Below are 72,089 nucleotides of genomic sequence, written 5' to 3' on the forward strand. Positions count from 1 at the left end.
TTTTAAGTTTTTATATCTGATTGCTTTTCTGGGTGTTAGAAGAATAGCAAGATCTTCTGCAAGAAGTCAACAGAGAAACCGATCTCTACTGCTTCTAAAAGCTGAGAACATTCTAACGAGGGCTGTGTGGCAAATCCCCCACGAGCTCACTTTCCTAGTTCTCTTTCTCACATCTGCACTAATGTGGTAGGTAGGAGTGAGTCAATACATTCACAAAATGGCTCATTTATAATTTTTCTGTTAAAAGAAAGTGGAATTCAGGCAGACAGGAAAATCCACAATTAGAAATCAATTTAGTAGAAGTCTCTCAGGCTTTAACTATACCCTGCTTTTAGGAATCGAACAGGAATATGAATTTTGGAGTTTGCTGCATAGATTAAATGACACGCTAAGGTTTTAGTAGTGACTGGCACGAAGTTTTTGGTATATAAGTACATTTACATACATAAAAATATAAATGGGAGACAGGGAAACATTTAAAGCACGTCAGTGCCGATGGCTGTCACTCGTCATTTTATTTATCTAGTACTTCCAGATTTTAAGTTCATTTTAGAAAAAAAATGTGTCAGGACCCGGAGAAGTCGGGTGAATTGATCAAAGTGTCACAGATAGCGAGTGGTTGAAATGGGATCAGATCTGTCTTTCAAGTACAAGCTCTTTCCACAATGCAGTGCTGTTCCCAGGAGAGCTGAAAACAAAGCCAGTTCATTTCAGAGATCTATTTACCATAAGGTGTGCTCTGTGTTTAGGACATTATGTTACTCATGTGCTTCATAAAAATTTGAGAGGGAAAAACTGTATTAACCCTTCCCTCCAAATATAATTATAGCCCCCAACTTATTAGTGACTGCCTCCGAACAAAGAGCATTATATCATTCAGGCAGTTTATTTAAAAAAATAAAGGAAACATCCCAAGTGCCATACAAGAACACTGTATATACATTTATGGTTCCTAAAGATCGTATCAGAGAAGTGAAAATTTCAAGAGGGAAAAAAATGAATCTGGAGTGGCAGTGGAGACTCTCGCCGTAGGTAAATTGCTTAGGACAGTAACTACTTCCCATGCCACCCGCCAAAGTCTTAGACAGAATGAAAAACATACAACAGAAACTGCTGAAAAGGAAAAGGGAGTATAGGATGTGCAAAAGGGAGCCCAGCCCAATAATTAGATTTTTTTTGATAACTCCAAATGATTTGGGGATTTCCAGCCCTTTCTTTGAAGTATCACTCAGTAACCCCATCAGAGACAAATCATTCAACTTGATGGACCCCCAATGAGACAATTCTTGTTTTCCCCTTTCATGGGCTCTGAAACAAAATATTCTAGTAGGATAGCAACTCTATGTTGAGGTGCAATAATAACTGAGATGGGGCTCCCTTCTGTCCTCAGAGACACCACATAGGAAGAAGGCAGAGTACAGAAAATGCTTTAGAGAGAAATCTTAATTTTATTAGAAAATAAATTTTAAACACAAAAGTTTAGAAACAAAGTATTTATTTCCTCCAAGAACCATATAAAGGTGATGCTATACCTCTCAATTTATAGAAAAAATTCATTTAATATTACGGGTTTTAAATATCAGTGAAGATACTCCCCATACTGCCACCAGAGCCTGGCTTGACTGCTCTGAAGTAACAACACTTGAAAGCTCCTATTCTTTGAAACTAATTTAAACACATTGAATTGTTGAAAGATTAAAAACCACAGTCAGCTAATTACACTCTCTCTCATCTCTTATTCAGCAAATGAATCACTTTTCATTACCACTTAGCTGAAGTACATGAATTTCTGCCTAATTAGAAATGTTGTAGATGGAACATTAGCAAGAATGGAGCCGGTCGGGATATCTTTGCTGCTTCATTTTTAATTCCTAACAGTAGAGTTTGATAGGAAAGAATAGAGAAGTCATTAAATAATTTTAAATTATTTATAAAAATTACTTTGCCCAAATTATAATTATTTTTCCCCAAACAGTCTCAAAAGTCTAACAGAATGAAAGAAAAAGCAGTTCAACATTGATTTTAATGAACATTTTAATGTTATGTATAACAGAACATTATGAATACAATGGAAACAAAGTTTTATCAATTTAATAAAAAAAAAATGTCAACACCAAGTGGGGAGGTAATAATTTGATACCTATATTATAGTATTTATTTTAAAAAATATTCCCAGCTTGAGGGTGAAACAATTTTGCATTCCAAACTCTAGAACCATGATTTTCATGTGAGCTTAATGTAGAATTACAGCAAGAAAACAAAAATTTTTAATTAATTTCATTTATTTGTCATTAAATCAATAAAATCTTTGACTGCTACAGGTTTCCTTTAATAATATATATTTAACTCCTCTCTAATGGAACCATATAGCTAATGCCATATTATATACACTCAAAACCAAAACACGAATACTGTATAAATCCAAAAGCCAGCATTGTTGAGTTGTAACATTTATATTTAACTTAAGGTCTTAATGGATTTTCACCTTTTCAATTTTTTGAAGAAACCAAACAAATAAAAATAAATATTTTCTCTTTTGACTATTCCTCACTGTTAGATGGTGGCTACAGAGACAAACACCGAAGGAAGCCTTGCCAAGTTAATCACTGCAAATTGTAAGTAATGACTGCTAAAAACAAACAAAAATACTGGAGCTTCTTTTTTTTTCAAGTTTTTTGTTTTTTTAAAGGAAACCATAGAGCAGTCTTGAAAAAAATATTTTTCTTAGTTCTGCACAGGATAATTATAGCAGAAAATATGGGAAAAGTCCCATACTATCACCAATTGCTTAAAGAGGTTTTGTTACAATAAAAATTTGGATAGTATAATAGCAGTGTTGCTGGAACATTAGCAAAAGTATATATACATTCCAGTTACCTTTGATTTAGCCATAATCACATATGTATGCCTTTTTTTGGACAAAAATATATATTTTTATAAAAAACTGATCATCCAACTTTAATGATTTTATATATGGACTCGAGTGGTAGTAAAAGGAACAGACCCAATTATGACAAGGTGATTCAGGGACAGAAAAATCAAGTTCCTCAGGAAAAGAAAAGTATAAAATTAGAATTTCAAACACATTTATTCAGCCCTATTCCAGTCTTCCCACAAATTATGATGTTCAAACGGGCTCTTTAATTATTATAAAGGGTTTCTTTCAATGGTCTCACTACCCCATTTATGGTCAACTCTGATTGGGAAAAGTGATTGTGACCGCTTCATCTGAAGTGCCCTTGTCTGGCCATCTGAAATATTAGATATTTCACTTTTACAAAACAGCCTTTTTGGTTCTTTACGTAGGTTTATTTTAATTAATTGATAAAAGGGGCATTGATTAGCGTTTTCCATCCCAACATCACCTATCTGCACCACTAAAAATCCTTCATTCACTCTGCTCCTTTACACTCTCTTATTTGCTAAAGTTGGCAAAATTTGCAAAGGCATCTTGCTTGGGTTGCACAGTTCCAGAAGCCATGGCTAAGTTGGGCATGCCCATTCCCACTGTGCCCGTCAGGCCCATCCCAGCAGTTGACATCCCTATGTTCATGCTCATGCCCATCATGTTCTGGCTCATCATCGGAGTATTTCCAAGAGGGGCCATTCCCATGGTGCCAGTCATCACATTGGGCATGCTCATAGGCATGGGTCCCCCCATCAAAGGGGTAGTTTGGGGCCGGACAGGAAGCATGTTCGATGGAGAACTGAGGTTCACAGCTCCAAAACTTTGGGTCATCAGATTCATAGGCTGTTGCATATCTACCAGGAGAAATGAGAGAAAATAATGAATTCTTAGATTCATAGAGCAGAAAAACAATAGTCTTCCTGATCATCAATACCTGTAAGCCCCATTAAAATTCCTTTTGGTGATTATAACAAAAGAAGTCAATTAACATGCATTGTTTACTCTTAAGAAATCTTCAGTGGCTGTTAGCTCTGGTTTCCCAAAGATGTAGAAACAGTATGAGTGGGCTGGGAGAAAACATGAGGCACTTTAAAGTCATTCCCACAAAATCTATTGTGGAATCCAACCTAACAAGTTGTCAAGAGCTACTGTATGTCAAAAGCCTTTAAAAAATTTATATCCTTTGACTCATTTTATTTTTAGAATATTATATTAAGGAAAAAAATCACAAGCACAGAGATTTATACAAAATCATGGAGTTATTTATAGCAAAAAGCTGGAAACTGAAATAACCACCAATAGAGGAACTGTACACTGACTGATATGATGGATAACTACAAAGATCTAAAAATAATTTTTAAGAATATTCAACACAAAAAAATGATAATGCTGAATGAGAACTGCAAGAAACAAAATACAGACAAAATGGTCTTAAGTATTAAAAATAGGGTTAGAAAAGATGGAAAAAATATGAATTAATGGTGATTATCTCTGGATTTATGGAGTTCAGATGATTTTTGTTTCCTTGTCATATTTGTCTACATTTAAATTTTTTTCTACAAGAAATATTTTGATTTTAGTGATCAGGCCCCCAAAACTCACCATAATACAATAAATGTTATCACATCAAGAGTAGAATACTAAGTAATTCAATGTGCCAGGAGGAATAACAAGTATTATGTGAAAAAGTCTTAAGTGAACACACAGTTGCCTTCAGTACAGTTTGTGTTTTTATCTTATGGCTTGAAGCAATCCTGGCATCAGGGCAAAAATTACATGTACACAAAGAAATAGGATGTCTTGTGGTAACTTACTCTGTTGTTGAATCATTGTGTTGAGTGATGGCTGCTGGGGTTTGGAAGGCTGCATACCAGGTAGTAAGTTGTCTAGGCTGATGTTTACACTGGGGTCAGACCAAGTCGAGGGCAGGGTTTTGCTGACTGACTTCTGGACCATATCTGTATTCTGATTATAGAGAGGATTAGGCTTCTGCAGCACTGTGCTAACATTTTGCAAAGGCTGGAAAACAGAAAAATGCTCTAAAAATTAAGCATCTATTCTATAAAGATTATCAGATGGTAACTTAATCACAGTAACTCCAAATATACACAAAACTTTGCAATAAACTCTTGGAACCTAAAAGAACTACAAATGTTCTATGCTAACATCTTTAATATCCCAAATCACTAGTTTCCCCAAAATGTTCCTCTGCAGTTCTAATCGTGTTTGGGTTGAAAACAAACAACATATTTACACTAATAATTATCCTCCCATCACCCAAAGTCTAGAAGCCACTTTCCTAGGGCAACTACCAACTTCAGATTAGTACAGCTTTAAGGGAATATACAAGTGTACATTTATTCTTACAAAATGGAATACAGGATATGATTTCTCATGTTATAAAAAGCAAAACAATCAAAATAGCAAATTGTATTTCACATATCCTGATAGTTCCCTGCTCCATGGACACATCTACTGACTAAAGTGAGCAACACCAGTGGAACTTGATATACGTGGACCAATTCAGGAAAAAGAAGCAGAGGTGCCTGGTAGTTTCTAAGGATAACTGTGAAAAGGAGAGAAAAGGGAAAAGGAATAGCAATAGGAAGAACAACTGAAAATGGACCAATCCAAACAATCACAACACAGTTGCAACTAAGATTACAAATAAGTAGATTGGCTTTATGCTTAAATCATATAAAAGAAATTCAAATAAACTGGCTTGGGCTTTTTCAGTGGTGCACAGTTCAATTTAATGGTAGTAGTGTGCTTTCATGTCCATTTTCTTAATAGTAGGTCTGATTTCTGTTATATAGAGCAGTCACCTCCTGCTTCTTTCTTCTCTTCCTTCATCCTAACACCCAAAAGAGGAGAATCTACACATTAAAATGAGTTAAGAAGCATCAGAAACAAATAGTCTGAATAGCCTGAATCAAAAATAGCAAGTTCTGATACAACTCAGACACTTATATTCTAATCCTACATTTGTTCAAATTCTAAGCTAGAATGAGGTAATTTAGATTTAACTCTAAAGAGAATTAAAAAGCTCCCAATTAGTTGTTTTCCTTTATGAAAATAAAGAGTTAAAAGGGCCTATGTAAACATTATGTAATTTAGAGCAGGCCCAGAACAGAGGAAAAAAACTCATCATTTTAGAGATTTTCTGTATTAGCAATGATCGTTTGCAACCAGTAAGTGACACTTCTTTAAGAACAGATTTTACTGAGTGAATGCGGCCAGGGGGAAGCCCAATCAGGCACACTTCATTTTACTGCACTTCACTTTCATCAACACTGAAGCAAGACTCTCCACCAGCAAAGTAATCAGGGCTCACTGAAGGCTCAGGTGATGGTTAGCATTTTTAGCAATGAAATATTTTTAAATTAAGGTATGGACATTGTTTTTTCAGACATAATACTATTATTGTACACTTAATGGATTACAGTAGAGTGCAAACATAACTTTTAAGTGCACTATGAAAGCAAACATTCATTGTGAATTTTTTTTTTTTTTGCTTTATCGTGATATTTGTTTTATTTGTTGGCCTGGAACTGAACCTGCAGTTATCTATGAGATATGCCTGTATCTCTATTCCTTCTTAGAAACAATTTTTTTTAAAACGATTAAGTACCAATGTGTTTACTGATTCAGTAACTTTTTGGGCAATGTCTCCTGTGCTTTGCATGCACTACAAGATGGGTAAGAAGGCTTGCCCTCTAGAACTCAAATGACTGTACCAGGGGAGAGTGTAAGATGAATGCCATGCACAGAAGCAATCTGTATACTGCTTGCTTATTTTTCTGTTTTATGCTAATCTATTAGATTAGTTAGAGCATCTCAAAGATTATGAATCACAATTTCCAAGGGAGGCAGACAACTCACCTGTGATCTTGACATGGGCAAACCCAGCCCTACAGCGTTAGTGCTCATCATAGAGAAATTCATACTCTGGGAAGATGTCATGGTTGCCTGGGACGAGCCCATAAGATCAAATATGTCTGAAGAATTTGAGGCAGCTGGAGCTGGGCCCAGAGCTGCCTGTGAGCCACTGGCAAGTTCCACAGCCGGCTGTGAGGCACTGCCAAAGACCTCACCGCTGGACGCAGCAGCGCCCGGCGGGGCTTGGTTGAAGGCACTCCAGTCACCAAAGTCTCCGTTCCCACTTGCTGCCATCACTGAGAAAGAGCCAGTACGCGGTAAGGGTAAGGAACTTTCTCAAGTGCACAGTACAAATGCAACAGTCTACACACTGAAACAAACAGAGCTGATCTGTGTCTGTCCAGATTAACACCTGCGGGTACCATCTCCATCTGGACATTATTCTTTCTCATGAATATTCCACGAGCGTTAACAAGGTGGCAAAGAAAACAAATGAAACTCCCACATATAAAATAAAATCCATCTCTTAGCAGGTCTGAGGTGACACACAGAAATTATAATCAAACTTCCCTTCAACCAAAGTTTGCATATTAAATATGCTTCCAGCTAAACAAATATGAACTAGCCTGAGACCTCAAAAAGCAAAAAGAAAACTCTAAACTGGTTATAAACTTTTTGTTGGGATATACAGAATCCTTGTGCGAGGAGATAATCAGTAAAATCAGAGAATTCAACTCATTTCATTCATTATTTGGAAAGGTTCAAAGAGAAATCAAACTATAATTTATACCATCTCATGAAAATAAAACCCAAAATTCATGACATTAAATTTATCACACACACACATGCACACACACACAGAAAAGCATGGAGGAAAAAAAAGCTCCAGGGTAGTAAATTTCTGTACATTCTCACCCATTTGGCCATACTCGAGTGACAACACAAGGGCTGAAGACAGCCGTGAAATATATAACCTTACGACACTGCTTGCTTCAAATAGGACTGCTCCATCTATTTATTTAAATTAAAAAGTAGGGTATAATCACGCTAATATTAAAAAAAATAAACTATCACTATACTTCAAAGTATTATTATAACAAGTTTAAGACAATGCATTCAATAATATAAAAATTGTTAATAGGTTAACTAAAAGACTAGTGTTTAAGAGTATGGCTTTTGTATCCTACTAACTGTGTGACTCTGGGCAAGCTACTTAACCCTCTCTGTGCCTCAGGTTTTTGTAAAAAAAAAAATCTAAATTATGAAGATGAAATAACTTAATATATAGTAAGTGCAATTTGAGGTTTATATTTATTTTGGATTAATTTTGAAAAGACAGCGGAAAGCCAAAGCACCTCCCTTTCAGGTGTGCCATAAAAAAGTGTGAAGTCAAGCTTCTATAAATTCTTCATACATAATATTAACTGCTTGGAACCCAATAAATATAAAAGCAAGCGACACTTAAACTTTTTAAAAACTAAGTTATACACAACTGTAATTAAATAAACCTTTAAGAAAGGGACATATAGATAAATATGAATTAATGGAAGTTGAAAAAACAAAGGTGAAGAAAGAGCTACATATAAACTGTCATCTGAAAGCAAATAGTTGGTATTTCCAAGTCACCATGTTTCCCTGAAAATAAGACCTAGCCGGACAATCAGCTCTAATGCATCTTTTGGAGCAAAAATTAATATTTAAGATCTGCTATCATATCATATATCATATCATTATATCATTGTATTATATTAAAGACCCAGTATTATATTGCAGTAAAATAAGACCAGGTCTTATATTAATTTTTGCCCCAAAAGACGCACTAGAGCTGATTGTCCGGCTAGGTCTTATTTTCGGGGAAACATGGTAATTAACACCATCTCTTTGTAGTCCATGTTCACTTACAACTTGGAAATACATTTTGTCTAGCTGAAAAGGTAATCAACCACTGCAATACTGTCTCATTATGCTAAATATCAAAAGAGAATAACATTAAGTCTTTAAAATTATATTCTTCTATTACCATATTAAAATTGTAAGCACCCTCAAAAGAGAAAATAGTTCACTTAGAAATCCCAAGCTCTACCAACAATTTAATACAAGAACTGGGCTAATATTCATTACCTCAGGGTTTTACTAAAACATGTCTTTGATCTTCTTTACAAAAGAGACTGAATTAAGAGTTTTACAATTAGTTCTCTGTATTCAACAATTTAAACTAATTTGAGGACAATTGCTGGATGAAGATAAACTTTTATGCTGATTTTCTATTTGCTTGATATATAAACCGGAATAAGAATGGAAACTGGGGCAAAATGTGTTACCCCATCTTAAAACTTTATCTGAGATGATTAATCACGGGAGGAAGATATTTCTGTGGAGCATATATTGTTCAGAAATGATTAATCATTGTTGCAACAGTTTCAGCCCCTTGCGTAATGGTGATCAAGTTATATTAATCACATGCATACAGATGAAGAGATGTATCACTTGGCAACATTAACATATTTGAATTATTTGCATAGTAGGCAATTTTATATACATAAAAACTTTGAGAATTACACAGGCAGTCTGTAAAATGAGGGTAATGTTTATCTTTCACTTTGATTCGCCTTTAATTCTAAGGTATTAACCCTTAGAAGGCACAACCATACTTCTAAAAAGAAGCCGTTAATTACTCCACCAATATGGTTTCTGGGAAATATTTGGAATTTACACAAGTAGGCTATCAAAAATAACCCTAAATCACATTAAAACCTATGCATCTTTCTTCCTAAACCTTTACAAACCTAAACCAGGCATTACTAAACACAAACTTTAACCCAGTTAATATAACAGCAATAGATAAACTGAAGTAAGACTAATTGAGTTAAATTACATCTTTTCTCTCTGTCTCACCTCATGTTTAAAATTGTTATAAATTTTCTGTATTACCTCTCAAACTCAGACTGACCACATTCTATAAAAAAAAACACACAACCCCTTTCACAACCTAAAAAAGACAATAATGAACTTAGTCCCTATTCTACACACTCCCATAGACATTTCTGTATCGTTATAAAAAAAGCACAAGTAGCACCAGTTCCAATTTCAGAATGCTGGCGGCTCAGAGGCTTTCCCAAAGCTAAACAGCTACCACAGCAGATAGTAAGATAAAAATATTCAAAAAAAGAAAAGAGACAAGCCCTTCACCTCCATCCTCAATGTTTAAGCCTATATTCTGCTTGGATGTTGCTTTTCTTTTTTTTTTCTTTTAAAAAATTTGAGGTATAATTGACATATAATGTAATCTTAGTTTCAAGTATACAACATAATGATTCAATATTTGTATGTATTGTGAAATGATCACAGTAAAGTCTAGGACATTTATGAGGAAGTTTTGCCTGGGGTTCAGCTGCTCACTATTTAAAGATGTTACTAAAATGAAGCTCAGTTATTTTTCATAGAAATGCTCTTAAGATATCTAAGTTACAAAGAAATGACTTATAGTAAAATAGTCTACCTAAACCCAATGTCCCTGGATTTCATTCATGAAAATCATGTAAGTCAAACATAAACCATAATACTTGTAATGCTAAAATGAGATGATATATACGTATTCAAACTCCCAACCTCACCCCCAACACACACAGAAATAAGCTAAATAAGAGCTACTTAGGATTAAGAACAATTTTACTTAGGTGTACCTGAGTAATTTGAAACCAAATTAATTCATTTGACATATTTAAGACACAGGCCCAATAAAATACCTTTGTGAATAAATTCATTAGGAATGATAAATACTATGAAGACAAAAGTGCCAAAAGGAAGCTGATTTTGGGGGCAGGAGTTGTTTTGTTCTGATAACCTTTTTAACCCCCCAGATTTCTGACCAATCAAATACTATCATACCTTGGGAAGGAAAATTGCCTGATGCAGCAGCTGAGTCAAAGTCAGCAAATCCTCCAAATAAATCAGTTGATCCTCCTAGAAATTAAACATGAGGAAAAAGTTAAACTTTAGAACCGCTAAACAACTGATAGCAATTTCAAAAAGCCATTTTAGCATCACACTTAAAAAATACCCAATATTAGAGGCCCCAAACCCATCATAAGAGCTAGCTTGTTGATGTAGGTTTTCATGTCACCATGTTCTCTTTAAATTATCACAGACATTCCTGTTCTGTATCTAGATAATTAACACTACAACTGTGGTTCAAGTTATCCCTCACTTAATTTCATGAACATATTAAATCATAGGAATGCAGTTTAGCCAATTGTGCTCTTTGTAAGAGTCTTTAATGGATGCTAAAACCTAGCTAAAATGTTGCTGGGGAATAAGAGAGAGTCACATAATCCCAAAACCTCATCCCACAGATTACTTAGTAAACACAAAGGGATGAAGCTACTTAAGACAATGGAGAAATTCATGGATACTACCTTAACTAAGTGATCAAACTTAATGCCACTAATAATCGAACAAAATAGTATTCATGGGCTTCTAAGGTAAGGGACTGAAAAGGCAATCATCACCCATGTAGAAAGTCTGCCAAAAATATTTAACCTGAATCTAATCATGACGGATGAATCAGATAAATACAAATTGAACATATTCTGCAAAATAACTCTTATGACTTCAGAATATGTCAACCTCATAAAAGACAAGACTAGGATTGTTCTAAAGGAGCCTAAAGAAACATGACAAGTAAATGAAATGTATGATCCTTGATTGGACTCTGGATGTTTAAAAAAGTGCTATCCTAAAATGACAAAATTGAGACACCAGGGAAATCTGAATATAGTTTGTATATCAGACAGAAATACTGTTTTAATGTTAAATTTCCCACATATGATAATTACATTGTGATTATAAAGGAGAATGTGTTTATTGTAATGAGACACGTACTTAAGTTATTTTAGGAGCAAAATATCATGATGTTTCTAATTTTTCTCCAAATGGTACACAATAAACGACAACAAAAAAGAACTAGAGAGAGAAATAAAATGTGGCAAATTTTATATGTAGGTTTGAAATTTTTAAAACTAAAAAGTTAGGGGGAAAACTTTGTTTACTCCACGAACAAGCAAATATTTGCATTTTTACTGCATGAAAAAAATAGCTTTTTGCTACTTTTAGACTGGTGTTTTTAAAGCGGGTCAAATCCAAATCATAAGACAGCAAATCAGTCTCTACGTACGTTACATCACATTCTCATACAAATTTTTATTTGTAAACACTACATGGGTAAGAATATTTACTTTCATCTACAATTTGAATAATGACAAATTTTAATATCCCATTTCCCTCCAATTCAGTTATCAATGAAATAGCAATAGCCAAAGGATCTGAAAACTTAAGTAGTTGTCCTTAATTTTGTTTGTCCTTAAAGATTTCACAACCCATAAGAGTCACAACCTTAGAAGATTAGAGTGGCAGTTCAATTATGGTGCTTTTAGTGTTATGCGAACATTATATAGGTTACATCACAGCTGCTTAGCCTGCAGTGCTTAGAAACTAGCCAGGTGGGACTGGAACATCTGGGTTGCACTCAACTACCACCAGGGACAGCTTCCAACATCTGGTGCCATTTCTGAATTGTCTTATCGCTGCAAGACATTCTGCCCCATCTGCTACACTCAACTGGGTTAATTAAACTAGAACCATCTCCCATCTTAATAAATGGCCAGCAGTAATAAAAAGAACAAATCAGTTTCTGATACATATGTATTTGGTATTTCTTTTTAATGCACATTTACTGTAGTCAACTTTTAGCAGGCATAACTCATTCCGTCACCTCATCACAGACACCCATATTCACATACATCCTCACTCACCATGAACTAACTGCCACCAAGGCCAAGGTTCTTCACTCCTACCAACACTACAGCTAATACATCTACTTTTGCTTTATCCAAAGGATAACATCACAATGATTTGTTTTGCTCTTCTTTATAAGTACATACATCACGATAAAATTTGACGAGGGACACAAAAGATCAATGACCTATATTTTCGAACTATTTGAACAAGACATATATTAATAAAAAATAGCAGGGAAATGAATGTTGCAAACAGTTGCTACTTAATATTCATAAGTTGTCTTCTGTAATGTTCCTTCATATTAAAAATATTGATCAAAGTATCCAGTTAGGTAACAGAATGATAGTTAATCATTTACTGTAATATGAAGGGATTTGAAAACTGGAGATTATTTTAATTTGCTTCATCCAAGCAGTGAATAAACATCAATATGTAATTTGTTATGCCAAACAAATTAGAAATTTTCGAATCTTATCCAGTTTGGGCTAAAAGAAAATTCATGTTTGAGATAAAAGCACTGAGTAATGTAGATCACAACTTCAAACTGGGTGAGATATTTTGTTTATGTCATATCCCGAATGTAATTATTTCAGGTAATTACCTACTTTGGTTATTCTACTGCTCTACTTCTAACACCTAAACTGAAATTATACTATGTTCATAATTTACCTATAAAAATATTATTACACTCCCTCCATACTAAAAGGGGGTTTGATTTCAAATGACTAATTTAAGGACATTAGGAGTAAAGAATGGAAACACACACATTTAAGTATTTTACAGATAGAAGCCACCTTTCCTTGAAAATAATTTAACTTTTATCTTCTGAAGTGCCACAGATTATGCTTCTACTTGTGTTTTACACACACAGTGTAAGCTTTCAACTTTGAAAACTGTCTCAAAAATCTCTTTATTACATTTAGGAAAACTTTCTTTCTCCTAAGAGGAACTATCCGTGTCGCTATTCATGATGTTAGTCATACCACTGCCTTCAAATCAACAGAAATTTTCTATACATAAGCATTTTCCCAGATAACTTCTATCTAAGGGAATTTAAATAAAAGAATCTACCAAAAATTGCAGCATGTGGAAGACTGCTAAATTTCACAACAAGAGCGATCCTTCAAGATTCCCACATGAGAGCTGTCATTATAAATGAACTATTTCCATCTGCCTTTTCAGGGCAGCAAGGAGGTTATTTACAATCACCAGCTGGGAACATGTACTTTCCAAAGCAATACTGTGAACAGGAAAAATAAGAGCTGAACTAGACAGTGCTTGAACTACAAATGGAAATTTTCTTCAACAAAAAAATTTAATCTCCAATTATAAAAAAAAATCCCTTTGCATAAAGAATTCTAATACTTACAAAATTTTAAAAAGACAAAATGCCAAAAAAATTGTAAATATATGACAAAGAATATATGTAAAAAGTTTTTTAAACTCAATAAGGATAAACACCCCAATTAAAAAACATAGACAAAGGGCACGAACAGAGAAGTTACAATTATCTATAAAAAGTATTCAAACTCAGTCATCAAACAAATGCAAAATAAAATGAAATAGTATTTTCAACTTACCAAACTGGAAAATTTTAAAAGATGCTATTTCTCTACTTTAAAATAGAGAAAATTTTGGAAAAACACAACAAAACAAAACCTAATGTCCAAAAAATAAGATACTGATTGGTTAAATAAATTATACTTTATCCATATAATGTTAAGATTATAAAATGATTAAAAGGTCTGTAAAAGAAAACCAACTATCATAAGGAAATGGTCATAAGATCTTAGTTGAAAAGCAATTTACAAAAAAAAGAATATATATCCTTATCTAGAAGCCCAAAAAAGATTTGCCAAATAATAAATGCTTAAATAAATATATTGACTGAATATATAGAAAATGTATGCATTTAAGTTATTGTGAATCACTTGTTTTCCATCAGGTTTCTAGAATGAGCATGCATTACTTTTAATTAGTGAAAAAAGAGTATGTTAAAATTTTTTATTTTTTGTACATTTGGCTTAAACCAGAGACAATTCCATGGAAATTCTAATATGTAAGTTGATATGTTAAAGGTGTAACAAGGTGGTTCATATTCATATAAATTTCCTCAACTAACTTTAGTGATTACAGGCAATAGGTTCAAATGTTAATGTAATGAAAATTATGGGTTTGATATACCTTAATCTTTAAAAAAAAATTTTAAACTTAAAAATCAAAACATACTGCAAGTCATGTAATGTCTCTCTGTTTGTACTCTCCAACATCATTTATTGTACTAGAAATAACTTATTTAATAGTATGTTAACCAAGACCTAAACTCCTTACTTACAAAGGGACAAAGGAGACAATGTGGGCTTTTAAATAAGTGAGACATACTTAAAAAATGAGATGGAATGGTTTCTGGCATCCTATTTCTAATTGGCTTATTATCTAAATAAATTATTATTCTTTTAAAAAATGTTTACTTAGAAATGTACTATATGTATGTGAAAGTCATACTATATATATGAAAGTCATCAAAATATCACTTGAGTACAGATTTTAAAAGAACATTACCACAGTGGGACATTTATCAAGATAGTCTCAAGTAAATCTTGATGAATGGGTTTCATATGTGTTTTTAAACTTGGTAGACAGTCTACAATGATTTTACCACTCATATGCTTTTGAAGTTGCTACCAAAAAGGATGTAGTAACACATACAGAAAAGAAACTCAGAACATTTTCTTAGAGGAGATATTTATCTGGTGAGCGATACAGATGCCATATCTGCTTAGGTTTACAGTTCATGCCTATATTACCTGCATGATGGTACTATTTTAAGTACAGGCACATCTGGTAAATGACACCCAAATGGCACACCAAAGAGCAATGCTAAGATGGTAGATTCCTGGCGTTTCTCATGTGTAGGTGCTAAAGATATAATATCCATTTTTTCCCACTGAATTCAATTTCTAATATTACTAAAATATTTAAATAGAGATTTGAGGCAACGAAATTTATGTACTGATTGGAGGGGAGGTCTGCACAAATTGGTTAAATACACTGTTTCAAGAAGGAGATTAACTTTAAAAAATAATTCTGATGGCAACCCACATTGTTTGTTTGTTTGTTTTTTAAGAGAATATTAAGATAAACATTAAGGCAAGAAACCTTCCAGATTTCATTTGTCTCAATTACTGTATTAATATTAATTGCTACTTCTATTATATTTAATTAGTCAATGTACTGTTTGCACTGGAGAAGAAAAACTACTCAAAGGTTTCTTGCCAAGCAAAGGAAGCATGTTATATTTAATAATTCTCTTTGTTCAAAGGAGTCTTGGTATCACTGAGGAAAAAGTTACATCCACTCATCTGACCTTCCTAGTTATTTCTTCTCTGATTGCTCCATTAAAACTTTCCACAGATGCATGAAAGGACCTCTTTAATGTTTAATGCCAGGAAGTCCAAAATAGTTGATATTCTGTGACAGTATGTCTGTATTATCTGACCAAATGCAACTGCCAGTTAATACTACAGTTAAAATCTTAAACGTACAAAAAGCACATGACTTGTTTAAAAACTAATATAATTGTTTGTATACTTGGGCATGACAGTTCAAGAATTTAGAGAATATTTTTAGGAACAATTTACAGTTACAGAAAAAAAGGAATGGGAATTGAAGAAATTTCAGAAATTAGGTTAAATCAGATAGATACCCTATCAAAAGTTCACTCCCAGTCCAATAATTTTATGCCAATAGGCAAGGAGAAGAAACTGACTTTATATTAATTACGTGTACTAAACTATGAATGAAAAGTAATTTCCAATACAGACTTCCACTAAAACACTAATGTAAATATTAACACAATTCAGTTTTAAAAAAACATTACATACAACTAGAAACAATGCATGTTACTTATACGCCAATCTTACCATCTATATTTTAATGTGAAACAAACTTGAAACAAGTCGGAAAAGACTATTTTTACACAGAAGTTTCACTTCTTAAACTGTTTTGGCTAGTAGCACAGGAGTTTATTAGAATTCCATAATCATTGGATGCAACCTAAAATATCAATTTTCTTGAGAATAATTTATAGGGAATTACGCAAAATCTAGCACATACTGGTAATCAAATTGAATAAATCATTAGTCCTATCTTGAAAAAGTCATGGTAAACAAACTAGTCCTTTGCTACAGTCCTCTTAAAATATGTCAGGTAGGTAGTTACACACTTTCATGGAATGCTGCTTTCCTCAAAGCACTCTGCATGTTTGTAATTAGATAACTATTTGACTCTCTGATTAATGATTACTGTACTGGCACCACTTGGTCTTCCTGTGAGGGGAGAACTCTTTTTTTACTAAGCTTTATACCTCTAGCACTCAGACCAGTGTCTGGTTCAACAAATATTTGTTGAATAAATTAATAAAAAGCTTAAATGAACTCTGGGCATGGCTGATGCTGACAGCCAGAATTAAGATTTAGGGAAAGGCAATAAAATGGGCAGAGCAGTACGTTTTACTTACAGAGAAAGCGAAGGACCCTAATACAGTGCTAAAGAAATTAAGGAGAGAGATTACTGAATTACGAAATATTTAAGCACTTTTCTTTCTCATTTTAGGCAATTGAACAATCCCTCCCCAACCTAAATAATGCTCAGGGCTCACTAATTGCACATTAAAAATAAATCCAATGCAAAAAATGTTTATTTTTCATTCCATCTTTTATTTGACATTTAAAAAAATTACTCTGAAACCACGGTTACTAAAAAAGAGAAAGAATATGTAGTAGCTTACCTGTTGATTGGCTGGTGCCATCAAACAGATCAACAAGGTCACCAGATGACTTGCTGCTAGGCACTGAAGTCTGAAGACACACAAAGAATAAGCTAAGAAAACAAACACCTACTTTTTTTTCAAATCTGCACTACTCGTCTCTGATTTCCAGCTTAGACACAAATACCTGTAATTACCTTACTAGGGGTAGATTCAGTATTCTGGAAACACAAACAAACAAACAGAAGTGGCCTTGAATCCTTATGGAAAGATGGTATTTTTAAGTAATTCTATTCCCAGCACTGTAAAAGTCTGTATTTCCTTAACTCACTTTTTTCCTTACTGCATTTCACTCTGGAAAACATATCTTCCAGATCCCACTCAAATTTTAATGTTATGTATCAAAATCAATTGAGAAGCATTAACAATTCATACGTATGAGTATGTGCCCCATCCCCATCACAACATATTGAGTCATGAATGTCCAGGGTAGGATCTTGGCCTGTACATTCTTACAAAGCTCCCTTGATAATTCCAATACCGTAACAAGGTCTTAGATCCACTGGAATAGAGGCGAAAATCCTATCTAGTTCTAAAATTCTAGGATTCTGTGAACTTCAGCCATATAAGTTTGTATACCATATAAGTCAGCATAATTCTGTTGTTTGATAGACCTTGACATCTAATTGTTTCGTCTTTAGTTCCCAAACTAAATTATGGGGCTAGAGTTGTAATAGGATTTTTCCTTTTTCCGTAGACCCAAGCACTCTGATGCGTATGCGGTGTATGTTCAATACACACACACAGGCTAAATGAGAACTGCTGGGCAGCAGGGAAACACTGTGAGTTCCTAGGCTTGCTAATTTGAGGTTTGAAGATTAGATACTATATCGTGGTTTAAAAGACTTGAGATTGAAAAGAGATCTGAAGCAGCTGAGTAACTTTTCAAGAACTTTGACCTTCTAGATATTTTTTGTAGTAAAAAGAAAATCAAAAGCTTACACTGCAAATATAAAATATTTATGGCAGAGTGACATATAGTCAGGCCATACTGCAAAGTGATATTTAAAATCCTAGGAGATATAAAAACCTCAATTTATTGTTAAAAAATTATACGTTGATATAATTTTCTTTATGCAACCTTAAATGAATTTTCCACGTAACAGCCATCATATTTGGGTTTTAATTGTTATAATATCTATCAGATACTGTATCTCCATCAGTAAGCAAAGTATATCCACAGCAGGGGAAATATAAGATCACAAAGAAATAACAGACATTTTTCCTTTTTAACTACAACTAGAGTTGTAATTTTGAGATTTCCATCAAAACTTTAGGGCAAAATAGGTGAAACTATATACCAGAAGATATTTGGCAAAAGTTGACAAAATACTTCTTCTTGCCACTAAGTAGGACTACCTATATTTTCAGAGTCACCTATTATTTGCAAGGTATATTAGAAAAATGTTTTCCTTAACTTTTAGCTACTAATTCTGATGCAAAGATACAAGTCAGGTAAACAGTAGTGGGGGGGGGGAGGACTGACAGAACAACAATTTAGCCTTTTGAGACAAATCTCCCTCTGGCAGATTTCTGTCCAAAAGACTAGCTTGTGGCCAGGTATCTAATAGGTGAATGAAAAACAAATGAAGAAGGTATAATAAGTCAGGGCAGCTACTGATCAGTAGTGCCCGCCAAGCAAATAAGCCTCTGTTTAATCACCTTTATATTAAATGAGACCATTTCCCCTATATACCTACTTGGTCTTTGTCATTTCTTATACCTTAAAAATACTCCGTTCCTCTTAGTGAATCTGGTGCTTGGTAACCAGCAGTGGTGTCGATAAGGAAGCAGATGTATTACATTCTGACTCATGACCTTTCCCAAATGAACCAAGAGTGTCATTTCTACTCTCAAAGAAAGTGCATAGACAATCATTCAGCAATTGGACAGGTTTCTTCCCCCAAAGATATTTCTTATTATTAATGACTCAGTAATATATGCCAAATATCTGTAATTAATGATTGCCTAGAAATTTGTAAGCCTACTAGAATTACTTTTAGTAATTACTGACAGACAGTAACTACTAAAAGTAATTCATAAGACTAAAACTGTATATAATGTATAAACTCATGCCGTTCCCACCTTAACTGAAGACTGAGGCGTATGAGTTGAAGCATTCTGATCTGGACTTGCTTTGTCCCCTGTGTAATGTGCTGCTGCTCCAAGATCAATGGTTTTGGAAGGATTTGCTGTGCGCTTGTGTCTGGTTGTGGTGGTCTCTGTGGCCTGTGTGATATGGATATGCTTTGTCGTCACAGTCTCCTCTTCATCTTTGAATTCACCTTTGGGAGATCTGCCTCTCCTCGCTTTCTTTTCCTCATCACTGTCGCTAAAAGATATTAAAAATGAAGCAAATAATAAGACTAGGGATTATTTTAAAATGGAGTCCTCAGTGAGTTGAAGAATTTCAAATACAGTAGCTCTAAAATTCCATACTTTGACTATTTGACAGGGATCAACAGAATGTTATCTAAGCTGAATATCTAAGCTGAATAATGACGTGTGTTGGGGGGGAAGTAGGAACCCAACAAATTCCCCAGGTAAATCTGAAACACTGCTCCAAAAAAAGTATTTACATAAGTGTGTACAAATAAAAAATGTCTGAAATAATTCAAGTGCTTATCTATTATAGATTTAAAGCTTAATTAAAGACAATAAAATAGCAGGATTATTGTCTTATCAGAATCAACTGCTGAGACCTTGGGAGCTCAAACATTGCATTTGATGACCATTTTCTTGAAATGAATTGTGTGCAAAGGACTATAGTTCCCTTTACATAATATAATTCTGTCAGACTCTTACATTCTAATACAATACATAATAAAGTATACAATTTCAATGGATACCTTCTTAAAATATTATCCTATCTGACTTCAAATGATTAAAACTACTCTGTAAATGCAGAAAAATATGAGGTAATTCACTTTACAACTGTACTCTTTTTTACCATAGTATCAGATCAAACTTTTATATAACTATGAAAATTGCTTTACAGAAAACTTAAATATATTTAAAATGTTTTGAAATAATATTTTTTAGGCATATCCAAAAATTTTTTTAATGAGTAAAAACGTGGGCTTTTCGTATGCTGTGAAGTAAAAATGTCAGTACTAGTCTGTTCTCCAGTAATAAGGCATTGGGTTTTTTTCTGGTGCAAGTAGGACAGAAAGAGAAATTACCTGAAATATGTTCCATTATCCATATTACTTAATTTTAGAGTAGGTGGTTTAATTTCTAAATATTCTAAAATAAAATACTTAAAATTCCCCTTAAAACTATGACTGTTATTACTGATGCAATTTAACTTAGACTAATCTAAAGCAATTTCTCCTTAAATATAAGAATTGTTTAATTCCAAATCGGTATACATCAAGGATCAAAAAGAATGGCTTCCCACACAGAGCAAAGGGGTTAAGTGTATTTTCATCTATAAGCATTTTAGGGAATCTACAAGTTCCGATTAAGTGTTTAAGAAAACCCTTGTCACTAAGTAATTTCTCAGCAACAAATAACCTAAAGATTCCCACCACCAGTCCTATAAGTAAAACAGAAATTTCTTATCTTTCTGATGTCCAGTTTTATTACAATACAAAATAATTTCTTTACAAGTTGAGAATATAAAACTGACTAGCACACAGTGAAATGAAAGCCTCATAGCTGATCAATGTGCAAGAATTCTTAAAAATAGTAATGAACTAGTAAGTCTGAAATTCTGCTAACATGCCTAAGAGGTCACATGTAACTTCGTTTAGAAATCTACTCTTCTCTCACAAATACTCCAAGATGCGAAAGTCCCTGGTGTGCCCTTTAGTTACGATGATAAATAGTACACACTGTGCTTTCACTCTTTCAAACCTGAACACTCCATGTAAAAGATGTAGGAACCTAGCAGATCCTGCCTGAGAGCCAAGATAGAGGGGGGAAAATCAAGAGAGGAAAAGGAAAAGAACAGGAAGACAAAAGCATGGAAAGAAAATCTGAAGGTGGAAGGGAAAAGGAGAGAAAGTACCAACACAAGAGTGTACACAGATGTCTAACTACCTACCTGACTCCCACACTTCAGCAAATATCAACAGAATATATGGCCTCTATGTTTTCTAAACCAAAATAAAAATATAAACACACAGGCCACAAGAATATTAGTGAGGAAAAAATTGCACAGAATATTTGAAGTAGGCACCATTTCCCAAAATGTAGTATTTATTATCATATACATACTATTTTAGCATAAAATAGCTAGAAATGTAATTATAAAACAGATATACGTATTCAAAAGTACTAAAAATAAATCCTAGCTCTTTAAAGATCATATTCCAGAAACAGTCTTGAAAAAGACAGGAATTCTAGGGATTTAATAAATATGGAAACATACTGAAAAGATACTAAAAATATTTCAGAACCTGAATAGTTTCAAAATTTATTTTTACTTTTTTTTCAATTACACCTAAATCTGAACTATTAAGGTTTTTTGTTGTTTTTTTTTAAGAGATGGTACTTAGTTACAAGAACTCACTTGAAGATTCAGTTCCGTCACTAACTGTGTTACTCTAAGGCAAGTTCCTCATAGCCCGAATGGGCCCCAAGTTTTACTTTTAAACAATAAAGGTAAAATCCTGGCTCTAGCCTGTCTAATAGAGATACTGTGGGGCACAGATTACAAAGATCTCGTAAAAGTTGCTTTTCAAATTAAGTGCTACATACACTGCCTTTTTAACCTGCAGAAAAACTGGTTTATAGCTATACTGGAGGAAAAAAAACAAAAATAAATGCTATTCCAAGTATTGATCTACATAAAACTAAATAAAAATGCCTTACCATTAGAGAATGTAGCCTATGAAAATAGAAGTCTACACTCAAAAACACTTTAGTTCAAAAATCCATTTGGATTTTCTTCCTGGTATATACTGGCACAGAATCTAATGGAATATCACAGGAGTGAAATGGTAAACGCTTTAACTCTTGTTTAAATTTAATATAATAAACTTCATTATCCGTCAGCAATACCTTAGATCTCTGGATAATCTGAGGCTGAAATGCACAATGAGCTTTGAAAGTTCTTATTGCGAAAAAAATAATTCCAATAAATAGCCTGAATAAAAACATATAGGACATGTGATCAACTTTAGAAATAAATGGACAGACAACATTGAAAGCATGTCAGTACTAATTTCAAATAATGTTTCAGCTAGCATCTTAAAAACAGCCTCACAGTGCTCAAATCAGCAGCAAATATACTAAAACTTGAATAATGAGAAGATTAGCAGGGCCACTGTAACTATTCTCTATGTTCTATAATGGTGGGTATTATGCATTTATCAACTGTACGACACAGTGAACCCTAATGAAAACAACAGACTTTAATTAATAATAGCACATCAATATTGGTTATCAATTGTTAATAAATGACCCAGAGTAATACAAGATGTTAATAACAAGAAAAAATGTGTGTGTGTGTGTTAATATGGCAACTTTTTATGCACAATTTTTCTGTGAATATAAAACTGTTCCAAAAAAATAAAATAGAGAAAAAAAAGCTCAACTTTATCTAATAGCACCCAAAACAAACAAAACAACAACAAAAATCAGCTGCATAAATTTAGCACCCTCTCCAAGAGACCCAGAACACAAAGTGTTAATACCTGCATCTTTCTGGAGAGTCTTCTCTATCTTTCCTCCGGAACTTGCTGATGGTGTCATCAATTGTGCTTCCAATTTTATCACTCAGTTCACCTAATTTATCACTGAATGGAAAAGCACTTTTGTTTTTATCCCACTCCTCATCCCATTTTGATTTGGGCTCAGGATCATATCTTTCACCTATATAAAAGCATTAAAAAAAGCAACTCTCAGGACATTAAATCCAATAGGTATCTACAGTTCCTATTTCTGAAGCTCTTCCTCATAATAAAATAGTTTTCAAAGGAAAACAGAAAGCTCCCACAGTGCTGAATCAACACAATTACAGCAATGCACAGCGTGTAGTGCCAGTCATTAAGTGGCAGGAATGCAGATTCAAAAGCTTTTGTTTACGAAAACTTACACAATCTTAATGCATAGCATAGCATATCGGGAAGTTCTTAAAGGCTGTTGAAAGGAGTAGAGGTAAACAGAAAAACCAACACAGGCTATATAAGCAAAGGAGAAATGGAAATCTTTTTGTTTTTACAAAAGTCACTTAATGCATTATATTTCATTCCTGTCTCTTAATGGTTTTTCAATTGTTAGAAAAGTAATGGACAGCAAAGTCTCTTAAAAAACAAACTATAGGAAACACCGTTCTGAATGCTATCCCAATATGCTGTAAAGACTCATAAATGTCATTCTTTAGTATCAAACTAGAAAACTAACTCACTGGATTTCATGGCATGAGAAAGCATCTTGTAATTACTATAAAAGAAAAGAATATTTGAACTGTTAAAGGCTATACAGACTGTTATCATGAAATATGCTTACGCAGTTCAGAACAGTAAAGATCTATTCAAACACCAAGATCAAACATATGCCGAGACTGGCAAAGCCCAGGGAGCCTCAGTGTGAATTTGAGAATGAAGGGAATAGATCATGGCAGTGAACAAAAACCCAAAATGTCAAGATTTGTTTTAGTCCTTAACCTTGGGGTCCAAAGGAGAGAAAGAAATGACAAGGCATTAAAGGGAACCTTTCCATTTCCGTGTCCATGTCCCAACTCAACTTAAGAGGAAAAAGTAGAAGGTACAGAGAAATCCCATGAGGTTAAGAAGAAAACTTAAGGCAGGTTGGAGAGAAAATCCCTCTTCTCTTTTTTCTCTGCAATGGCAATGAGAAACAACAAAGTAATCCAAAAGTGGCTACCAGAGCTTTTGTTTTGAACTTTGGTTAACAAGTTCTGATGGCATATATGCCCTTTGGTCAGAATTTTCTGTAAGAGCTTGAGGATTTTAAAATGTGTCCACTAAATCTGAAAGTGACTACCAACGTGAAGAGAACATGACAAAGTGCACTTTTTTTAGACAAAATTTAAAGGATGGTTTTATAAAAATAGGTGATTTTCCAATGTGTATATACATTTCAATAATGTGATGAACTAGACTTTGAAAAAAAAAATTTACCAGAACAATAAGAATAGTTGAAAACTAAACTGATTAGCATGGCAGATATCATATTAAATGCGTGCCTAAGATAATGGATGTTGGCAGGACATTATCTAACGTCAAAATGAAAATAAAAATAGTTTAAGTTGATTAGATAAGTCTCTGAATCATATATATAAAATTATAAATAATTTATAAAAGAATGTGATGCAAATACACAGGACATTGAACTCTATTTCTAATGTAGATGCTGTAATTACTGTGTTTCCCCGAAAATAAGACCTAGCCGGACCATCAGGTCTAATGTGTCTTTTGGAGCAAAAATTAATATAAAACCTGATCTTATTTTAATAATATAACATAATATTAACCCGGTATAATATAATATAATATAATATATTATAATACAATATAATATAATATAATATAATACCGGGTCTTCTATTAATTTTTGCTCCAAAAGATGCATTAGAGCTGATGGTGCGGTTAGGTCTTATTTTCGGGGAAACACAGTAGTTCACTATGACTGATTCTGAAAACTTATTCAATTTTCTAACTTTATCTAATTATCTACTGTGCTGGTAAAAAGATGGTTACAAGCAAGTAGAATAAAATAATAAGCTGCAAATAGCAATTTCTACACAAAAAACATCAAATTGCTATAGCTATTTTGAAAAAGTTAAAGAATAAAATAACTACTTGGGCAAGTAATCCAAAAACTTCTTATTCCCCTAAACAAATAAAAACTCCAAAACATATTTACATGATTTAAGAGAAACATTTTGCCCAATTTAAGAACTGACTTTTATGAGATGCTTAGACATAAAAAAAGGGATTTTTCTGCTGTTAGAAACATCCTTTAACAGTTAATTCAGTGCATTATTTTTTCTTTGAGGGCAAAAAAGCAGAGGAGCAAAGGAGTGAAGATATTATTTTATAGGTAATCACAAGACAAGAAATAGAAGATTTTTACAGTTCCCATGAGTTACGAGTTCTCAGTATAATCTAAATATAAACAAACTCAGACATGGGTGGGGGAGCTAGAGAGCCCTGATATACAGCCACTAAGTGTACACAGCCCTAGCCTGTCTGTGTATACAAAAAAATGACCAGGAGATGGTCAGAGCTCCAGAAGATACCAGTTCAAAGAGACGTGTGATGAGAGTTATTTTCTGTATCCGTTTCAAGCACCTAGTGATCTATTTTAGGCAAACTATATTATTACGTTAAAAATAATACAGGAGATGAATGTTCTAGCTGCTCTTAAATGTGTTAGGAACAATAAAGAGCTAGACCTAGATGAAAAACTGATGGTATTGTCAGTCACCTTTTTCTACGTCAAATTAATGCACTGCTTAATTAAGGGAAGAGACTGGGGCTGGATGAACTTACAGGAAGCTTATCGATTTGTGGCCGAAAACAGCTAAATTGGTTTCAAATTAGAAACATCAATCTCTTGATCAAACTTCATATTTTTATGCTCTAAATGGTGAGTTAGAGAAATCCTTTTTTCTTTATATTAGAGTGGTAACCCCAAGAGGGGAGGGCATATATCTGTTTTATCCTCTGTATATCAAATCAAAGTTTATAGTCATTTAATTAACAGTTAGTGGTTAAAATCATATTCTTGAACCCACCAAAGTGAAAAATAGAACGGTGCCTAAGATCCATGTAATAGCAGCTGAAAAGAGCATTACATATATGTATTTTAGTATTCTCTGTATTCCTGAAAAAACTAGCATTGTGGTCTTTCGTATGTCAATGATTCTTAAAATACACCTAAGAAGCTAATGAATGGTTGCTTAGGTGCCAGTTTGTGTCTGATACTCACTGTATCTGAATCCTCCAACACTGTCTGAGGAAACCCCAACATACTTGTCTTTGTTCTTCTTGGCTTTCTTTCGCTCTTCACGAAGCCTGTCGTCATCCTGGGCAAATTCAACCAGTTCTTTCACCTTCTGGCGAATATTTATACCTTGATCCTTGCCATGCTCATCTGTGAGAATGGTTAAGAGAGAAACAAAACTTCAAGAATTCAGTTAATGTGTGTCAAACCTTTAACACATACACAAAAAAGTCATGAAAATTTCAACATAAGAAACCAACTTCAATATTTTAAAATTAATAAAAAGAAGTAAATTGTGCTGATAAATTTTGCCATTTCCTCATCAGCAAATTCTAAGTTTTGAGATGCAATTTGGGCTTACAAGGGCCTGTAAAGGTGAAGTAAAAGGACCACAGATAATGGTGCTGTGGAAGATCAATTAAAGACCCACTACAAAGGATTACTAATGATGACCACATGAGATGGACTTATAGCCACACAGGTTTTCTTTTGCGATAGTCCTTTTCCCAAAATAAAACTCACTTGAACATTTTCATGACTAGAAAGCACCCAAATGCCTTGGTTTCCCCAAATTCAAGTTTGGAAACACTAATCACCAGGATTTAGTATAGCTGAAAAACTGAATTTTTAAAGTGCTTTCAACGGGTATGCTACAAAATGAAATGTGGTTCATTCTGTATCCTCTTTCACATTCAAAACACACTCTGGCCTTGCTGCCTTTGCACAGTAAATATTATTTGGTGGGAGGAAAAAAACCCCAGCTTCAAACAGATGTGTGTGTTTTGGAGCTCTAACCTTTTCTTCCCATATGATTAAAGCTATTCCTTTATGGACACCACAGGGGACCAGTCTCCAGTGCATATTTTAATATAAACCCGAACACTCATGTTGTGTTGGTTCTGTTGTTATTAGCCAGTCTTTTCTGCGAGTTCTTGTCTTCACTAATTAATACTCTAGGGCCCCACGTCTTGGATTCTGCACTCGTCACACAACCAGCAACAGTCACATTCTAATTAGAGCAGAGAAGCTTCTAAGCTGGTTCAGGTGACTGACAACTCCAACTACTATTTTAATTTGCTTATAAGGGTTTTTCTATTGCTCACCTACAAAGTGGTAATTTTCCAGGGATCGCAAATCATAAATGTGTTCTCTGGCACTTGTAACAACACGCTCTGATCCATTCCTTATGAGGTAAGCTAGGAGCAGCAAAGACTGTAAAAATACAAAGCACCAAATGATTTAACGAAATAAATACTAGTAGAGCTTTGGTAAATGGTTAAAGAAAAATAATTGCAATATTAGCAAATGAATAATCTTCGTGTGTGTGTGTGTGTGTATGTGTGTGTGTGTGTGTGAGAAAGCTTCTTTACCTTCTATTAGCCTATACACAGGCTAAACTCACATTATCAATTTGAAGTTCCTCTTACACCAAGCACAGTAAACAAACTGTCCGTGAGCAGAAGATTAAAACTACAAATCTGCTGTTAAGAAATATTTGAATGTATGATATAAATGAACACTAAGCTTTTGGAAAGCTGGCTCAAAGTTTTTACTTTCTATTTAGGCATTATAGAACTATGAATTGTTAGAACATCAGTTTAAAGAGGACAATTATTTAGTAATTATATGATCCCACAGCATTTTCCACAGGTAAAATTTAATTTGGGGGTTTATGATGTGGCTTTTGTTTCAAACGCTGACAACAAATAAAGAGAAAATATTATATGAGGTTTCTTCTTGGAGTAATGAAAATGTTCTGGTATTAGATAGCGGTGACTGCCGCACAATTCTGAATACACTAAGAAATAGTGAATTATGTATTTTGAATTTAACTTTGCTTGAAACAAACCTCACACCAAAATGATTAGATCTATGAAAATTAAGGTGGTGAAATTGAAGGGCCAAAACCTTCATTCTACCAAGAATTCATTCTTTAAAAAAGTAGTTTACCCAAGGATTTTTTTTAGCTCTAATTAAAAATAATTTAATTTATACAAATTTCAACTATTTCATCACAGCTACTGTACAAGCTGAGGAAGTCACAGTGAATGTTTTCAGAAACAACTAACACCAAAAACATGCAACTAAATAAATCACTGATTTTCAATCCTGAAAGCTAGAAATGTTGTTTTCAAATATAATATTATATACCATTTGGAAAGCACAGAAAAACTTATTCTGAGTAGCAAGAAAATACGGTAGGAATGGAAGAACAGATGACTATCTTGTTTTAGATTTCTACATTATGTGAGGAGATCAGAATTAAATGAAAGGAATACATATTTGCAAATTTAAAACGTTAGAATTTCAATGTTTTTTTTCTTTAATTTTAAACTAACACATTTTGTAATAACACTGTTATACATTAGGTAAATTTTTATAGAGATGACAAACCATAAGATTATCTTTTTTATCTTAATTGCTCATAGAGTAAATATGCATACCACTAGAGGTTCATTACTTTTGATATACGCAAATGTTTTTAGTTGGAAAATTTTAACAAATAAAAATATTAAACATTTAAAAGTATTAATACTAATTTTAAACATTTTACATTAAGAATAGTTATTTATGCTGACTAGAAAACAGAACATAAATAGCAAATCTACTTCTTTTACCTGTTTTAGGATATTCTATTGTAGGATTTAATATCCTTCATAATCACTTATGAATGTACACTTTAAAATTTCAAGCAGTTCTTTTCAACATGTTACATAAAAACAGACTAATGCCCATACCTTATAAACTCTTCTCCAATTTTTTTTGTTGTCTTTTAACATTCGTGACCAAAGCATGTTCATAAGTTCTGGAAATTGTTCATACATAAATGTAGCCCTGAAAAGAGAGTAGTTTTTCTTAAGAGTTTGCAGTATGTTAATTTTGACAGTAGATGGCAGGCTTGTTCTAAGTTAATGTGTTTTGTAAAGAGCTTAAAAAAATTAATAAGCTTAATTCAAAAAATTTAATGATATGCTTCCTTAAAAAATGATTTTCCTATATTTTGTATAATGTCTAGCACATTCATAAGCCCCACTAATTAATATCATATTTTACAAGCCCTTCATTCACTGGCGTAGTGGTCCAGATGTTCACCAGGGAAAATTTTTCATAAATTTATTTCATTATTTTATACACATTTGTCAAAAATTTACATGGTAGGCTACGGTAAGTCTCTAAACTTCATTGAAAAAGAAAAATTTTGTTTTACTTTTCTAGGCTAATTTTTAAGGAGAATGGACCCTGAGTAAAACTTCCTCCATTAATATCTGAATGATTATGCAAAATTTTTATCTGGAAGCTAAATGGTTTAAAACTGAAAGCAAATTTCACATTTCTGTGTAAAGATGGTTGGATTCTTTCTGCACTGCTGAGTCAAATTATCACTTACTTGGCAATCTCTCCCATGAGTTGCCCAGAAGGTCCCCAAGGATCGTCATTCGTTGCTTCTCGAACCTTAGACTCGATCTCTGAATAATTCATAACCACATTGGTGCTGCAAAGAAAAAAAATGCACGCACATACGCACAGAGATTAGCATCAAAACTGAGAAACACATGAAAACTTAATAATGACACTACTGGGTATCCTAATGAGATACCTCAACAGGGTGGGAAAGAAATAATCTTTTGTGCACAAGCTACCCTGAGGACACTATACAACACATTTAAGTTATCTTTAAGGTTTTACTATTCCATTAGCCTTCAACACAGATAAAAGATTATATTAGAGCTGGCATAACTCCAGTAAAAAATGGTTTTGGGTCACATTAAAAAGAAAGTTGGGCCCGCCAGAGTTTATTATAAACTAAATTATCAGTTTCCTGTACCGACCTGGTTTATATGCAGTCGTAAGTTTTCAGCTTACAGAAATTCTTTCAATTAACTGGCAAAATTATGTAACAGCTAAACACTATTTATATTGTATTCAAGAAAAGCAATGACAAATAAAAGATAACACGCAAAATGTTTAGAGCCACTGTGAACATTTAACTATAATCCCCTAGTCTTTTTTATTTGTTTAATCATATACATGATGTACATATACAATCATATACATTTTCAATGTTACTACATAATCACTGTAACCCTTACTTTTAATGGCTACATAATATTCCATCAGATTATATGACAATGCATTTAACTTTCACTCAAAAGCCGTCAGCAATGGTAAAGAACAAGGGTTCTACAAGTCAGAAAGATGTGACTCCAATCACTTACTTTGTGACTTGCCAAAACTAATTTTAATTCTTTTAAACTCAGTTTCCTCAAATGCAAAACGGGAATGAATACGAAGAACACTAGCTCAAATGGGTCATAGCAAATGGTACTCAATTATTAGCACAATGTGTGACATATAGGAAGTGCTCACACATATATGTTAGCAATCATCATCATCATCACCTATTAAGAGACTCTTAAAATATTAAAAAATATTTTTATAAGAAAGAATTAACTTTGAAAAGAGTGGCTTAAGACATGAGATGGCAAACTGGATTATTAAAACAGCATTTTTTATGCTTATATGGATTTAAGAATCCAAAGACATTCTGAGGAATAAAGAAATACTGGGAAAATGTAACACGCTATGGTAGTATTAATGTGACATCTAAAGCTCCAGTTGTTTAACAACTTGTTAAATAGATGCCGGTGAATATGGTAATTCAAATCTCCCTCTTAAAATGAAGTCTTAGAAATAGTGAAAAATCAGAATTTGATAACTATTACTTAAACATACCCAACTTTTGTTATATGGTTTTATAGCCATCAAAAAAATTCTATTTTTTAAATGAGAAAGGTTTGGTAAAAACTGACACTCAAATCTTTTCCTCAAATATAAAAATAAATTTCAAATTTATTACAAATACTTCAGTTTCTTTACCTTTAAGGAACAGACTAGTTAGAAACAGTTTTAGGTCAAATTTTAAAGGAACCATTATACATAAACATGACTTGCCAAATCGCAGAATAAATCTGGCTTCTAGATTTACATTCAGAGTACTAAGGAAGTTCTACTACTAAGGAAGGAAAGCAAAATCCTATTACTTTCTTTCAAATCTTGGAGAAAGCTGTCTCCTAAAATATCTACTGGTTTGATCAAATAAATACAAATTATTTCCCTGGGATTAAAATTAATACATAATCTCCACTGCCTCCTTTAAAATTTAAGACTATTAATGAATGAATTTACATAAAAATCCACTAAGATTCTATTGACAATAATTTTATGTATAAATAAAAAGGAATAATCCCATTTTCCCCTAATTTTGTCAACAATGGAACCAAAATAAAATCAAGGTATCCAATGACAGATTTGTAATTTAAGATGACACAAAATGATAGATTTCAGACTGCTTTTGTTTGTCCTAGTGGCTGAAGAATGCATGGTTTAGGCAGTTAAGTGTCAAAATGCAGCTGTGGGAACACAATAGCAATTAGGATTATAATTCACCCAAGCATTTCATTCCCAAGAATACACGTGAAATCTGTTTGCATTGTTTAATTTGTTGGAAAACAAGAGAAAAGAAGTTAATCTCTTAGTCCAGTGTGTGAAATATTTTCACTAGAACCTTCATAAATGCTGTAGCTTTCAGAACACTACTTGCCTTGTTCAAGCTGAAAAAGCCCATGGGTCAAATGAGGAAGGTCCTGTTTCCATAACCCTTCACAAAATTCTTAGCTGAAGGCCTGTGTGTGAGTACTGTGTGTTTAGATGGAGAGGTGGCAGAGCGCCAATAATTTAAGAATCTTATTTCCTTGGTTTGAAAAACAATGGGAATTATGTAAAATGACGACTTGCCATTAGAACTGACTCACAATATAGTTATAAAGTATATCCACAGAAAGACATGGCAACGATAATAACAAAAAAAAAAAATCAGAAAACTTCCATGAAGAGAATCAGGCTACATTTTAAAGCCATTTTCCAATGAAACTGTTGCTTTCAAAAACTGGAAAAGAACTCTCTTAAAATGAAATCTGATGGCATAAAGAATTCCAAACAAAGTATTTTTAATCTGCACTTAATTCAGAAACAAATGTAAACTGAAACAAAACAACTGTATAGTTTGGCCTTATTCCAGGTCATTCAAAAATAACTATTTCTAAGAAGGTAGACATGGCATTTTGCTCCTTTCTTTCCCATGTTTTCTATTGCCCTCAATCCATACTCTATCCACAATTCTGGTGACCTTTTTAAAAAAGCGGGGGAACCCTCTTTGCCCCCAAAAAAGAAAAGTTAAAAAAATTATATCCAGATGTGAAAGGAAAAAAACAGCTTCTTTAATTCTGAAAATTTCCCATGATTGACACAAACGGTTTAAAAATGGATATTTCAGACACTAGAGGGGGCTCTCTCATCAGTTTTTTTAAAACAAAATTCAAACAAAGGTCTAGGGTCTGTCCTGCAAACAAAATTAGAGAAAATTACCAGGAATGACTAGAGTGAAGAATGTAAGAAGCTGCTCATGTTCGGAAAATTTTACCTTAAAGCAATATTGAAAGACTGCTTTTTACAAGGATAAAATCCACAATTAAAATCACTGTTGTTTATGTTTGTAAAACTGCTCACTGCTTTCATAGTGCTTTTACACTTTCCATTTGTGAAAGACACAATGAAGTCCCCGGTGAGAGTTCTTAACTCTGGACACCCAGCACCACTCACACACTGGACCTTTAATGCCCACACCTAGGTTCCCAGCCTCAAGTGCTGCATGCACGCTGCTATGTGTGTGTGGACACAGACAATGTGCAATTAGTCAAAGGTTGATTATTCAATTTGTAAATTATTAATGTTCATTTTGTCCTTCCTCTTTAGTTCCCATTTCCGGCTTATTTCACCACTCACTAATGATAAAATATCAAGGTATTTTACTTGGTAACAGTTTGGATCCAGGTTTTAGAGGCAAAATTGGTTAAAAGTAAAAGCTAAAACAGGGTTTTTATTTACAGATGGTCAATGCTTCTAATCTGCATTAAAAATAATCAATAAAATGACTGACAAGAGAAAACTTTACTAGTCCTTGCCGACATTTTTTCCTGTCAAAAGGTCAAGAATAATATGCCTTGCTAAAACAAAACCAAGAGAAAAGGTGAAGTATAGGTATAATCCAGTCCTAACTGCCAACAAAGGAATAAGGAAATTGAAACAGACGGATGTAGTAAGAAGTATTTTTCCCAGCTTGCCTTTTTAATTTTACATAAAAAAGTTAAATGGGTCTGTATCTTTAATATGGTTTCTTTTTTGTTTTAAACTTATTATAAAGACCTCATTCATTTCAAGATTAGGAAAATATTTAGCAGTATTTTCTTTAGAACTTTAAACTTGTATTTGCCATATGCATGCACACTTACATTCACACTTACAGACACAGAAGGTCAGAAACAGAAAAACAGAGGCAGCAAACGACAGGGACAGTGTTCAAAGCAATGGTTTTAAATAATCGTATTTTTTTCTTTATACTTTCCTGATTTTTCCAAAATTTTCCCCATGAACATTATATTGTAACCAACAGAAAATTATTAAATGTCATTAAAAATATAAATCAAGTACTATATCATCATTAGCTCTATTTTAACTATAGAGAAATAAGAATCATGGTAGGCCCATGTAAGTACAGTGTTTCCCCGAAAATAAGACCTAGCTGGACAATCAGTTTTAATGTGTCTTTTGGAGCAAAAATTAATAGACCGGGTCTATTATAAATAGACAGGGTCTTATATAAATATAATAATAAAATATAATATAAATATAATACCAGGTTTTATATTAATTTTTGCTCCAAAAGACGCATTAGTGCTCATTGTCCGGGTAGGTCTTATTTTCGGGGAAACACGGTACTATTTATACGTTCAATGTTTTGTTTTATCAGGCTAATAAGAACAGCAAACTAGTAACTAAAATACATGCATACATACTGAAATATGTATACCAAGTGTGTAAAACTACAGGGTACAATTTAAGTACCTAATGTTGAAATTAACATGATTTTAAAAAATTATTAGGGAAGAATGACTCCTGACATTAAAGCCTATATTTACAAGTTACTTTTTAATCTCAATGCCACAAAGATTTCAGATGATACTTTTATGATGTATGTAAATTATGCTCCCTGTAAAGTATTAATCTTTACAAAAACTTTTAAAAAAATAATAAACCACCCATAAAAGGAACAATAAACAAAGTTTCCTAAGGTAAGAAGTCCCTTATAAGGCAGGAAAATTTGTTTTTTAATCTTTCCAGCCAAAACGTTAGGGAAATAGTTTTAAGAATACCTGCTCTAAAATCTTGATTTGATAATGGACAATGAGATAGTCATTTTTCATCAGGAAATGGTCTTCACCACATTACCCTTATTTGCAAGCTGAACATTTTATAGATTCAATACTCATTTTAAAACCAAGTTATATGTTATTGCAGTCCCATGAACAATATCAAATTTATGGTCAACGACCAAGAACTCTAGTACTCCTAAATTCAAAGTACACATAATTTTCGTTGTGAGCAGAAAATCTGAGGCTGTACAGAAATGGTGTAGGGAGATGGAAAAACGGATTCATCCATTTGGCTGGATATTTACTACCCATCAAAAAAGTCTTTTCTTGATCTGAAAATGAAACACAAAGCAATGAAAAAATGTCTTAACATAAGCAATGGTTTAGTAGAAGAATTAATGCTGCTAAAGCAAGTATTATATTTGATTACATAGTGTCTCAGTTATAAAATAGCTACAGTGCTAAGACAAGGAATAAACTACAGTGCTTCCTCCATCCCTAAGGAAATCTAATGAAATCCTGGAAAGAAGAAACAGATCACAAACCTAATACTGGCCAACATGGGCTGCAGCCCCTCTACCAGAAAAATGAGAAGAGGGGGAAATATATTTAATACCAATTCTTTAGTAGAGAAGTTAAAGAAACTCACTCAGGACCCATGATTAGCAATAGATGTTCATACCTTGTAGGTTTTCTAATTCCAAAGCCCACTTTCTATTATGTTAAATGCTGTAGATGAGAGAATTAATAGTATCATTTGACTTAAATGAAAAAGCCTACTAATTAATATGTAAGATGACATCACAAACTGTACTACTAGAAGAACAAAATGCTGAATCAATGTTTAAAAAGATATATTCACAGTCATGGAAATTATATTTTCTTTGGTTTTAGTAAATATTAAACCCAAACTATCCAATTGAAAAGGAGGAAACCAACCTACCTCTTCTTAAAAGCTAGGGAAAGAAAGTATCAGTTTGAATAGGGAAAAACTGAAATTGAAGATACATGAAGTCTGAGGCTCTTATCCGTTCTTCTGCAACACCAAGATTTCAGAAAAGAATAGCCTGTGTTACTTAAAAAGAACATGCTCGATTTCAGTTCAATTATACCTTAAGTATGTGCGATGCTCCTGTGCATATTACTTATGACCTCGCCTGTTTACACAGAGGACTACGCCGGATTATGCGTCCTGCTTTCCTCTTTACTTTTCAAAAGGGAACGTTAAAATGCTAAATGCTGAAACACGCAACTTGTGTTTTAAAAGAACTAGCAAGAATTTACACTGAAATATTATACCTCAATCCTTAGCTACCAGTCAAAAAAAAAAAAAAAAAACAAATAAATATTAAAAAGCAGTTTACTGCTAGGTTTTGCTGACAGAGGAGGGGAGTCCTACAGTCCTTTTGAAAGATCAAGAATAATTCTAGATACCTAAAGATCACGTTAGATACTACAGCCGATCCCTAAAACATTCTAAAAACATGGTAGAGACAGAAAAACTGCCTAAATTTAAACTCAAGCTGCCCGCCCATTTCACACTGAAACCACAAAAAATGTAATATTAATGTTCAAAAACACCACTTCAATTGTCCCCTCCGCACATGTAAGACAATACAGAACTACTCCCAACTGATGTAACTATTTTTAAAATTCCTAACTGTTTTAAGCTATAAGACAACTAAGAACTGTATATTCTTTTCTAAGCCAAAAGCCATTCTCACTCTACTACTAAATTCTTTGGTCCATTCACACCAACGATGGCCTTTAATTTCAGTAATAGTTCAGTCCAGTGTTATCATGGGGGTGGAGAACTGAACTACAGAATTTTAATCATTCTTATGTTTTCCTATTACCGAACATTACTGACTGATACGGCTCAATATTTCTGTAATCTTAACTCAAGTTTTTAGACTGCATGTGTGCTACTACAGGTAAAGTAGAAATATAAATTATATAGCACTGTTTTCTATAGAAGTATTTACTTTTCAGGGTTTTTTCTTGGGGGTGGGGGGGGGTGGGAAGCAAATTAAACACTAAACACTACCCTGCAGGTAGAAAAAAAAAAGTAAGAATAAACCTCTACCATTTTTGGAAGATTAGCTGAAGACCTTTGTGTATCTTCAAGATTATGAAAATGAAAATGTTTGTACAGACTCTTGACAAGCTAACAAATTCAATCAAGAGTTCAAGTATCCTGTGCATATTATACTTCCTCAAACACAGGGTAACCACTACTGAGATTCACCTAGTTTTACTTCTCAGGTAAAAAACTGTTGCATGACAGTACGCTGTCAAATTTTTTTTACTGACTTCATGTAGATTAGATTGTGTCATCAATACAAGGTACCACCAAACCTGGTGCTCCTCCATAAATATGTACAAAGCTCCTATTTTCAGTACGTGAATGATCATTGTCTTAGGTTCGGCCAGGTGCACTACCAGTACTGGAGGTTGGCTTTCTTCAAGTTGTTTTTCACACAGAAATTCGATTCTTACCACAGCCCCAGAGCTGGAGCACAACAAAACTGCCAAGTGGACGCCAGTGACTGGCTTAGCTGAGTGACTTGTTCCCACACATGCAAGTCAGATTTGCATCGTAACAAAATTATACCTTATTTTCTTTAACAAATCTCCTGGATCTGTTTTAGAAAGTCAAAACTCTGAACAGAAAAATCTGTCAAGGATCTACTGCATTTTAGAAAGAAGAACAGTTACACCAGTAGGAAATGTAACATGAAAAAAATTTAATCTAATTTAATCAGTAATTAACATTAACTGATTTGTAACATACTTTCTCTTCTATTCTCTAAAAATAGCCATTATAGGTTATCAGTATTCCAAATGATGTCTTTATCTAAATATTTCAAGCTTAAAAACTAGCATTCCAAATCCACACAATTTCAAATTGTGCATTAAAGAAATACTCAGTCCTTTGCTTACAAAGGAGTTCACCGAACACTGCACGAAAATTTTCAGTTCTGATTTATTATCAGTTTGCATGGGCCCAAACTAGTCACATCTAAAATTTCTGAGATTCACAACAACTGATATGTTTGTCATTTAAATATAAAGTTGTCCTATAATGTAACTAGCAGTATAAATCTTACAAATTTTTTTTTCAAGAAAACACAGAAAATAATTATTTTATGGTTTATGTAGAATTCAAGGCAGGAAGTCAACACTCCAAATTTAGTGTCAAATGGCAAACTATGTATATGTAAATTGATCATTAAAAAGATAAAAACTTATAGCAGCAGTGACTAAAATACCTCATTTTATATAAAAGGTCATTAAATGTTTATAGTCCAACATAAAGTCTTTTGGGAAACACTAGAAACCACATGTAATTATTTCAATGCCTCAAAAAATACAGGAATTGATCGGAAAAAAAAAATACTGAATCCAGGATGGTAGGTAGATTTCTGCCTCTCAAAGTCTATCATTTCATTCTTTTTTCCAAAAGGCACCAACCTCTTGATCACTATTAAGTGTGACTTAAAACTAGCAACTTTTCAAGGAAATAGTTTAGTAATTTATGTAACAGATGTTGAAGGAAAACTTATATGAATGAGATAAGCCAAGAAAAACATCCTGATGTCCACAACTAAATTATGGCCTGTGACAGGAAGAAACTATAAAACTATTTCCCTTTCCTTACAACTTCAGTGGTTAGCAATACCAAATGAAATAACCCATTTGATAGCAGCCTATTTTCAGAAGTAAAAATGGGCCTTAACTCTAAGAACTGTTCCAAACGCAGGGCCACATTAGATGAAAGTATTGCCTTGATGTATAATCTGCTTCATCTTTTATGGCTATTTTGTGTAAAAGCAAATTAATATGTATAGTAATTGATAATTTATTAGAAATTAATAGGGCCCAAATTTTGTCTTGATCACTACACAAATCAACCACTGTGTCTCAGGGAACACAAGGGTAGTTCCCAGGTATTGTTAGAGATTAAATGAAATACATGTAAAGCATTTAGCACACATGGTTATTTTTCTACCAGTATTTATTATTAATAGTTTGAAGACATTCTTTACATGTTCCCTTATACTTATTAGGCATTTATACTTATTAGCTATCCACATCTCATTCTGACCCACAATACAGACACTGAAATGAAGATTTTGAGCCCTAACTATACAGCAAGGCAAAAAGGACTCCATTACTAAGAAATGGCCAAAGAACTGGAAAGCAGTGTCACTAAGAGATAGGACAAACATCTATTAATACGAGCCCCAACAGAGAACTGCTATTTTATGTTTCACAGAGTTTGTGTTTTGAAGTCCTCTCCTTAATCTTAGTACAGCACCAACTGTGAGCTAGGGTTTGATTTTACATAAGTAGCAGTTTCTCCTTTAGTGATAATCTGACATCATCTGATAAAATAAATAAGTCTCTAACTTTTTTTGAGTCATTCATATCAACTACTGCAGTCACACATACCAAAGTAAATTATGCCAAAAACAAAGACTTAAGCTATTATAATAAGGAGGGAAATTATCTAGCATGAAGTTTATATTTACAATTTAGGAATATCAAAGGCAGCAGAATTCTGAGCTTTCAAAGTGCCAAAAATAAGGTCAGTGTAAGTCACTCCATGAGGTGTCCAGTTGAATAAAAGGTTTTAAAAGGGCCATGATACCCAATTTCTGTACCCTGTTTCCTCGGCAAAAACACAAATGATTATACTAGGAAATGTCTGGACATCCATGGGTCTTGATAGTTTATATGGAAGTCCTTCTACTCCTTCACTAGCACAGATGCTGCTATCATGACCTGGGCAGATGACAGGCTTACAAAAAAGCTGTTCCAACCTAAGCTAGTCCCATGATGCTAAGGAATTATTATTTTCCAGAAAGGCACTCTGGTCAGAGGCTATAAGACTGGAGTGGGGGGAGGGTGTACATGGCTTGAAAAAGGGAAGAACACATTGTATGGTTCAAGGAAGCAGGATGAAAAGCTGCTTCCAAAATGTAGCAGCAATGTTGCTTGGAACTTGTAGCAACAGAACAGGCAGAGGCAGCCACTACTAGAAAATTCTTTTCCTTTCATGGCCATAGAAAAATAGCTTTCACAACACAGAAGTGTATGAACACTAACCACTATCAACTATATAAAAACTCATGCATGTGGACAAAGCCTAAATGAAAAAAAAAACAACATGAAATCAAAGTGTTGGAGGAGGAAGGGACACATTTAAAATTTTATTTATACAATGAAAAAACTGATCTCTCTTTAAAAAAAAAGAAAAAGAAAAGAAAAACAGCACTTGTATATAAAACTTCTCTTGACTTGCTAGGGAAGTATCCCATGGCTGGGCTGATTTAATTCTGCTGAGGGTCAGCTTCCACTCCCTGGCTCAGCAGCCTGTGTTCTATCAGTGCCCTGTCTGCACAGATAAAAAGCTTTCTGAAAAGACAGCTTTGGAGGGAGGACCAGAAGGTAAGGGTGTCAAGTTGCTCTCTCTGCCCCGTGGCGGGAGGCCGGACAGAGCTGCCTCCAAGGGAGACTGCCTACTCCCTGGAATGCCAGCCCTAACCCTACACTGCTTTCTACTTCCAGCTGATTTGTTTTCTTGTATCATGTATCTCTGTAACTTTTAAGATTTTTATTTTATTTTTATTTTCTTCTAAAACAGTACTCTATAGTGTTTTGTGAAAAATACTCTGGGAGATATTCATAGGTGTTATGTGAGAAAAGGATTCCGGTTGATGCGGTTTGGGAAATGTTACCTAAAAACAAAGGCAACTTGATTACGCCTCTCAGAGCCTTGACTCCCATGCATTGGGAGTCTCCACAGGAGACAATACGGAAGAGTTCTCAAACTTTAGGGACAACACACCTTTCCCCTGGAGCTTTTTAAGTGTCCCAAGAAACCCACTTTAGTATACACACTATTTTTAAAAATTGCCCTTTTCCCCGCAAACTTCGAAAAAGGTCAATTTTTCTACCTTTCATCCTACCATTCTTGTTTTTTTGTTTTTTCTTTTTCTTTTTACCTAATAGTTTTTCCTTTAACCTTTTATTTTTATGTGTTTAAACTTTTATCTCTTGGCTGGCTTTCAGCCGTTTATCTTCCTTTACGTATCATTTATTTTTATTGCATTAAGAAAACCGATTGATGTTTACTGTTGATCTTAGTTTTCTATCTTGTTTGTCTCATCTGTTTTATACTCTTTTTATATCCCTTTTTTCCATTGGGTTTAAAAAACTTAAACATCATTCCAATCCCTTCAAAGTTCTCACTTTATTTTTAGCCTTAAGTTTTAATTTCTCAGTCTTACTTTAATAAACCTATGTTAAATATCTTTCTTTTTTTCCTGCACATTTCCTTATTTTATGGTATTTTATTACCATAGCTGAACAGAGAAATGGGGCTAGGAGCTCAGGAAAAGATGAAGGGCCTCTCCCCACAACCCCTTCCTCTCACACAGAAGTAACATTTTATATGAGGAGCAATTAAATATGTATAGAAAATACTCAAAAAGAAATTAGCTTTATCAAGTTCCCAGGGTGGAAGAAAAAGATAATTCTTACAAATTAGAGCTGCTTTTTAACAATAAAATGTCAGTTTCTATGTATCTGAGAAGTAGCAACACAGGGTAGCTTCACTATTTTTCATCCTGAAAAATGATCTCAGGGCACATTACAAAGTCAGGCAGGCTGTATGTCTGGAGTCTCTTTGAGGGCCTTTTCCTTCAGTACCTACTTCCCATTAATTTCCAAGACCTGTTCATTCCACATTAAAAATACATACACTACCTATGTAACTTTACTAACCATTGTCACCCCAATAAACTTAATAAAAAAAAAAATACATGCACCCACCTCTAGCCCAGACTCCTGCAAAAGCCATTTAACAATCTCTCCATTGCAGGGTATTCTTTTATTCGGCCTCCAAATCACGACCAGATTCATTTTCCTAATATTTAGTGTTGGCCATGTTAGTCCACCACAGATCCATCACCACCTGCCCCCAAACCTTTTCGTCCTCCCGCCGACACTACCATCCAGAGTTATGCCTTGACCATCACTACCGATTACTTCTCTCCCCTTCTATCCAGCATCCAACCCATCCCCAGGCCTTTTCAACCAGATTTCCTAAGTAGCTCTCAAATACAGCCCTCCCCTTGCTCCCCACACTGCCACTACCTCACTGGAGGGTCACCACCATTTTGCACCTTGGTTGTTGCCAACAACCTAGTAACTAGTGCCTCTGCTTCTCTGTCTCCCAGCAGGCTAGAGCTAAAGTGAGCTCTTGCTGAAATACAAATCCTATCTCACTGATTCCTCATTCTAAATCTAGCAAAAGCTTCCCGATTACCTGCAAGATGAAGTCCAAATCCCTCAGCATGACCGAAAAGGCCCTTCATGTGAGATACCAATTAATGTCTCGCTCGCCTCCAGGCCTTTGCACAGGCTGTTCTAAGTCCTCTGCCACCCAAGGCTGCCCCCACCTCACTCCACCTCATCAGGAGGTTTTAGCTTAAATGCCACTTCCTCCAAGGAGTCTTCCTTTAACTACCGAAACAGCTGGGGACCTGCCTATATGCTCTTCATAGTACCTGTGCTTTCTAAATTGTCTTGAACTGAAACTAACACCAAAGTATTCTAACAGGTATGTTTGTTTCCTTACCTGTCTCCCCCTCCGGACTGCAAACATCCAAGCACACAAAAAATGTCATTACTTCAAGTTCCGCAGTGCCTGGGACATGCTTTGTGACAGCAGATGTTCAATATTTACTGAGTAATTGCACAAAAGGACTAAAATTCTCAAATAGTTTCTTTCCTCCGACTAAAAAAGTCCTAACTGAATTGGTGATTAGGGTCTACATGATCTGGCCTCGCCCTAGTTGACTGGCGTTTTCTCCCACTACTTCTGTTGCATTTTGTTCATGGGATAATTATACTGTATTACTGGCTGAAATTTAAACATGTCCTTTACTTTCTTACTTCAGTGCCTATACTCTCGTGGAACCCACATCTCTCCTTTCAGTTGAAATCAACCCTAGTTTTTAACAAAGATACGAAAATGAAACCTTCCTGATTATTTCCAGCCCATAATGTCCCGATCCTATGATGAAATCCAACATTACATTTAGAACTCATGAATTATGCCCTGCCCTGTGCAATGGCTATTTATGAATTTATCTCAATTCCTTTAGTACACTTTAAGTTTTTAAAAAGCAAGTAGAGTTGATTCTCATTAGAGGACTCCATTTGTGAATCTGCTTGCTCACTAAAATGCATTTGTAAACTCCAAAGTAATATTGACAGTGCTTTCATGGTCATCTGTGAACATGTGCAGAGCAGTGAAAATTCTGAGTCGTCTTCATGCACATTCCCAGCTGAGGTGGGATCAAAGAGGTGATGCTCTTATTCTCAGTCTGCATGCTGTCAACAAGTGGCCCTTCCCTGTCCACGTACGGCCATGTTTTTCACTGTGCTTTTTGCTGGTGATTTCACTGTTGAGTAGGGCCCCATGCCTAGTGCTGACGTGCTGTCTAGTGTTCCTACGCATCAAGGCTGGGATGTGTCTCAGAGAAAATACCTGTTAGATGAAACTTTGTTCAGACATGAGTGACAGTGTTGATGGCCCTGAGTTCAATGTTAATGAATTAACTGTATATTAAATAAGGTGTATTTAAACAGAAACAAATATGAAACAAGGTTATGTGAAAATGGGTTGATGAAAATGTGACCAGAGGCTCCCAGGAACCTAACCCTGTATTTCCCCCAGGAGCAATGGTTCCGTATTTGCTAATTCGGTGTTTAAGGTGACTTTATGTAACTACCTCAAATATCAAGAATTGATTATACTCCGTATTATGCGTCTTTGTTTCCCTCTCAGTGCCTAACAATGAACGCCTCACATAAAATGGGTATTTAATAACTGACCAGTGAATACACGCATGAAATCGATGATTTCTTGGTAAAAGAAGGGGCGATGGAAGAGTTAGGAAGCTGAGATGGAGATATGAATACAGGTGACTTAAACAAACTCCCCTGACCAACACACACACACACACACACACACACACACACACACACACACGAGAATGACATGATAAACACCACCCTCACGCACAGATTTTTTTAAAGGCTATCATGAAATAATGTTTCAAATTCAAGGTCTTTTGGGGGCATTGTCAAAAAGACTTAAGTTGTTATACCCCTAAAATTAACTTACCCCTAGCAAAAACTTAAAAAGTTAAGATACCTTAACACAAGACTTCTAGGTCCCACAAAAACACGTGAAGAGCTATACATGAAATCTCAGGCTAAAAAGAAAACTGCTAATGTTATAATCAGGATTTTAACTGCTGCTTTCTTCTCCTCTTGTCCCCTCGCTGATCCATTATCCAACTGAGCACCAAGGGTAACCTACATAAGTGGCATTATTTCACTTCTTTATCAAAATTCCTCACCAGCTTCTTATTACACTTAAAATAAATCCAAACTTAATGTAACGGCCTACAAATCCCTGAAATTAACCCTCTTCTTTCATGCTCTTGCCACACTACTTTCCCACTTTTTCACCAGCTCTTTCCCCACTCAGGGCCTTTGCTCATTTCCTAATATCCTCTCTCTGGTACACTCTTTACTCTCTGTGCTCTACTTTAAATTATTTAGGACTTAATGTAGATGCTATATCTTTAGAAAGGCCCCCTGTGCCTACCCTATTTAAAATAAAATAAAATTCATCACCCTCTACTACTAAAAGTCTATTTGTTTACTTACTTTTTAAATTTATCTCTCCCCACCAAAACTTGTTTTAAACTGTATTTCAAGTATCTAAGAATTCCAGATGATCAATAAATAGACATTAAATGAATAAGCCAGGTTATCCTGAGGGTTCCTGCACTCTTGAGTACAACAGCTCATTCTCCTTGAGATATGGGTATCTGACATGAGAAGCATACCCATAATTTGAGTCGTCTTTATCAGAAATTATATAAGCATTAAAAATATACTTTAAAGTTATACAGTAATATATGTAAATTATTTCTCAATAAAACTGGAAATAAAAAGCAGAAAAAACATACTTTAACTCATTCACTAAAGGTAATTATCATATATTCTAAAAGCTCATATCTGAAAAATGTTATCCAAAAGGAATGTCAATTATGTGTTGTTATTACTTTCAAATTACTCCTTAAAAATCTCAACACATCGAAAGGGATATTACCTATGTTAAATTCAAACATCAGTGGTGTTATCTCCAGAAAATTTCTCAAGCTCCTCTCATAATGTTCAAATTACTTGTAGTTGTTTTAATTATTTAAAATTATGTAATTTTGCTATTTCTTAATACACACACACACACACACACACACACACACACACTTTCTTAATTGCCAGAAAAATGCCACTCTCAATATGTGCCCATTTTTTCCCCAATTTAAGTCAAAAAAATTTCATATTCCAAATGAATTATGTATTTCGTTAGAGGTAAAGTAGACATCAGTCTACACTTAAGATATACATCCTAACATTTTCTACAGAAAAATCCTCAATATTATTTCTACAAATATCACAAAACATAGGTATTTTACACTTGTTTCCTAAATAAAGTGTCAACATCCACCATTCTAATTAGAATAGTGCTGCCGTAATTAAGACTTAAATTACTCAGTAATCAGCTGCTAGTATAAACAATTCAAAAGCCAAAGCGGAGCTATAATACGATAGAAGTATGTGAATTACAGGTGCCTTGTTGTAACAGGAAACACCATTAGGAGGAACACATTCTATGGGAGCATTTTATTGACATAATCAGATGATCTACAATATATACACTTGTATAGCATATGCTTTGATTTTTATCTTTTCATAACTGATTTGTGGAAAGCAAATTACAGTGCTGGAGGTGGGAAAAGCAGGGAGAGAATGGCAATGGAGCATCAGTTTAAAAACATAAAACCAAAACCTTAAATTTGAATTATCCAAAAGAAAAATACCCCCATTCTTCCAAAGAGCTCTGTCTCATTTTCCAACTCTTTGTACTGCAGCTGATCCTTCATACTAAGGAGTTCGAGCAACATCTTAATTATGACAAAAATTTATCTGTATCTGTCTAGAATCTACCATATAATCTCTATTTTAAAAAATCTGCCTCACCACTAAAAGATATCAAAACCAGGGGTCCTTGGAGAAAGGGCTACCTCCAGGGATAAAGCAGTGCAAGTATAGAATAAGCTTGAAACATCTTGTGCCAGAAAGGCAGAAAGTGCTCAAAAAAGGGAAAAAGGAAAAAAGAGCATGTCAAAAGGACACAGGCCAGCTTTACAGAGATCCCACTAGCCAAAGCTGTAACCATTTGAGTATCAAAATAAATAAGGGTTGTAATAAATTATAACCCATGAATAAAATGAAAATCCACAAGGGAGGAAGGGACAGGGGAAGAAAACAATAAGAGCTCTTGATTACAGTGAACTGATAAATACGGAGAAGGGTGAAGTTGGGGGGCACGGGGGGCGCTACCATTTGAACCATTGTAGTGAAGATTAGCTCAAGCAAGAAACATCAGTAGATGCTAAATCTAGAGGGGAGTTTGATTAGGAGAGGTCTCAGAATATCTCCTTGTAGACTGCTTATTAACTGCAATGAGAAAAACAGTAAATATACACAGTGGAGGAACCACACAACACCTTGACTGATCAAAATTAAAATGACTAATGAGAAGCATACATTGTTTTCCTACTGGAAAGGACACAATATTACTTAATGTAATATTCCAACTCAGAATATATAAAATGAGGAATTTTCTATAAAGTAATTGGCCTGTAATCTTCAAAAAATGTTGATGTCATAAAAGATTTACCACAAAAAGGTTAAGGAACTCTTCACTAAAGCAGAGTCATGACAATTAAATACACGATCCTGGGCAGAATCCTGTACTGCACTGGAATGAAACAAGTGACAAAAATCAGAATATGGACTCAAGAGAGATAAATTGCTTTAATGGTAAATTTTCTGAATCTGATAACCATACTGTGGCTACTATGTAAGAGAATAATCCTTGTTGTTAGCAAACGCACACAGAATTCTTGAGGCAAAGGGGGCATGTAACCTACTTTCAAATGGATCAGAGAAGTGTATGTATGTATAGACAGACAAAGACAGAGTGGAAGAAGAGGAAAAGAGAGAATGACAAATAAATATGGCAAAATCTTACAAATTGGTGAATCCAGATAAAGGGTATACAGGTGTCTTGACTATTTTTCAAGCTAATTTCAAAATAAGTTATTTAAAAATCTGTCATTGCGTAACATTGTGAATGTACTAATGCCTCTGAATTCAATACTTGAAAATAATTAATCTTACATGAATCTTACCTCAATAATTTTTTTTTTTTAAATCTGCCTAAGTAATACATATAACTTAGAACAAAGTCAAACTTCAAGAAAAGGACTGGTTGGTTTATTTCCTCTTCATTTTGAGCTGTCATTTTCTTGATTCTACAATTTGGAGAACATTTAGGATCAAATTAGACAATAACTAGTTTTCTCAAGTGCAATCATTCCTCCATTAAAGCATTGAAGAGTTTAGATGCAGAGTAAACGTCATGCTTTTTAAATACAGAATGCGTAAGTTGTAATGTAAAGTTTATCAGAGTTAAAACACATTATGATATTTAGGTTTACTTGGTTTTTATAATTAATGTCATTTTATTTTACATTGAAGATATATTGTTAAAGGAAGTATTAGTAATATAGTAGTCCCCCCTTATCTGTGGCTTCACAGTCTGTGGTTCAGTTACCTGTGGACAGCCATGCTCTAAAAACATTAGATGGAAATTTCCAGAAATAAACATTTCATAAGTTTTAAATTGCACACTGTTCCAAATAGAAATCTGAAATCTTGCACTGTCCAGCTGTGTCCAGACTGAGACATGAATTATCCCTTTGTCCAGCGTCTCCACAATGTACACGCTCCCTGCCCGTGAATCACTTAGGAGCTGTCTTGGTTATCAGATTGACTGTCTCTAGTATATCGCAGGGCTTTTGTTCAAGTCACCCTTATAGTAGCCTAATGCTACGTCACAATGCTGACATCATTTTCACTCCAAATCATCACGTAGGCACTGTATCATCACAAGAAGAAGAGTGAGTACAGTACAATATTTTATACCGTATTTTGTACATAGCATGTAAGGGTTCCATACTATCCGCGGTTTCAGGCGTCCACTGGAGGTGTTGGAACATATATCCTGCTGATCAGGTGGGGTGGGGGTGGGGGACTAGTGGATAAATTATGCAAATCTTATTATTTTGGGACAACAAACACCACACCTCCTGTCCCCAAACCATTTTAACATGTCAAGGAGTCCCAAGTATTTTTATGAATAAAAAATCAAAAAGGTTAAACATTTTACTCAACTAATAAATAGGCCAAAACACCCTCAATTAAACTCTCAGGGACTGTTCTAGTTACAAAGTTTTCATGGAATACAGTAACCTATTATCATATTTAATGACAAAAGTTAATAAAGGCTAGCAAAATGTTATATTTAGACACAATAGTAATAGCATATTTATGACTCTACATAACTAGGACATCAAATCCCACTTGCAAGAAAAACTTTTAGTCAAATATTTAGTGTAATATTTATTTAAAAGTTGTTTCGCAAATTCCAGTCATTATAAATTCAACTGTATATCCTGTGGTACACATTATATATTCAAGTACAAGTTCCTCAAATGCAATTTCTGATCAATTTTAAAAGCTAAGCTCCCAACGTCTATTTTTTAAAAAAATAGTATGGGAATATCATGCCTATTCAACAACTCAAAACACTCCTACTCTGTACTTAAAGCAGTTTCAGACTCACATTGTTTTATGTGTAAGTTTAATTGTAAAACAATCTTTCTTATTGCTGACAGTTGCTTAAGGCCACTTGCACAGGTTACTTTTTTAGTAAATCCATTTTTTTTAAAGAAAGGATAACGTGATGTTTTTCTTGTCAAGAGGTATCATGTTAAACTAGCTTCACAAGCAGATCAAATAACAAAGGTACAAGCAGATCAAATATCCAAGGTATTAAAAAATGAGTATAGCCTAAGAGTTTTATCTGCATTATAGATCCCAATTTAGTTTTTATAGGTATGATAAAATAGTCACTAAAATAATTTAACAGTAAAATTTCACTGTTAAAGGAGTTTAAATTTTTTTTAAAAAAATTTTGCCAACTTTCAAATTCCTATTAGTTAGAACGAATCTAAATAACAGACTTCATTCATCTATATTTTTTAATTTTGGGTTACAGCTTTTCACAGCTGTCTCACAATGACAAAACTAAATAACCCAAACAAAAGCAAAGGACAAGAATTTGTTGAGAATATAATAGTAAACATTTTCACAATACTATTAAGTCTTGGAGGGTAGATCTTATCCCTATTCTATACAGCAGAAGTGGACAAAGTCTCTTTACTTATATTTCCCCTTCAGCTTCCCCTCTGCCACCCTTCACTTAAAAATAAAATTGGAAAAATAAATAAATAAAATAAAAATAGAAACCCAAAGAAACATGCTCAGGTTGGACATACAACAAATTATCTTTTTAATATGTGGCACCCCGTTTAAATCACCGTATTAAGGTAGTTATATTAAATGCATTACTAAACGACTCCTTCAAGGAAAAAAATCTGTAAGTACTGAAATTAGTTAACATTAAAAAAAAAAAAGAAAGGCATAAAACCCTTCCAAGAGAATGACAAAATGATGAGATACCCTGAACTGAGACAATGTGAAAATTAAATCCTTGTAGACACAAATACTTGATACTGTAGTTTGATTACATCACTTACAATTTTTTTCACTTTTGATTAAATTCAGATGCCTTGCCAAATATCAAGCATTTAACCCAAAGTATGTAACTAAACAATCCATCAACAGAATGATAAAATGAGAAATCCTTCACCTCAAAAGTAATACGTTTATAAAACCACCTCTATGTGAACTCAAATACTGGATATTGTTTAAATTAAGCCAGTAATAGGTTTTTTTTTCATTTTTCACCAGTGATTGATTAAATTTAGACTTAAACAAATGCGTTTACAAATCACCAAAACTAGACTCAACTTTTCTGACGTGAAAAAAAATTGTTTCCAGAGTCGCACTACTAAACTTTTGAAACCTTTTAAATTTATTTCCCCTTAAGCTCTCAAAAAAAACAAGATAAAATAAACATCTATACTTTAAATTATTTAATTTGGACTATTTGATTGGTATAGAAGGGGGACCTCCTTTTGCAACAGAACTGCTTCTCAGACAGTATTATTCACTGATGTCATCCAATGCTTGGAACCATTTGGGAACAATGGTTCTAATCAGTGAGCTTACATCATTTGACCTGAGTTTCAGATTTTTAACTCCATGTTTGATACCTTACTTGGCCTCACCTTCCTGTCAGCAAATACACATTTTTAAAATATCATGAAGGATCTATCTCTTTCGTGAAGCTTTTGCTCAGTTAATTAATTGTTCTTTCTATTCTCTAAATGTCTACAGTATTTACACTCTATAACCCATATTCAGATATAACGTGTTTCCCTGAAAATAAGACCTAACCGGAAAATAAGCCCTAGCATGATTTTTCAGGATGACATCCCCTGAACATAATGCATCTTTTGGAGCAAAAATTAATATAAAACCAGGTCTTATTTTTGGGGAAACACGGTACCATCTTGTATCATTTTCCCTTGTTCATGTGCGTGACAGAATCATAAGCTGCCATTGGAACCATAAGGCCTCTTACAGTGCTGTACAGGGCTCATGGTAGGTATTTAACAAAGCACTCATTGAAGGGCCCTTAAAGATATGGCCAAAATTAGTAAGGATATCAGCTGTGTATTTTCAGTTATTATATAACAGTTACATATTTACAATCTATGTCCAAAATATATTATTTGGATAGGTACATAATGGACTAAGGAAAATTCTTAAATGGTCCAATTTGAACATAAGGCAAATTGGGGAAAGTTGTGTTTAATTCAGAGATTAATATGACAGCACTACAGGCACAGCAAACTACCATATAAATATCATAGGATTACATGAAACTTATTAAAGTTATAGAAGCTGTTTACAGAGGACTACTAATTCTGAAGCACGTAATACAGGTATGACTGTCACAACATTTTTTTAGAATTACAGTGAGCACTGTTGCTACAATAGCTAAGATTTTCTTTTTCACCTACAGAAACTTGTTTGCTTCCCTTTTGAGGAGCATCCAACTTACAAACATTATTCAGAGTACTGCAAGAGTCTAGAACAACTTTCTTTTATGACAGGTACTTATAGGAGGGGGAAAAAAGAATAAACATTCTCACTGAATTTGGTTCAGAAACTTAAGTATCACCAGTTTTTCCAAGTAATTTTTAACTAAGGTATACACTAGTAATTCACCTTTATTATAGTGAAAGATAACAATTTTTAAAATTTAAATAATATCCTGTAAAAGTCAGGGAAAACTGTGAATATATGTTCTGAAAGCAGATCATCTAAATTTAAATTTAGAATCTATTTTCACGATACATTACTTTGGGCGAGTTCTTGGACTTCTGTGGCCAGTTTCCTCATCAATAAATTAAGGGTAATAACAATGTTGACCCAGTGTTCTTGGCACATGGCAAATGCTTGATAACTATTGGCTTTCATTAGAAATACCTGGACTTACAAGATTTCCTCAGTAATGTAAATTAACTTACTAAATTTAACACATTCATTTAAAAATATTCATTGAGCACTTACCATGTCACACACTGCTCTAGGATTTAGTAGTAAAGCAGTAACAAAACAAAGTCTCTGCCCTCTACAAGCTTAACATCCTAGAGGCAGCAGAGAAAATATATGTAAATAAAAAAAAGTAGGGGGAAAGAGTGAACGCATGCTATTTTACGTAGGAACAGAACACTGAAGAACCAGCGAGTGGGAGGGGATGAGGTCAGAGGGGGCAGCAGAGAGCCACATCATCTAGAGGCTGGTCAGCAGTGAGAAGAGAAGGGACTGGGAGTGAGTGATCTGAGCAGATCTGACTTAATATTCATGTTTTTAAAGAATCACTCTTGGGGCAGCTGGATGGCTCAGTTGGTTAGAGGGCGGAGATTGAGAGCTCTGAACAGGGTTGCCGGTTCGATTCCCACATGGGCCAGTGAGCTGCGCCCTCCACAACTAGATTGAAGGACAACTTGGAGCTGATGGGCCCTGGAGAAACACACTGTTCCCCAATAAAATTAAAAAACAAAAAAAACAAACAAATAAAAACAACAAAAACTAAAAAAAAAAAAAATCACTTGTTACTGTGTGGATAGCAGATTATAGGGTTAAATTTTTTTATTTGACTTCATGAGAAATGAGTCACACTTCAAAAGACTATGCAGTACCAAACTTATAACTAAAGTCAAACATATCAAATTAAGGATATTATTTTACTATGGTGGTTTAACTGCAAATAAAAAGTTTTAATCATCAACCTAAGTCACTTAAAAAAAAATGACAGCTTAAGAATGAATAAGAGAAAAATAGGAAAAAAAGCTCAGTGTGTTTATTTGCATTGTTCTTTAATGATTTGCTAAAAATGCATAAGAACAAATGGCAAGAAAAATAAGAAATTGAATTTCCTATGCATGTCTTATTTCTACTATAAAAATATAAGGCTATTTGATAAGAATTTTTGAGTGAAATATTTCAAAAGCATGCATATACATTTACCACATAATGATGAGTATGCGTGCAAGTTATAAAAAGTTACTTGTATCAGTACTATGTAGAACTTAAATCCTCTCCAAAAATTTAGAAACTAAACAAAATTCATGTCAAAAGACATTCTAAAGTAACTGGCTAACTAGACTTTTCTTAAGTGAAGTATAAAACATGCCTACCTATTGTTGCGCATTAACAAAACCACTTATATTTAATAATTCATTAGCTAAATCTATCCACGTCATAAATAGCTATAAATTGGTTTCAACATGGGAATATGCTATGTTCTTCTACCTGTATTTAATTTTCAGGCTAAAGAGCTCTGGTGAGCCAAAAGAATTTCTTGCCAGTTGGAGACAATGGGTTGAGTAATAGGAAAGCCCTTTCTGCAATGTGCTTTCCTTGTATATACTGCTCATCTACTGTCAGAGATCATGTATTTGATGTATTTTATAGGGTTCTTTTTCCTGATATTGTTCAGTCTCACTAAAGATAAACCGTCAACTTCAATTTCCCTTAATATATCTTTTTACATTTAAAAAATGTTTCACATTAGCAGTATCTTTAAAATCTTGAGAAAATACAAAACAAATTGAAAAAAAAATCAACAGATGGACAAAAATGAATATCTTTCCAAAGACTTTATTCCTCAACATGTCTTTCGAAATCATTTCTGTAATGTGCTTTACAATATTAAAATGAAAGCATTTTTGATTTGGTAAACACAACATAAGGCACACACACTAGAGATATTTATATGAGTTCTCCTATATGTAGGTTAAGATGTCTTTTCAGGTGAAGGGTTTTAGAAGAGTGCCAGTGAAAATAATGATTGATGGATTAAGACACAGTTCTTACATACTTTTAAATAATTTATTTAGCAACAATATTTCCCTTATTCTTTGAAATACTATATTCCTTTGATTTTTCTATATTATAAATTATTCTTTGCATTACATAATAATGATAGGTGATTCAAGTTTATTTTTGCTAAGTGTTTCACATGCATTTAATCCTCACAAGAACCCTGGAAAATAAATATCTCCATTTTACAGACAGGGAGATTTAGAGCTACTGTTCCAGTGCCCAAGATCACTGCTGCTTAGTAGTGAACCTACGACTTCAATCCAGTTCTGATCTCAACCACAAACAGCTTCCAAGATCCATTAAATACCACCTGAAGGTATCTATGTATAGTAGGAGAGTGTGTATGGCTAGCAAATTACTACGTATAAAAATATATAGATGGACAAACACACATAATTAGGCTAGACAAGGGAAGCTCATGTGAAGTGACACCTTAAAAAACATAAAAGAATAAAGAGTTAAATACGTTGTCCCAGAATTTTAAGTAATGTCAGCTGAGACTGGAAGGAGTTAACTCTTTAACCTAAGACCTATTATAAGTAGTAAAAATATACTTTAAATCTGTGAAGTTGTTTCGCTCTCCAAAAACTGGAACTTGAATTTGATCAAATGACTAGATACAATTACCGATTTACAGGGAATACAGAGGTTAGAGAAACATTTAAATAACCTCATGGGGATCCAATTAGCAAAATACAGGCTGAGGGAAATGAAAATAACCATGTTTCTTCAACAAGTAAATTGCAAGGGGGAAAAAAAGTAAAGGGTAAACTTACAGATTAAGAGAATCAAGAGACAGATCCACTAGTCAGAAACATCAAAAAGGAATTATGAGGCAATAAGAAATGAATACTGACTGGACATTAGATATTAAGTAATCAACTTTTAAGGTTTTATTATGGTATTGTGGTTATGATTAAAAAAGATGACTCCTTACCTTTTATAGACTGATATATTTACAGATGACATGATACGGGGTCTGGGATTCGCTTCAAAATAATATGGAGTGGGGGCGGCAGGGAGAAGTACAGGTGAAGCAAGACTGGCCAAATTGTTGAAGTTATTCATGTGTACATAGATAGTCCCTCCATTTTTTGATATATTTGAAATTTTGCATAATAAAAGCTAAGAAATAAATTTCAGCTAGATATGAAATCTAGAACTAAATATAAAAGATAAAACAATAAGTTTCTCAGGATTAAAAAAAGTTATTTAAGCTTCCGATAATCTTCTTAAAGGAAATACAATTGGAAATTAGAAAATAAAACGAGAGCACAGGAAAAGTTTCACCTGTGGAGCTATATTGCAAAAACTAGGAGTACTAGTAAGTAGTACTTAAGATAAGAAGGCCAAGAAGTACTTTTAGTGAATGTACGAGTAAACAGATGAAAAACTAACACTAAAGAGTTCAGAAAAAATGAGGCAGTTAAGTGGCTTTTAAAAGCATCTTGACAGTACTACTAAGTAGATTAAACTGCAGAAAATCACCCCTAAGAAATGCTGGCAGAAGATAAATTAAACTCATCTTTCTTTGAAATTAAATTCTTATTATGTACTTATGTCCAGTTACTAGAAGAGAGGAAGGATAATTAATTTATTGTTTCAGCAATTAACAATTATCTACAACTGGTTCAAAGAAAAGTTGATATGGTAAGACTAGAAAAGCTGACAATCATCTTTGCTTTCAAGTTCAAAGAAGCAAACTGAACAGAGATTTATTGGTAAGATAGGAAAAATAAGAGGGAAAGCAAAGAAAATGCTAAGTTCAAGGTGTGGCATATTTGTAGTGGTAAGTTTCTTAAAGCAGATATTTTACTTTTCAAGTTCAAAAATACAGTAGTAATCCAATAAATAATAAATGTACTATCTGTTGAAATAATTGAATGAACTATTTTCTATAAAAGCAAAAGTTTCTCCTTCTGGGGTTAGCTAGCTTAGAACAGTAGTTTCTACAGTTCTATTACATTATCTAACATTTCGGAACTAAAAAAATGCACATTATGTCAACAAAAATCAACTTATTTAGGGAAAATGCAAGCTGTTTAAGAGAATAACTTAAAATGGACTGTCTATTGCAATTGCCTTAGGACCTTGGCCAGCGCTGTTTGAATTATTATCATAAAAAGAGTAAAAGCCATTGATGAAATACATTTACAACTAATATTACTCCTGAGATAAAAGATTAACTGGGCCTGAACAATATATAGCAGTTTCAGTCTACCCCTATAGCATAACCCTATGTTTCCAAAACTTGGAGAAAAAATGTAACAGAACTGCAGCAACTTTTAATTAATATGTATGGCATGACAAAATATAAAGTACCCTATTTTATTACAGCCTCAAGTAAAAGGAGGCAGGTCCTAGGATGACAATGGTCATGCTGGCCGTAAGAGTAGTTCGTGGGAGTGGTGCCACTTATCCTTTCCTGCCACAGCTGCCTTTTATGCAACTTGAGTACAAGTGGGGGGAAACTGGCACTCCAAGCTCTGGCTGGCCTATGGCTTTATCTGCTTTCCCTCAATTCCACAATGTTCTGCAAAACAGAGCTATTTAATACTACTACCAGGAGTTGCCACAGTTGTGGAAAATATCGCAGCACCCCCCGTAAGTGTCTTAAAGGTCTCAAAAGCCATTATTTGAAACATATCATAATACTTAAGAACTATCACCATACTGGATCTAACAATATTTCCAGGGAACACATTTTGAAAGCGCACATTTTTCTTTCTGAAGTAAACCTCATTGAGTAGGGATGTACACTAAATAAAAGTCATAGTTCTCCAGTCATGGGTTGCACTTATTTACTGCATAAAACATTTAAATATAACATTTATTGATTACCACTATTTTTTAAAATGCCCCCTTTCAGCCAAAACTGTCTCTGAAGGATAATGACTTTACAAAATTTATCTGCTATTATGGAATACTAGTTCCAATTTTTTTTTTCCGTGATAGAAATTCCTATCTCCAAACAACCAGTGAAGTTGGAAAGCCTTACTCTATCCCAATCCCTCATTTTACAGATAAGGAACCCAAGGTCCAGAGATTCATGTGATTCTGCCTCAAATCATACATATTGCCAGTCTGTAAGGCAATGTCAGAATCTGACCCCAGGTATCCCAAACCCTTAATCAATACCCCTTCTATCTACAAGCCTTCATTCTATTAGTCTAAACCAGGGGTGTCCAAACTTTTTTCAACGTTTTTTACCAAGGCCATAGGCGGTAAAATACACAAACAGCCAGGCCACTCACTGGAGGTGAAGTACATATTGCCTCACCTGGTTTATTTAAGTAAACTAAATATATTTTTGGAATTTGCTGAGGGCCAATTAACAATGGATTGGGGACTGCAGTTGGCCGGCAGTTTTGACACCCCTGGTCTAAACTTTCAGAGCAGTCCTTAATCACTCCATTGTTTCCTCATTTGCAAGTTCCCTCATCATCTTCTCCCCTTGCTAATCAGAGGACAACCATTCTATGGATGTGCTTTACCTCCATTAGAGCCATTTTAAGGTCAACAGTCTAACTGGACACAGTGCCACAGTTCTGGTTGAAAAATGGTTACATTTAGGGGTGAAGAATATTTTCTCTCCTGCCAGTTAAAGATAAAATTAAATCCTGAGTATACATCAGTGAAATAACCTCATGTTCTAATCTTAATATCATGTATCAGATACCCATGAAGGCTTTAAAAAGTCCTTGGTGGCAACATTCTTACATATTCTTGAATAACTTGGTTCAAGTCTCCATTCCAAGTTGGGTAGTAAAAAGGCAGAAGTTATTTTTCAACAACAGATCTTCCATTAGATGAACTGATAACTACTTATGCGGTAAATTTAATCTGAAGCACTAGAAGGTTAGTAACATAGATGATAGACAAACAATATAACGAACAGCAGCATAAGGACTACTGCCTTGATTTTTGTGTCCTTAAAAATGTGCAGCCTCTAAATTTTTGAGTACCACAAATTTAGTCCTCCAACATAACAAGGTGTTTATTAGTGGTTTTCTTCTGTTGTCCTTCTGCTTAAAATAAAAGAGAGTTTTGTAGACTTTTGGACTTTCAAAAACTATTTAAGCTAGTAGCCTAGTCTTTATACCATATATGAAAAAACAACCAATGAACCTGGATCTGGAAAAGAAACAATATTTTATTTTATCTTTGGAAAGCAAAAGCAAAGGGTATAGAAATAGCAAAATAAGCCCAAAGTAAACGTCTGAGGGCTTAATGGTCAAATGAATAGTTGATAAAGAAAATTACCAAAGCAAATCACTTTTTAAACACGGAGCTTCTCTCTTAATAAAGTTAATCTCACTCTCAATGCAGAACAGCTGCTATAGTTATCAAAGGTATACTGTGATCTAGACATATTGTGTTAAGCGTTTATATGCTGTTTACGCTCTTAGCTCTTAATTCTGATGTTCTAAGGTGGGTATCTATCATTATTTTCATTTTGCACTTGAGAACACTGGGGTACCCTGAGGTGAAGTAACTTGCCAAGGTTCCAAAGCTTGAATCCGCCTCTTGAAACCTATGCTCCTTAGGTGTTCTTTTGCTTCTTGGTAGTGCAGAAAATATGAAAAGATGGTCACACTCTAAGTTCTATCCGATGCACTAGCCAAGCCACTGTGAAGGATGTCTTTCCTGGTGTCAAGAAAGCCTAACAGGTTGCCATCGACACTTGCTGATTTTAGGTTGGATGGGTGTCACAAATAAACTGTTTCTGTCACTACCCTTATTGCGTACTAGCTAAAACCCAAAAGGAAGGGGACTGGATAAATTCTCAAACTTTACTTCCTGCTCTCCTAGAAGACGTTACTTAACCGCTGTTCTATCCTGACATACTCAATTTCAGTGTTAAAATTTCCCCCGTGTCGTAAGGCACTAAAGTTATCACTTCCTAAGTCTTAAAGGAAAGCAACTGCCTATTAGTCATTTTACCTGTCGGAAGTTAAAAGCAGATCAACCGGGTGGTTTTCTTTAGGGGCCATGTCTTAATGACTAGTTAATTACGGCCACTCTAAAAACGCAGTGCAGTGCAAAGGGAAGAGGAGGATCACACGAACCGATGCGATCTGCTTTCACTCGCGCTGGAGAAGCCCAGGACGAGCCCCCGGGGTAACTGCAGCCCGACCGCAACGCCACCTGTTACACCTGCCACCCCCTCCAACGCTTCACGGCCACTAGAGATTAAACACCCAGGAAGGGGCGGCGCCCCCCCGACCAGGCCTCAGGCCCGCACACCAGCACAGCCCCGGGCCACAGAGGGCCACGCGCGGTGTCCCCACCCCCGGCCCTCGCGGCTGCCTGCCTCTCGCCCGCGGCCCGGCAGTGACCCCGCTCCGGACACCCCGCCCCCGCCCCGGGCAGGGCTTTGTGCCTGGGGCGGAGGGGAAGGGGAGCGCTGGGCAAGGCCTGCACCGGGGAGAACGCGGAGGCGCGGAAACCGGGACGAGTCCCTCCGCACCTCGCCGATCGGGCAAGGCTGGGGCCGGGGACAGAGCCGGCCCCGGGGACAGAGCCGGCCCCGGGGACAGAGCCGGCCGCCGCCATGACGGGGCTGGCGGGCCGGGGGCGTGACGCGGGCCGCCCCGCGCGCAGGGCCAGCGCCCCCGACCCCCTGCCGCCCCTCCCCCGCGAGGGCCTGGGCCACAACTGCCCCCCGATACTCACGCTTTGTCCACCAGCTCCCGCACCTTCCACATGTTCAACATCGTGCGCGCGCGGGCCGGGCCACCGCCTCCCTCCCCTGCTCCCCACGGACCCCGGAACACTTCCGCGCTGGGGCAGATCCAGGCCGGGTCGCCGCAGCCGCCCGCCGCCTCGATCTCCCCCAGTCAGCTCCTCTAGCCACAGCCGCGGCGCCACCGGTGACACGTCGAGACGCCGGGGCACAGGCGCTGCGTGGAGCGGAAGTGTCCGACTCTCCGCCCACCGCGCGCGGGGCACAGCGGGACTTGTAGTTCTCTCTGCGCGCCAAGCGGAGCTGGTTACGCTGAAAGTCGGCGCGGTTAGGGGTGGTGATTTCTCTGAAACTCACCCGGTGCTCCGCGCCCCTGTGTGTCCCCCTGACTTACAGAACCAGAAATTCTGGGGTGGGGCCCAGTGTTCTGTGCTTTAACACATCCTCCACGCTCAAGTGTCAGAGCCACTGGAATAAGATCTAGCTACACTCAGACGTGCTTTTCAAGCGTGAAATATCGCTACGTTATTAATGATTATATGGACGTGTGAGTGGTACATGTATTTCTTACTGACAGAAGCATCGCTGCATTTGGTTCCAAATGTCCAAATATACTTACTTCTCTGAGCCTGAGGTTCTATCCCTGTAAATTGAAGTGGTGCTATTACTCTCTAATTCTACCGTACAGTGGTTTTATGTTTATACACCTTCCTGATATCCTTGTTACATACTCTATTATAAGACTCAGGAAGTCAGTTCACACTCGTTGGCAAACTGTAGAAAGAACGCCACAACACTATGACATACCAAAGAGCTTGGCAGTTTTCTATTCCTAAAGCACAAGTATATGCACACACACTGCATTCAGTGATTTATTGCAATGGTTGTTGGCTCTTCATGTTTCACTTACTCATTTTAGACAATGTTCGTGGTAAAGCTGTACATCTTAAAATTCATTTGGTCCAACTGCTTGAATTATACAGTTCTTTTCATTCTACAAATATTTGTTGAGCATCTTCTACATGCCAGGAGTGGAGAATACAGCTAGGGACAAGAGAGACCAGGCCTCAACCCTCTTGGATCCTAAAGGTCTTTGAAGAAAACATATTAGTCAAGGAAACATTGAACATATTGCAAATAGAAAGTGCTTGAAGAAAAAGAAAAGATAATGTTATGGAGAATAATGTTAGAGGAAAATAACATTAGGGAATATTTAGGGCCTCTTTGAGGACTTTTCATTGAAACTGAAACTTGAATGATACAAAGGGACTGGCCATAAAAGAAGGATCTACAAAAACAGAATTCCTGGTGAAGGGAACAGACGAAGACTGATTCAGAAAGAGAAGTGACATTCATTGCTGTTAGTCAGAAAGTTAGGTAACAAGGATCCCAGATCAAGAACCCAGGACCTCTGACCCCTGGTTCCTCAGATGAAGTCACCTGTTCTTGTTGCATCCACTTTTAATTATTGGAAGCAGCTTCGAAAAGGGTTTCAGTAAGGCTTTGGGATTAAGGCCTGAGAGAAGCAAGTTGAAAGAATTGCCAGGCAGAAAAGGGCAAAAAGCAGAAATCAGGACAAAGCTATCTCAGAGCCTTGTCAAGATAGGAGTGCGCGGGCAGACATGAAGTGAGTTGGAAAAGTGCGTGGGGAGGGGCAGGAAAAGATGAGTAGAGATAGGTAGAGAAATGGGGCTTTCAAATCAGAAGTTTGTGTTTCCTGTTGAAAGGACTTTCCAGCCCAATATTCAAAGCATGGAATGTGGCCAGAGAAGATAAGAAATAGAAACTGCTTTGCATAAAAAAGAGCTCACCAAGTTAACTTTGAAGCAAATGGGTCCAGGGTACACCAGCAGAATGGGCTGGGCATAAAATAACCACCTTCCCAGGGCCTGTTAGGACTTTCATAGCAATTCAGTCAGTTTTACCAGAGTTACCCAGAGTACATTGCCATCATCTACTTTGCTTGTTCCAACACCAACTTTGGAAGTGTCCAAACTTATTCTAGAGTTATCACCTGTGGTGTTACAGTTATCCGGGGATATCTCGAATATAACACCAAAAAAAACCTGTCTATCCACCTTTGATTAAGAGGGCCCCTAATGGATTCAGAGGAATCAGACAAAGAGAGTTTGTTAAAAAGTGGTCATGAAGACTAATCATTTGCATGTCAACAAAGTGTTCCATTTTTATCTTTTATCTTGCAAGTTTTGGGGCAGTTTCCATAGTAACTTCTTTGTGGCAATTTAAATCTGTTCATGGTAGAAAAAAAAATGAGAAAATGCCCCACCCACCCTTCTTCGGGAAAACATATTTTTCACTAAATGAGCTGACACTTTTAGTAAGGCCAAACCAACACAAGGTTCAAAAGCAAATGTGCTCAGTTGTGTTATTTATATGTGAGGAGCAGTTATGACTGCTGATCCCATGTGGTTGTCTCCCTGGAGTTTCCTTCAGAGGAGTTTAATTCGTGGCATACAGGTGTGGCAGCCCTGGGAAGGCACCACCCAGATCTCTCTTTAAGAGAACAGTGTGAGGAGTGTGGATGGCCTACAGCTTCCCACAGCCACTCCTTGGGGATCAGCCACAGCATTTATGCCAAGGCCATGCTCTCATTGGGCTACTCCCAGGCAATGACTAAGCAAGGCACTCTGGAGCTGGGCTGTTTCTACCCAGTGCTGGACTCCTCTACTGGGCAAGCATCGTCCTGGGCTCCCTATTGACCTGGCCCAGATTTTCTCAGAGCTTCGCTGCAGTTGGACAGACCCTCTTCCTACCCAGTCTTCCTTCCTTTTCTCCCCTGACAGGTGTCAGAACCTCCCTGTGCTCTTCGGCTCTCCCTACCTACTCTTGTTCCCTCTTCTCTTCGTTCTCCATAGGTCTTCATAGGAAGAGATTTATTCCCTCAGTATATCTCTTACACTCCTCATTTTATTTTGGTTTCTGCTTCCTGCAGTACCCAAACTGACACCACAGGCAAACAGCTGTGCCTTGGTTTCAGGATTCGGCCCAGTGAACCTTGTTTTTGATCATACCTGTCCGCTCCTTCTTGCTAACCTAAAAATAAAAAAAGGACTTTCAAAGAGAGAGGCAAATAAGCATTTATTTGAAATCAAAGAATAGTTATTTGGGAATCATTAACTCAGGTCGAAGCCCAAATAATTTTCTGTTTAGAAGACAAAGGCAATGGGTATTTATAAGAAGGGGAAGGGGGACAATTACATCAGTAGAAGGCAGGCATTTCTATTGGTGCAGATAATACAACGTAGTGATGTTAATTCTAAACAGTGTGTTTAATTTTCAATCTAGTGGTTATCAGCCCAGTAGTTATAATAATTGCTTTCGTGTTAGCTTTGCAAATAGTTCTTTGGGAAACAAGGTTGTTTAGGTACAGTCCAAAGGTGATTTTGCCCTGTTTTTAACATTCCAAGTCTTGAGGTCTAAGACCTGCAAGCCAGTTCCTCAGGCATGGCAGCTCTGGCTCCATTTTAAAGTGGTTCCATTTATATTATTGTTTACTTTCTCCAGAAGTCAGGATACTCCGTTTTTAATCATAATACGAGGACTGCCACAAAGCCATGCAGGTTATGGTGAGCTTTAAGCAGAGCAAGGGAATTTGTTGGCGAAGGGGAATGGGGAGTTCAGAGACAGCATTTGCCTCAGGAACTTAGCAAATATTGTCAGAACTCTCTGATTTTCATTTTCCTTTATTGCAGATACGTTTCTTCTAGTTGGCAGGTATTAGAGACACCATCTTGTGGGGAGTAGGTAACGTTTTCCCAGTTAGGCACCCAAGGGGGTAGACAACTTTGTCTTCCATGCACTAAGTCTAATACCACAGGGAATGACTCTGATTGGCACAGTTTGGATCATGTGCCTACGGAGGGGCCAATCCCTCTACAGAGGCATGCTTTCCAGATTTGGTAGCCTTAGGTGAACCACAGGGAGTGGGGATAGAAGAGTTCCCTGAAGAAACCTCGAAGAGAGCCACACCCTGTTCACTACCGTAGGTCTAAGGTAGGAGTCTAGGAATCTGTATTTAAAAAACAAACCTCTAAAGTGATTTTGCCAGGGTTTGGGATGCCCTGGATTGGATGACACAAGGTCCTTTCTAGCTCTAACACCGTACTCTTTTACTTTTAAGGTCCAAATTCCACAAACGTTGAGTTGGAGAGAGCAAAAGAGAAAAGCATACCTTGGGGGATACGAGAAAAAAAGAAGCGATGAAGAAGGAAGGTGTTCAGCAGACTTAGTGTTGCACAGCTGGTAAGCTGGGAGCAGGGCATGCCTTTGCTACCTCCATTCTGCTGACAGTTGGGTTCTTCTTGGCTGAACTTGAGTTTCCTTTCAGGGCTGCCAGCAGGGCTCAGGTGGGCCTATTCAGAAAGCCTGGTAGGGGCTCTAAAGGGCTCACACATTGTCAGTCCTCCTGCAGCAATGTGCAGGCGCTGGCAGGAGGTGAGAGGGACGCAGACGTGCTCTTGGCATCATTTCCCTGCCTCCTGGGATGCCCTGTCCTTCTGTCTCCGGGCCATAGACAAGCCCAGAGTGGACACGCTGCTCCTAGTGTCTGGGCCTCTGAATATTCTATTCACGGGAAGCCAAGCTGCTGTCAATGAAGCAACGAGGCCGCGTGTGACTGTGGAACCGATCCTGCATTGTCAGGTCAGATGCAGGAGTGAATGGGGTGGATGTCAGCAAGCATAGGCCGGCTGTTTTCTCAGGCAGGGTCTCTGGATAATGTCAGATGTCTTTGGAAAGCCCCCAGGTGTCCAGAGCTCACATGGAGGCTCTGCTGGTCTTTAAATTCTACCAGTTTATTAAAAAATTGTGCTCTAGAGGAAGAGCTCCCTGCAATGGGCATCGAGAGAATCTGACAGACAGAACAATGCTCTTTAATACACAAAATGAATGTGGCTAAAGACTGCGGTAGTGGTGGGGCGGTCACTCACCACAAGGCATGCTTTCCTGGTGGGAAAGACTCAACACTTAATGTTTATTGAGCATCTACAATGTGCAGTGGGGTTACCCAGGTGACGAAAACCCATCTTACCCAAGGTGCTTACAGTCTAATGTGGAGGATAGACATACAAATACACAAAACCCACAATGAGCTATTTAAGGAGGCAGTGTAGCGTGGGGGAGAGGTCAGAGCACCGGCTGTGTTATCATCAGGACCTTGATTCACACCGTGCAGCTGTGTGGCCTTGACAGATTACCTGAGCTCTCAGGCCTCGGTGCCCTTGTTGGAAAAATGGGGCTGATAAGAGTCCCTGACTCATGGGACAGAGAGTGAGATGACATACAAGTACATTAATGTCTAGCACAGTGCTTGACATGTAACAAGGAGTGATTACATAAGATCTCTTATCATTACTAAACTGATCAAGATCACAGGTGAGGTGGGAGAGGGTGTCAGAACAGATTCATTGGATCTTTCAATAAATACATACTTGGGCACTTACCCCGTTACCCAGAAGTATACGGTGAAAAACAGACACAATTCCTGTTCTCATGAAGTTCACAGTTTGAGACAGGAGATAGATTTTAAATAACACTTTGATAAATCTATCATTGCAAAGATGAATGTAGTGGAAGGACAAAACGGTGTGCAATGAGAATGTAATGTGGTATTTCATTCAGATTAGGTAGGGGCATGGGCCAGGAAAGGCCTCTCTGGGAAAGTGACATTTAAGGTGAAGGTGGAAAGATAATTTTGAGTTAATGAGGTAGCAAGGGAAGAGCGTTCCAGATAGAGAGAACAGCCTGTGCCAAGACCTGAGGTCAGCTGCAGCCCAGCATGTTCCAAGACATGGAAGGAGGCCCAGTGAGGCTGGAGGGAAAGGAGAAGAATGGTCCAAGATGAACTCGGAGGTGGGCAATGTCAGAGATGAGCTGGGAGGTGGGCAAGGTCAGAGATGAGCTGGGAGGTGGGCAAGGTCAGAGATGAGCTGGGAGGTGGGCAAGGTCAGAGATGAGCTGGGAGCTGGGCAAGGTCAGAGATGAGCTGGGAGGTGGGCAAGGTCAGAGATGAGCTGGGAGGTGGGCAAGGTCAGAGATGAGCTGGGAGGTGGGCAAGGTCAGAGATGAGCTGGGAGGTGGGCAAGGTCAGAGATGAGCTGGGGAAGTGAGCAAGGTCAGAGATGAGCTGGGAGGTGGGCAAGGATGCACTGGCTGTTTGTTTGCTCCATCCCTCTCTGCCTTGCTCTGTTCCCTCCTGACCTCTGTGGATTCCATTACTTGTATTCTCATGGCTTCTCGCTTTCCCTTGGGTTCAGTCAACGTATTGAGGGGAGGTCAGAAGATGGAGGAGAGATGGGTTGTGATATTATTTCCCCCCGGTCTCCCTGCTTCAGGAATATGGTTACGGCAGTAGCTAAGTCCCTCTGGGGCCACTGCTGGTATCGGGTTGTCCCCCTTCCATGGCTCCAGCTCGCTTCACCCATGTTAACCCTTGGGTGCTTGCCCAAATGTTGTTAGTTTCCTTACTGTGCTGTAAGTTGTCCCTTTCTTATTCTCCCGTCAGCTAAATGCTGTGTGCCAGTGTTTGCTGCTGGAATGCTGACTGATGTAAGGAGTCCTACAACATTGAAGGACTTGTATGTCACGTTAAAGACATGGCCTTTTACATTTTCATTGCAAGGGCAATGAGAAGCTACAAACGTGTTATCACCACTCCCTTGTCACTTAGTCTTCTTTCAGCTACTGCCCCCTTTCTCTGCTCTCTTACCAGAGGGCTGTCTTTTTCATTACTTCTCAAGCCATAGTCGACTACTTCTTCCTTTACAACACTCTCTGCTCCTTTAGCCTCCATGACCCAAAGTCTCCTAGTTCTTCCAACATCTCAGGCTCCTTCAGAAACTGTTGTTCTTCTCCCTGGCTTGTAGGTGTTGAGGGGACTTACGTCTTTCCTTCTCCAGGGCCAATGGCAACCATAATCATCTCTCAGCTGAACCACTGCAAATGCTTCCTAATTTCTTTCTCCAAGATCTTTCTGAATCATAAATGGGATCATGTTACTATTTGCACAAAATACTTCAATGGCTCCCCATAGCACTTAGATTCCTAATTTGACCACTCTGGGGTCCATCCCTGGTCCACACAGCTGTATCTTGGAGGAAAGACTGATACTGTGACCCTCCTGTGGCTCAGGACTCAAGTCCAGTTCTGAGAAAAAAGGGTGGTGGTGGGCCATGGGCCTAGTAGGCACCCCTGAAATCTTTCATTGATAGCACGGCAGTACTTTTTTTTTTAACATTTAAAAATATATGTATATTCCAGCCAGTCCTTCCTAAGAATAGGTTTTCGTGGTATTGATTGGACTTTTGTAGCATCTTGGACTTTCAGTTTAGATTTGGAAGTTACCGAGGTTTGCTTAACAATTTGTTTATAAACCTTCCCCTGTGGTAAGGTTACTTCTGCTACTCTCTTGATGTTTTGATTTGACTGGTTTCAGAACATACCCTTTTCTTCTTCTACTTTTTAATGCTAAGTACATACTCTGGTGATACCTTGTTATTATAGAAAAGGAGTGTCATGAGTTTTGTTTGGTTTGGTTTGCAAGTGATTTCCGCCTGTGGAAGCTGGTTTTCCTGTGTGTTAGCAGTTCTTCCGAATTACCACTTGAGTCTATGGCTTTGGTGGGTGGTACCTAGATCTAGTCCCCCCCCCGCTGATATAACATTAGAATTTCCCCATCTTTGATGATTCACCCTGAAAAGTGGCGGGTCACTGACCTGGCCTGGGGAGCTTAAGATCTGACACACACCAATACCTACCTACTAAGAGGGGAGGGAGTAGAGAAAAAGATAGCAAGTATTTCTGTCTTTTTAAAATACAAATTCATTCTCTTTGCAAATTTTTTTCTTTGAAATGTGTTTGTTAGTTTTTTATTTTATTTATAAAAGTAAAATATGTTCATATGTCCTCGTGAATCTAACCTTTGACCCCTAAATTCAACTCTTAGGTATTTATCCAAGAGAAATGGAAATCTGTGTCAAATTCTTGTGCAAGAATGTTCATAGCACTTTTATTCATGATAGCCAAAATCTAGAAACAACCCAAATGTCCATCAACAGGATGTGGACAAATTGCGATACACTATTTGAATGATATACAATTCAGCAATAAAAAGGAATGAACTATTAATATATGCAACAACCTGAATAAATTTCATAATAGTGAACGAAAGAAGCCCCAAAACACAAAACATTATGACTCCATTTATATAAAATTCTAGAACTGGCAAAATTAATCTAAGGTGAAATAAATTAGAACTATTGCCTGAGGTGGAAGGAGGGGTAGGAAGGGAACAGGAGAATTAAAAATAAAAGTAACATGCATTTATTTCAACAAGTGAAACAATCCAAAAATGTATAAAGGAAAGTTCCTCCTTTTTTATTTATTTTTACCCTACTCTGGTAATCCTGTGAAAAGCTAGATACGTACTTTTCCATACCCTCTCTGTGCTGATACAAATATAAATTAATACATGTGCACTTTTGTAATAGGTTTTGCTTTAGGGTTTTGCTTTTAGGATGCTTGCTTTTTAAAATATCTGCTTAATAATGTATCATGGGTACTCCTCCAGTTCAATAAATATAGATCTAACTCATTCTTTCTAATGCTGGTGTAATTCCTTAATATGAACATACCATAATTTATTGAACCATTTTCTTATTGATAGGTAGTCAGACTGTTTCTACTTTTTGCTTTTGCTACTGTGAACAATGTAGCAATAAAATAGATCTTTGTACATCTATATTTACGTGTGGTGTTTAGAATAGATGCTCAAATGTGGGAACAGGGAAGGATATATGTTTTTAATTTAACTAGATGTTGGCAGATTGCATACCAAAGAGAGTATAGCAGTTCTCACTCTCACCAAGCAACGTATTAAAAAGCCCATTTTGTCACATCCTCACCAGCGCTCTTGCTCTTTTGAATTTTTGCCAATGGGATTAATAAAAATATATTTCCTTAACTTCAAAGTACTTCTGTGGTAAACCTATGCTTTCATATGGTATATAAAAGTTTCTTCTAACACCTCTTCCATTTTTTAATCCTGTTTCTTCTAGGTCAGAATTGCTCACACCCCTCAAATTTGCATTTTCAAGTATGTTGGGAGATGGAAGGCAATCATGGCAGGGAAGGAGCTATTCCCATCGTTTTTTGTTTGTTTGTTTTGTTTTGTTTTTTCCAACTTCAAATATTCAGCCAAGTAGCAGCCTGCTCATTTTCATCACGGTGCCAAAAAGAATCTGTGATTATCTTATTTATTTACTTGTTGTATTAGGCCCAACTCAAAACAGAACAGAAAACAGAACTCAAAGGGTTTAAATGTAGAGAATGAAACGAATGGGCCATTCAGGGAGGCAAGATCAGACTTAAAGGTGTTGTTAGTAAGGTTGTCGAGGTACCATCAGGTTCAGTTATCTCATGCTGTGGCACAAAATGCCCCATAACTTAGTGGCTTAAAAAAACAACCCCCATTTATTTGCTCGCAGTTCTTCCTTTGACCGAGGCTTGTTGGAAATGACTGATCTCCACTCTGCACCTGGTAGAGTTGGCTGGGGCAACGCAAGTGGAGCAGTGGAGCTGGATGAGGGTCCAGAGGGATTCCTTCAGGCATCTGGTGCCTGGGGGGGAGGAGGGGACTAGGCTTGTCTCTGTCTCTCCACGTGGTCTCTTGTTATTTAATAGTTTAGCCTGACCACTTAAGAGGTGGCTAGATCCCAAGAAAGTCCAAGTGGAAGCTGCCTGGCCTCTTAAGGACTTGTCACAGAGCTGACAAGAGCTGACAGAGCCTCACAGTTGCCACATTCTGCAGGTGGAAGCAAAGCACCAGGCAAATCCAGCTTCAAGGGGAAGTGAAATAAATGCTTGTAAGGGGAGCAACCGCAGTGCACAGAGAGTTGAGATGAATCGTTTGTAGCTGTCTTTGCTGATAACCTACCACACGTGTCTCAGTATGAAAAGACAATGGGAGAAAATAGAAGTTCTAATGAGTCTGGCGCTGTGGAGGAAGGTCTGTCCTCCAGGAGATGTACTCTTTCAAATCTACTGCCAGAACGGTGGTGCTGAGGCAGGGAGAGAACAGCAGAGGAAATATACTGATCTCTCTCCTTCATGCTGCCTAATTTCCTGCCAGTACAAGGGAGCCTGGGTGGTACAATTCACAGAGGTCAACCCTACCTCTCCACCTTGCAAGGCAGGTCAGAAAAAGCCATCAAATGGAGTGGGGTTGGGGGAGGGGGTATGGAAGAAGAAAACTGACCTATTTTTTATTATCTGTTTGTCATATTATTATGGAATGTAAGTTTCATCAAAGGAAGGGTGTCCTTCTCCTGATCACAGCTGATTCCCTGGGTCTAACAAGTTCTGGAGTGTCCCAAGTGTTCAGTAAAATGTGTTGGGTTGAACTGAGTTCAGTTATCTAAGAACGAGTCATAAGGTTGACCTTCTTTCTTTCTGATACTCCAGAAGAAATGCATGAAAGATGGCAAGATGGAGGTCAATGAGAACAAGGTCACCTTGGTTCCAAAGCCACAGTTTCACTTTAGGGGTAGTCATGGTATAAAGCATGAAAGCAAATTCTGTAGAGACTGACAGTGTTGTTAGCGTACTCTTAGAGCCACAACCAATCTGACCTCCCTGGTGATTTTCTGAGCATTATTCTTTTCTCATTTGGCTCCCTAATGATGATGGCCTTAGGAGCACTGAATTAAGTGAGTCATTTGTTTTTCTTAATGGAACACCTGTGAGAAGCTGGGTGTTACTCTTAAAAAAACAAAACAAAACAAAACAAAACTTGAGATATAATTCACATACCATAATATTCACCCTCTTAAAGTGTGAATTCAGTGATTTTTGGTATATTCACAAGGTATGCCACCATCCCACTAGCTAATTCTAGAATATTATCATCGTCCCCTTACCCCCAAAACCATATCCATTAGCAGTTGCTTTCCATCCCCCCTTTCCTCCCAGACCCAGGCAACCACTAATCTACTTTCTATTTCTATGGATTTGCCTATTGTGCACATTTCATATAAATGGAATCATACAACATGTGGTCTTTTGTGTCTGGCTTTTATACTAAGGGTGATGTTTTCAGAGTTCATCTATTTGTAGCACGTGTCAGTACTTCATTTCTCTTTTATGGCTGAATATTATTCTGCTGTATGGATTTACCATATTTTGTTTATCCATGCACCAGTTGATTTACATTTGAACGATGTACATTCTTTTTACTTTTTGGCTGCTTTGAATAATGTTGCTAGGAACGTTTGTGTACAAACTTTTGTGTGGACATAATGTTTTCCTTTTTCTTAAGTGTATACCTAGGAGTGGAATTACTGGGTGTTATGGTAATTCTGTTTAACTTTTTGAGGAACTGCCAGAGCTTTTTCCAAGGTGGCTGTACCATCTTGCTTTCCTGTCAGCATTGTATGAAGGTTCCAATTTCTCCACACCCATGTTAGCTCTTGATTATAACCATCCTAGTAGATGTGAAGTGATAGCTCATGGAGGTTTTCATTTGTGTTTCCTTGGTGGTTAATGATGTTAAACATCTTTTTATGTGCTTACAGTATTTGCCATGTGCATATCTTCTTTGGAGAATTGTTTATTCAAGCCCTTTGCCCATATTTTAATTGAATTGTTTCTTTATTATTGAGTTATAAGAGTTCTTTATATATTCTGGATAGAAGTCCCTGATCAGACATATGATTTTCTCCCATTATGTGAGTTGTCATTTTCTTGATGATGTCCTTTGATGCACAATTTTTTTAAATGAAGTTTAACTTATCTATTTTTTTCTTTGGTTACTTGTGCTTTAGGTATTGTACCTAAGAAACTATTGCTTAATCCAACCTTGTGAAGATTTACCTTTATATTTTCTTCTAAGAGTTTTGTAGTTTCAGATCTTAGGTTCAGGTCTTTGATCCATTTTGTGTTAATTTCTGTATATGGTGTGAGGTAGGGGCCCAACTTCATTTTTGCATGTAGATATCCAGTTGTCCCAGCACCATTTCTTGACAAGATTATTTTTTTCCCCAATGAATTGCTTTGGTACCTTGTTGAAAATCAATTGATCATAACTTTCAGAAGTTATTCCTAATGTCGATAATAATGATTAGAATTATTGCTGGCACCTGGTTTGCATGAAGAATCTTGTCTTCTCCCACTTGAGTACTTTTGTTTCAGAGATCATTCCAGGATCTCAAAATTGTATTGAAGAACACAACACCAAGCCCACCAAGGGAGGTGGTGGAGGGAGGGCAATGGTGTAAATCCCAGCCCAACACCAAAGAGAACCAGGTGAGGTGTTTTCTGAGGGCAGAAGATGGATGTCCCAGCTCATGCGGAGAGAGTGAATTCACCCTTTCTCCACCTTTTTGATTTAGTCAGGCCTTCAACTGATTGAATGATGTCCACCAGTATTGGGGAGGGCCATCTGCTTTCCTCAGTTTACCAATTCAAATGCTAATCTCTTCTGGGAACACCCTCATCCACACACACCCTGAAATACTGTTTTACCAGATATCTGGGCATTGCTTAGCCCAGTCATGTTGACACATAAAATTAACCATCACAGGGATTGAAAAGATGCCTATAGAACTATGTACATTAGGGAGAATAGCTGTGAAAGCTTTCCCGATATAAAGAAGTCAAACTTCAATGTTTTGGCAAGAGTTGGACTACGTAAGATGTCAAAAAACAAGCTTTACTCTGTGATTTATTAGCTGGTGAGCTTGCCTATTCACTGAAACTCTCTGCGTTTCAGTTTCCTGGTCTATTGAACTTTGGTAATAAGGCCAAGTCTATCGACCTATCTTTGTTATTGTGAGATTGAAACAATGTGGTAAGTGAAAAAGTACTTTGGAAAACTTAACTTGTAATTCTGGACATTGCAAACAATCCATAGAGGTTTTGTTCTAAAAACTGCCTTTGAATTGTTTGTAGTACGAATGTATCCCTAGTAATGTTTACCGTAGTAAAACATTCACATCGGATTTCTCACTACTGAGCTGGGTAAGGGTCAGGCACTGGTACGTGACTCAAAGAAAGTTGTTATGCAGTGTTTAGTAATAAATAGGCCCTCAGGGAACTCTCAATAAATACTTTTGGTGCTGGGGTAAAATGTAAGCAAAGAGCATCAACCACAGTTTTTACTGATGGCTTAGAATGAAGGGGAAGTGTGTTTTCAAAAAGTCTCAG

General features: G+C 36.1%; 1 protein-coding gene across 2 annotated transcripts; it reads right to left on the reverse strand.

Moving 5' to 3' along the window:
- Positions 1–1,426: 1,426 nt before the first annotated feature.
- On the reverse strand, positions 1,427–59,079 carry CLINT1 (clathrin interactor 1). 2 transcript variants are annotated; one of them, XM_081036149.1, is made up of 12 exons: positions 58,862–59,079; positions 29,719–29,823; positions 29,069–29,165; positions 27,434–27,542; positions 26,316–26,480; positions 23,054–23,231; positions 19,497–19,743; positions 17,373–17,442; positions 10,676–10,750; positions 6,791–7,083; positions 4,723–4,873; positions 1,427–3,762 (listed from the first exon to the last, which is right to left on the reverse strand). In XM_081036149.1, the coding sequence occupies exons 1-12, from the start codon at positions 58,900–58,902 to the stop codon at positions 3,416–3,418; spliced, it is 1,878 nt and encodes a 625-aa protein (XP_080892275.1). In that variant the 5' UTR covers positions 58,903–59,079; the 3' UTR covers positions 1,427–3,415. The 2 variants fall into 2 exon arrangements, with proteins under 2 accessions (XP_080892275.1, XP_080892274.1); XM_081036148.1 differs by having other exon boundaries at positions 4,723–4,927; positions 58,862–59,076.
- Positions 59,080–72,089: the final 13,010 nt, after the last annotated feature.

This window comes from Rhinolophus hipposideros (assembly GCF_964194185.1).
Source record: "Rhinolophus hipposideros genome assembly, chromosome: 23".
NCBI lineage: Eukaryota > Metazoa > Chordata > Mammalia > Chiroptera > Rhinolophidae > Rhinolophus > Rhinolophus hipposideros.

Bases quoted from the DNA above. Each gene is read 5' to 3' on its own strand.
- CLINT1 (XM_081036148.1), bottom strand. From the start codon at position 58,902: ATGTTGAACATGTGGAAGGTGCGGGAGCTGGTGGACAAAGC. The intron at 19,744-23,053 runs GTATTAACACTT...AATATCTTTTAG, and splicing joins GACTCTCCAGAAAGATGCAG to CGACAGTGATGAGGAAAAGA. The intron at 10,751-17,372 runs GTAAGCTACTAC...TTTAATTTCTAG, and splicing joins TGGCACCAGCCAATCAACAG to GAGGATCAACTGATTTATTT.